General features: G+C 41.6%; 3 protein-coding genes across 5 annotated transcripts; 2 read left to right on the forward strand and 1 right to left on the reverse strand.

Annotated features, from left to right (window-relative positions):
• Nucleotides 1-2,536: 2,536 nt before the first annotated feature.
• On the reverse strand, nucleotides 2,537-41,963 carry banp (BTG3 associated nuclear protein). Of its 3 annotated transcripts, XM_083974182.1 has the most exons (14): nucleotides 41,803-41,835; nucleotides 40,023-40,101; nucleotides 39,875-39,930; nucleotides 39,581-39,681; nucleotides 39,293-39,492; nucleotides 39,055-39,144; nucleotides 38,668-38,840; nucleotides 37,342-37,581; nucleotides 35,625-35,783; nucleotides 31,898-32,019; nucleotides 29,187-29,258; nucleotides 24,897-24,941; nucleotides 7,921-8,061; nucleotides 2,537-3,810 (listed from the first exon to the last, which is right to left on the reverse strand). In XM_083974182.1, exons 4-14 carry the CDS (start codon nucleotides 39,677-39,679, stop codon nucleotides 3,694-3,696), a joined length of 1,458 nt encoding a protein of 485 aa, XP_083830308.1. In that variant the 5' UTR covers nucleotides 39,680-39,681; nucleotides 39,875-39,930; nucleotides 40,023-40,101; nucleotides 41,803-41,835; the 3' UTR covers nucleotides 2,537-3,693. The 3 variants fall into 3 exon arrangements, with proteins under 3 accessions (XP_083830308.1, XP_083830307.1, XP_083830306.1); XM_083974181.1 differs by lacking the exon at nucleotides 39,875-39,930 and having other exon boundaries at nucleotides 31,901-32,019; nucleotides 41,803-41,963; XM_083974180.1 differs by lacking the exon at nucleotides 39,875-39,930 and having other exon boundaries at nucleotides 41,803-41,961.
• A 3,227-nt stretch (nucleotides 41,964-45,190) lies between these two features.
• LOC310987763 (fatty acyl-CoA hydrolase precursor, medium chain-like) lies at nucleotides 45,191-49,884 on the forward strand. Its single transcript, XM_083974179.1, has 13 exons — nucleotides 45,191-45,409; nucleotides 46,110-46,302; nucleotides 46,394-46,535; nucleotides 46,792-46,925; nucleotides 47,083-47,236; nucleotides 47,342-47,446; nucleotides 47,545-47,643; nucleotides 47,774-47,917; nucleotides 48,039-48,116; nucleotides 48,202-48,340; nucleotides 48,437-48,586; nucleotides 48,691-48,763; nucleotides 48,854-49,884. Exons 1-13 carry the CDS (start codon nucleotides 45,340-45,342, stop codon nucleotides 49,038-49,040), a joined length of 1,668 nt encoding a protein of 555 aa, XP_083830305.1. The 5' UTR covers nucleotides 45,191-45,339; the 3' UTR covers nucleotides 49,041-49,884.
• A 1,027-nt stretch (nucleotides 49,885-50,911) lies between these two features.
• Nucleotides 50,912-57,710, forward strand: LOC310987761 (fatty acyl-CoA hydrolase precursor, medium chain-like). Its single transcript, XM_083974177.1, has 13 exons — nucleotides 50,912-51,115; nucleotides 54,272-54,464; nucleotides 54,551-54,692; nucleotides 55,166-55,299; nucleotides 55,386-55,539; nucleotides 55,647-55,751; nucleotides 55,851-55,949; nucleotides 56,096-56,239; nucleotides 56,361-56,438; nucleotides 56,519-56,657; nucleotides 56,754-56,903; nucleotides 57,008-57,080; nucleotides 57,171-57,710. Exons 1-13 carry the CDS (start codon nucleotides 51,040-51,042, stop codon nucleotides 57,355-57,357), a joined length of 1,674 nt encoding a protein of 557 aa, XP_083830303.1. The 5' UTR covers nucleotides 50,912-51,039; the 3' UTR covers nucleotides 57,358-57,710.
• Nucleotides 57,711-58,201: the final 491 nt, after the last annotated feature.

Raw genomic sequence — 58,201 nt, forward strand, 5'->3', positions numbered from 1 at the left:
TAAATTGTGGTCAGATCTTCATCCAAGTTGCAATTATGAACAAACACAATCTGTTTTACCCAGTGACACATGAATCAGTGTATTATTCTAGTCCAAATTGATAACATCAATAAAACCTCCATAGCACAGGCTGGAGAAAGTATGTGATCCTCTTGGGTAATTACATCAAAAGAAGCAAATTTGTCAGGAGTTATCAAACCCAGAGTCCAAACCAGATTTGAGGTGTGGTTTAGTGCTGCTCTGACTTATATATGAAGACAGTTATATGTTTGCTGATGAATAACAGATCTCATATTTGATGAAGAATTGTCGATTTGCATGAAACCTGAAAGGGTTGCAAAGTAATTCCAAAATACTTCGATATTATAAAGAGACAATTCAATTCTGTGGCTTCTCTCCAGCTATGATTATTCCCGAAGCACAAGGCAATGGCAAGGCAGTTAAAAGTGCCTTTAAAGACTTAAAGGTATCATTGGAGCTGCTTTGCGTCTCTGTTCATGAGTTTACTTAACTCAAATCACAGTGCATGGTGCATGGAGAATGGTATCCATGGCAGGACAGTTTCAGACAATCTGCCAGTTAACCCAGTAGACATGCTGTGTAGCGCGCTGAACACCAGACGCCCTAAACGGCAACGTGGCTGAGCTGAGGAAGCTCTGGAGGAGCAATGGTCCAAATTTCCTCCTGAACATTGAGCAGCTACTGGGAGTGCTTGTTTAATGTTATTGCTGCCAAAGGAGGTTCAATCAGTTATTAGAGGCAGGGGTTCACTTATTCACTTTTTTCCATCAGCACTGTGAATGCAAGTGATGCAAATGATCTGTACACTGCGTATTTTATGCTGTGAAAATGTGTATTACTATGATTTAGGCATCTAAACAAACAAACAAATATAAGAGTCTCATATGAAATCATATGAAAAAGGAAAATTAAACTAATTTATGATCCCACATATCTATTTAGAAGCTTGGGCCATTTACATTATTGACTTCTTTAAGAAACTGTTCCTCAGATGTCCATGTATGCAACAACAGGTCCAACAATTGCTGCTGAGTAACACATGTAACCACGATTTCCCCATAATTTATTGTATATAAAGATGAATGAAAGGACAGAAATGTTTGAAAAGGCAAAGTTTGCAAACCCTGTTCTGACCTTTCTGAAATATTCAGCAAAAAAAACAAAAGTGAGTACCCTGTCAACTGTGACAGTGGTGCTCTGCTGTAATCTGTCCACTGACATGAGACAGATAAATCCTTGGCTGTGGGAAGCTTTGTTTCCCCCAAGATTAACAATTGCTGATTTATGGTGTTATAGAAACAGTGTGTTTGGACATTTTGCCTCAACAAATATGTTCACTCATCTTTACACATCCTGAGATATCTCCTCTAACCTTATTAAAAAAAAAAAGTTTGAGCTGGGGGAGCTATGTGCAGCTGGTGTCAAAGCAACGGAGGCAGGTAGACAACATTGCATGTTGCAGCAGATACCGCGGAGCCGCCTTCAGTTTGAGGAGAACACAGGAGAGCCGCCGGGAGAGGAAAGATACAACGCCTGGTCTCTGTCCATCACTCCGCTGCCTCTCTCCAAACATGCATTCTGCTTCCAAACAATCTCATCTCGCCATCTATCACTCATTTCTGTTTTCAGCAGGTTATCTCCGAGGCAGCCTGAGAGAGGGCCCGTCACCATGGTGACCACTCCAGCCCTTGGATGCAGCCCAGGGTTGTAAAAAAAAAAAGTGAAGAGCAAAAAGACTATTATGATCTTGGGTCTGTTTCCTTCCAAGTCCAAGATTTAATGGAGCGGTCATGGGCGGGTGAGGGGGGGCGGGGGCGGGGGACAGTTGTCCACGCCAACTTTTGAACTCAGCTGCATCAAGATTATTTCAAAGGGATGGACCCCGCGGTCCCTTCTATGAAATTTTAGCCCAGATTAGTGTATAACGGTAAAGACAGTGAATTAACTATAGCAGGGCTTCCAGAGGAGGGGAAGGGAAACCCTAGTGGAGCAGGAGAAGATGCAGAGAAGGGGCTAGACAAGATGAAGAGGCAGTTTAAAGGGGGTCAGAGACAGCAACAACAGACTGAGAGGAAACAAGAGGAAGCAGCCAAGACCATGGATGTTGTTTTATCAAGTTCATTTTGTCGCCTGGTTCTTTCCCCAACTCCAAAATATACTATTACATCACACTGAGCATGGGAAACTTCCCCAAAGCAACACACAGGCTCAGCTGTGTGTCTCACTTATCTCTCTTCTCACTAGCTGCACAGATATTCATCATTAGAGGAGCATCACTCCAGCACAACACAACAATACATTCTCTTTGTTTTCACTGACAGAACATAACCACAGCATGGGCACACTGGGGACTGTGAAGAAAAGCAATTACAGATCACAAAGTGTTATGTACAACATAACAAGTCTTATGGCAAAATATCTCAAAGCTTGTTTTTGTCATTTTGTCAAGATTGCTGACAATACAGTAGCTTAATCCTATTATATGTTATTGAAGTTGTCATGATATATATTTACTTTGAAAAATGGTAAATACATGAGCTCAACATAAAACAAGACCTCAAAAACCAAACTATTATTTCATGCTTTCGTCAGATGTCTATTTGCACCGGATGAAAGCAGTGTCATGTCTTAAAAAACTTTGAAGCTACTTTGATCATTACGGTTGATGGAAATTGAGAAAGAAACCAAAATAAAAACACACTTTTATGGCAACCACAAACATGTTTTATTCACATGAATGTATCTTTCACAGAGACAAAACAAGGGTTTTCGTTGGTATTCTACAAGCCTACGAGCAACTTGTCTACCACTGGCACCATCTCCTCTACTTAATGGTCTTCTACCTCTGAAATTAAAGCTCTCCAAAAATACCGGCAGATTACAATAAGATAAATCAAAACGCAAAACAAAGCTGTGCGGCTAAAGAAATATGAAAACAAGATGAGCGTAATAAAAGAAGGTATGGGCTCACAGCCAGGAGACACAGTATGGACTAATTCACACAGAGTGACATTAAACACAACCAAGTGTAGCTGTCCTCAGCTAAACGTGCTCTCCTGTGCAAGTCCACCATGACAAGAAATGACAGAAAATGGTGAGAAAAGGAGCTCAGTCCTGGTTGTTTGAGGTGGGATTCAGAGTTTTTTTGTTTTTTTACAAACCCCTTATAAGGGTTTCAGGGTCAGCCCAAGCAGCTTAACTCCAAATAACAACTATTTTCCAAAGTTGATGTAAACAAGTGTGTGCGTTGATGAAGTGGCAGAATGACGGGCTACATGAGCAGCATCCTCCCTGGATAGAAAATAATCCCACTGTGTATTCTGCGGTGGGCCAGGTCGTTCTGGTGCGGAAAACACCAGAAAGACCGCAGTTGATTTCGGAGTATTAGGGTCTTTTTGAGTTCTCTGTGAACATTTCCACATTGCGACATCTGGTTGGCAAGGGATTGAGCAGTTTTGCAGGAAAAAAAAACTCAAAACAAAACAAGAAAAATGGTTCTTCCCTCCATTTCATCAGCGATGTTCAGTATTTGATCAAAAAAAAAAAAAAGTCTTCTGACTTGATTGTTTGTCAGACTGTATGCACTTGTTGACCTCTGCTGTTCCACCGAGCTCCGTCGGGCCATGCTGTAGGGACAGAGATCTGGGCTGTGTCGAAGCAGACGGGCTGCTCTCAGGTGGCCACGGAGGTGACGATCTGGACCACCTCTCCGTTCTCACCCTGGATGGCACCCTGGATGGCCTCTTTTACCTCCATGTCCGTCTGCAGGGCGGGGGCCAGCTCGGCAGCCTGGGACACATGAAAGACAAGAGGGAGAGGGAGGACAGCGCAGTGAGAGCTTGCACATGAAACGTACTAATCATGTAGCATCCTGCTTGAACAGAGGAATGATGAGTGAGATCAGAGAGGAGATACATCAGAGGGGAAGAAAGAGGAGAATGGTGAAAGGAATGAGAGAAGAAGCAGAGTGACAGGTGGTTGACAAGAGATGGGCTATTTGTATTTTAACGCTCAGACTGTCTCTATGGCCAGGGTCAGACACAGTGAGGTATTGTATGGGCAAAAAAAACCTAAAAGATGAGAGGTTCATGACTCAGTCCTGGATGATGACCACGGGGAGTGACTCACTCCTTCCTCGAACGCACGCCAAAGGTTCCCTCAAACACACCTGCAGCATTTAATCCTCACTCCAGCCCAGCGCGCTGTCACTAGACAACAGCGCTGACTCCAGCACAGCTGCACCACAGCAGCACACACAATGCAACAACAGGCTGACACACTGTAACCACTGGCAGCCGGAGAAGCCAAGAACAACTCATATGGATCCATGTTCGCAGCTGCGACAGAGGAGAAGCTGGTATCGTTTTCACCTTGTGCGTATGTGTGTGTGTGGCATACTTTGGCAGGTGGCTGTGTGTCTGTGTGGACACATTTTGTCACCATGGAAACTTTATTCATAGGTGTTTAGATTAGATCAAATTGAAGGCTTGGTGACAAGATGAGAGTGGCCTGACTCATGAGTACTCAGTAATGGGCAGTAATGCAGTAACAACTACTGTGCGCTCATGGGCTGACGGGCATCACAGCAACACCACCTCCAGTTTTCTAACTGTTTGAAACACTGGACAGTGGACACAAACATATTCATAGATAATAGATCAATTGCTTCGAACCGTATGGATCAGCAACAATTTCGGAGAGAAGTCTGTCAAAACCAGGCTATTTGTCCTCTACGGTCCAGACTTGAGACTTGAGCAGGAGAAGAAACTTTGAGTCAAAATTCGACCACATATTTTCACCAACTGCATCAGAAATGTCCCATGGAAATATCACTGTGTCTTTGCCTCCCACCCTTCCTACTTCATGTAGTTTGTGCAATGGAAACTATTACATAAAGAGAGAGGAAAAATGCGGAGATAAATAAATACAAAAGCCTAAGTAATTTTTCAAAAACTTCTATAAAGGCTTCCATATGTCTGGAAACAGATGAGAGCGATTCTCTCAATTCAACACTTTGGAGAAAACGGGACGTGGGTCAGGGGGGACGGGGGCTAACCTTGCTCTGAACTTTGAACTGAAACTCAGTGATGTTCACATTGATGGGCATCAAAATCAAACTGTGACAGTAGGCCACCCTGTACCAGGCCGGCCGGGCTGAAGCGTCTATGCTGCAACATTGGCCACTTGACTCAATGACACTTTGTACTTTGTGTTTCACAATACTGTATCAGTTTATATTTACTGCTGTAACTGGTCAGTGGCTCTTCTGTGTCTTTTATTTTCCTTCCGCCCTTGACTTTTGTTTGCTTGCATTATATATCATTACATAATATGTCATGTGATCAGTTCTTGTTTGGATAGATCCTTGCTCGTTTCTTTAAAGCATACTTTAAACAATGGAAAACCAAAAGAAAGCTCCATTTGAACATACTGGATGTATCTCAGCTGTGGCCTTGTTTTCTTGACCCATTAACACCGTACATTAATTTGAGAATGAAGTCTAATGAAAACCTGCTTTTGACAGATTTAAATACTGTTTGATCAATTGACGCCACATTGGTCGCAGACGGTTTCACTCTGTCCCACTGACTACATCAAAGCTCCCTCACTAGACCCCGACTGCGTTGAATAGAAAGCTGATGACTGACCAGACCTATATCCTCTTTGTTGATTTTCAACAAGATCTGCGCACAATCAAACATGAGGGGAAAAAATGAGCTCTTTTTAGACATAAAAATCCATTCGAACCAATCAGTTGAGTAAACAAACAGCTTGATTGCTCGCTGCGCCAAGAAACATGGAGCGCAGATCTTGGAATACAGTACACGGGGTGGCAATACTTGTGCAAGCTCATGAACACACGAATAAATATAGCTTCAGGGTCTATCAGTTTGTGTATCATCTGCACCCAAAAAGAAAAAAAATCCAATCAACATGGAGCGCTTTCACTGCCTGCACACTCACAGGGGCAAGGAACCAATTACCAAGACAACTAAAGACAACAAATGGACAACAAGACGGGGTCATAGCGAGAAGACACAAGTCTGAATGAGGAAATCCCAAAACCTGATGTGGAGCTGGTCAGCACATTTGCTCTCCACATGGTATGCAGCCAGATGAATATGATCAATCCCATTACAAAGTCTGCAAGAGGATCAGAATAGGACGGGAACATTATTTTTTACAGCTACACATCATTTGAAGTTCTCATTATAACGGATAAAACAACAACTTGACTAAAGGGTGGCCGTCTTTAGCTTGTGATGTGAGTAAAAAGAAACAGTTAAGGAGAATATAATATAATAGATATGTTGAAGAGAAGAAAAGCAGAGAGACTAAAGGGCTGGTGTTGTTTTTTATCCCTCAGAGTTAAACTGGCCACTTGAAAGGGAGCTGTGCCACGTGCCTGGACACCATCCTGATTCCACATGTGGCTGCTTCTCAACAAGCTCAATCATCTAAGGGTTGGAGGCATATCAATTAATTACCAACTTCCCATCTAACACTCCATCAACTCCACTTTCTCATGGTGAATTACCGTTTGTCCAAACACCCGTCATGAGAATTGAAAGCTGAATGACAATGGGAGAAAAGCAGACTCAACATACCTGCAAGTAGTTTGGCTAAATTGCTGAAATTACACTCATTTTACTATTTCAACATTTCAGTAATTATGAATGAAATATTTGAGGATACATTCGCCCCCTTGTGATGCTAAGCAAATCTTTCTAGAGTTTAAGAAGGCACGTGTTGGGCCCAACAACCAGACATTTCGGCCCGGAGTCAGCACCTAATTCCCTGATGGAGGAGAAGAAAGAAAAAAAATACCCAGAGAAAAAAAAGAAGTTATGATAGAGAGGATGGGCTCTTTATTAATGTTTTTTTAAAGGTGGATGGGGTTTAATTATTCAGTTTAAAGACAATTAAGTATTGGCCCTTCCTTTTAAAGAGCATGAATTTCCATCTATAAGTACAGTGGGTTTTTCACTTGTGACATTTATTAGATTAAAAACTGTTTTTTGAAAGGTTGACACAAGCACAATGAACCACTGTTCCACGTATGTATAGAGCCGAAAAACTGGCAGGCAGTTCATGTGAGGTGACTGGTTGTTTCGACACTTGGATGAACGTGAAATTCTACTTGTTGAGTCATCACTAAAAACACAAAAAGTGTTGAAAAAATACACTTCATTAAAATGAATTAAAAGGGTTTTTAAAAGCCTCCAAGGTGAGAGACATTTGAGCTTAGAATCTGGTAGTTTTCCGACGGTGCCGCTACTGGCACAGAGGTAGAGCCCTGTTTGATAAGCTCAGCGCATTTAATGAAATCCCTTTTGGATTCTGTATCTGTTTTTTAACAACTTGAGTTGGTGTTGTGTTGTTTGTCAGGAAGAAAAGTGTTTTCAATTAACTGAAGATGTAAAGTTAAAAAAACAAAACAACTGGTGAGGCTCATAAGTGCTGTGCATTTAGCTCAATTTTGTAAAAAGCAATTTGCAGAATTTATGGGTTGTAACTTATACCTATAGTTACATGAATTATCCAAATAGCACTGACGGAGCCTTAGAGTACCAAAATACACAAAATAATGGGATTCGGATCCTTTGGCTGAGCGCTGACTACACTGCACAGATTCATGGCACCACCCATGGACTGATTACAAAGTCAGTGTAGATCACAAGGAGGTTGAGAACACAGTTATTTGTTATGGACTGTGAAGAGGGGCTGATTTTGATTAACACTGGGGTCTGTTTCACCTCGTACTAATGACAGCTGCTGCAGCACTTGGACTGCTATTCAGTTACAAACACAATCTGTGTCTTAGTGTGTACACGTGTAAGGAGGCCTGGAAGACTTTTGAGTTTTGCATGTGTGTGTGTGTGTGTGTGTTGTTTTTACCTGGACGGCAGCTGTGTGGTCCGGAACGGGGGCTAGTTGAACGTACTGCACTTGGATGTCAGGGGGGAGAGAGGAACCCTCGACCGCTGTGGCCCCTCCGTCAGCTGACGCCACCGCTATCAGCTGAGCTCCGTGCAGCACCTATGACAGAGGAGAGGTGTCAACCATCACTGGCATTTCAATCTTATCAGCGGTCAAAGTGAAATAGATCTGACTGTGTTGCCACATCATCATCATCATCATCATCATCAGCTCCATCCAGTCGAGTTTTAAATAAGCAACAATCTGCTCGGCGCTCTGCAGTGACCTACAGCGCACATGAGTGGAAACAGGAACCAAATAAAAACAAACGGCCAAAAGCCTCATTTGCGCGCTGATCTGATGTGTTTATGTTCCTTTATTGATTGCAGCCATCGATGTGTACAAGCACGGTGTCACACAAACACACAAAGTGGCTGTGTGGCAAGGAAAAAGAGCAGTGCGGTGGTATCTGAGTGACGTAAATAAACATCTAAGCCGCGCTGTTCTCACCCCCTTCGCATCCCACCCTCTGTTTATACATCCAGTCGGGGGAGGAACTTTATGGTCCATTCAATTCAATTTTATTTTTTACAAGTTTTGATTTCCTGGACTCTAAAACATGATGTACTAGTTAGTGTTTGTGTGTATTTGGGTTTGTTTCATTATCTAGACAAGAGAAATAAAAAAGAATTGGCAGAGGGTGGATAGTGAGACATCACAGGGGGATCCTAATCCCCCGCAGTGTTGAAAGTCAGCCAGGCCACGTTAGAGCTCGGCAGTCTCAATGCACTAATTACAGAGCAGAGCAGTGCAGCTGGAGTGTTTTAGGGGTATTCCTATAGTTTGTTGAGGCAATTCCTATATATAGACTACAACCACAAACTCAGAGGATGTGTACTTGTGCAAGTTCACACAGTCTCAAACACACAGACACACATACGCGCGCGCTAGGGATTAGCAGAGCACTGCTGTTAATTTAAATAGCATAACTCCCATGGGACAACACACATACAAATTAACGTACACTCATCCTGTCAACACAAACACAGAGGAAGACAGATGGAGGGAAACATTCACTCAGCTTTGTGCCTGTGCGTGTTCATTTCAACCAGACGAGGGGTCAGAGACTCCACTGCTACCCAGAGCTTTCTGACAATAAGTTTTCCAGAGGGGAATGGTGTGTGTGTGTGATGGGGGATGTAACTTGTTTGAAATAAAGGGCATTCCTACATGAACTGACTGCATGCTCTGATTTACTTTTCACGGCCTTGGCCTGAAGACAGGCCTCTTCAGTGTCTCCGTCCTGGCAGGTTTCATATGTATGTGTGCTCTCTCTGTAATGTTATGTGACGTCTCTGTCTCCAGCAGCTCAATCTTACTTCTTCTTGCTGCACTTGGTGCTGGTTGAGACCGGCTGGGACATGCTGAACACAGGCATTTGAAAATTTAAAGGAGAATATGCAAGCCTGCAGAAAAAAAAAACCCAAACCTCACAAACCTCAATTACAGATGATGTTTGTTGCCCCCTAACCCTTTCAATCCCAAAGTCCCACATCGCCTCCCAAGCCCTGGGCCCGACCTTCTCTTTGAAGTTCTGAGTTAGTGATGGCCCCTAAAGGTTCAGTTAACCCCCCCTGGTGCCTGCTTGTTTGCCTCATCATCATACAAACTTTGCCAGTTTCACCACAAAATCTGCAGCCTCATCACCACAATGCGCCAGGCCCGGATGGCCCGATGGAAGCTATTAGTGTAACAAGTCTGTTTGACTCATGTGATCAGACGACTGGGACACTTCGAGAACAGACATGGTTTGGGGGTGTATGAGTTAGACTCTTAATATAGCTTCTGAAGCTGGGTCAAATGAATCACAGTGTTTGATGACCCATAAAACATTCCTGATCAATTAGAGAATTAGTGGAGTGTTGTTGTAAACAGTAAGCAGACAGTTGCATTTGTTTCTCTGCAGTAGTGATAAAGACACAAGCGCCAATCAGGAACAATCACCTTCTTGGCTCTGTAAAAAAGAAAATTCCTACTGGTACCTTTAAAGGGAGAGTTCGGCTTTTTTTTTTGAAGTGGGGTTGTATGAGGTACAAATGGCCATTAAGTATAATATCTGCAGTAGAAAGGTCCCGCTCCCTTCCACTGAGAGATACCGGCGAGACAGACAGCGCGTCATGAAGCCTGCCTGCATAGAGGAGTACTGAATGAGTTGGTTAGATAGAAGTTAGACACACTTCTTTTCCAACCAGCTGCAGCAGTATATCGTATTCTTGAACTGTCCCTCATTCACAACGGAGCAGCACGATGCGCCAGCGTTTCTCAGTCGGGGTGAGCAGAGACCTTTCTACTGCAGATAATGGACATTTGTACCTCATATGAACCCCACTTCAAAAAAGCTGAACTATCCCTTTAAGATCATTATTAACATGTTGGACATGTCAAGTCTAGTCTTTATGCTAAGCTAAGAGATCGTAAACTCTGGCACCAGCAATTTATTGTATTTTCCGAAGTATTCCTTTGCGTCACATATACAGCATATAGCTTAAGTAGGTATTCCAGAGAGACTATATACATGCCAACAGTGCTCACTCAGTCATCCTATTGAGCACAGTGAGAAACCAAACACACAACCAGCTGCTCTAGTGTGTCTTCATGGCAGGCATCCATACTGATGCATGTTATCTTATTAGGAATCAAACATGGTTTCTGTCAAGGGCTGCGTTTCAGCAGTCACTTGTTTGTGTGTGTCAATAATGTAAAGCAGGGGTCTACTCTGTACTGTCCAAAGTAAAGTGTATCTAAATGTACAATTACCGGGATTCAAGGGATGCTATGCTTGACACTTGAGATCGTAAACACTTGTCTCCTTCAATTAGATCCTCAACCTCCATTTGAGAGCAGTTTGCATTCTCAGCTGTGAGACGGAGCACACAGAGGCTCACAAAAGCATTTACAGAGTTGGAACGGTGTGTGAGATCTCTGCAGCGATTACACAGGAACTTCTCAGGCCCACATCCTGTCCCACGAGTTGCTTCGTTAGAACAACTCGTCTCCACTATTTGGGTGAAAATACAGTCACGCTGGGCTTTAAAGTGTGAGTCAGTCAAAGACAAATCAAAAAAATAAATAAATCTGTGCCACAAGTTATGTGCAGAGGCGGCCCAGAAAATGGGCTCAGAGTGTACTCCCAACAAGCAAAACATATGGATTTGTTGTCTATGATTACCTCAAGGTTGGAAGTTCATGTAAAACACTATTGTGCACTATTAAACAATTCTGTGAGTACTGATGATAATTACCTCCCATTCAGCTAATAGGAGATAATCATCATTAAGCTGGTTGGCAATGATGCAAAAACAAAAATAATGGCAAAAAGGTATCAAGGAAAGGTTTTATGAAGCAGAAAATGACTCTGCTTAGAGATCGTGTTTAATGACAAACAAAGCAGGACTGTTAGTAGAAACTAATATATAACACAACAAAGTGACAAATGTTTGAGGGGGGCTCTCGTCTAGAAGCAATGGAAAATACTTCATAGTCTTGCCTTGATTACCTAACTGCATCAGTTTGCAGCTAAGAGCTGGGCGGATTCGCTTAAATTGCGATCCAATATATTAGATTTGACGTTGTAAGCTCAATTTGTCAGAAACATGGGGCCATCAGCAGATCTTAAGTGCATTAGTTACTGTTGACCTCAAGGTTTTAAGGAATGGGACCCTTAAATAGTGAGAGCTAGCTGGCTGGCTGGCTGGCTGGCTCCACCACTGTGCTGGTGGGCCAAACAGCAGAGCAGACAAGCAGGATTAAAGGGCGATGATACAGCAACATTAATGGTGAGAGGAGCGTTGAACAATCAAGAGCATCTTAAATTCTCTGCAGGCTTTGCAAGCTGCCACAGCCTTGAGAAAAAGTGGAAAGAAAAAAATAAATCTTTAGCTGATGTTGTAATGCTTTTAGTAATGGATTCAGGACACAGAAATACAGCAAAGGCAGAGGAAAGACACAAAAATGAACAACAGCAGCGGCTTAACGCAAAAAACATTCATCATTTCAAGACTGAAAGACAATAACTAACTGGATAAACAAGACTTCTTTTAAATCCTCAGACAAGCAGATATGAGGGCTGGGCTCAACACGCTTTTCTCCTTTTACATCATATGAAACTTGTTAAATTATTTGAATGAAGTATTTAAGAAAATATGGATCGTTCAGAAAAATAAAAATGTGCCTGAATTCCCAGCCATATCCTCTCTAAAAGTCTCAGAGTAATGCATCAATTAAAAAAAAAAACACACACATCCTTCACCACTGCACATACTTAGTGCAGGCTGGCATCGATTCCCAGGCTCTCAGGAGGTCTCGGTTAAACTCAGCTGTGAATCGGATGATGCTATGAGTCACCCGCTTAGTTTGCATGTGTGTGTTTGTGTCTGAGTATGCTTTTAAAGATTTTAGCTTCACCCTCACTGCGATCAAAGCACGCTAGAATCTCCCGTAACACAAGATCATGGTTTTAGTGAAAATAAAAACACATAGACACAAAACACCGTAATTCTGTCTTCTGAAAGAAAAAGAGAGAAAAAAAAGTGGGAGCTACACAAATCTGGTTCCTATCATTCTCAGAGGAATACCTCCTCTTCTTTCAAATTTGAAAAAAAAAAACCCAAAACAGGGAAATGAAAAAAGAAACATTTGGACTTTGGAGTAGCTGGAACTTCCTCTCAGCTCCGCAGCCGTCAACAACATCTGCAACTGCCAACCCTGGACAGATGTCCAAGCAGAAACACTGGCTCCGGGTGAGTGGGTGGGGCAGGAGGGGCAGGAGGGGAGGGGAGGAAGGTGGGTGACTAAGACCTGGCTGTCACTTTGGCTGCAAAGATGCCCATGCATCAGTGCAGCAGTGGTCTGAGTGCTTGTTTAGCGCAGACTGGGAAAGTGAACACCCTGGCCTAAATTAGTCTCACTGCAGTCGTTAACTCTCTTAGTTACATATGCCTTCTATTTTACCTCCGAGTCCGGGGACAATTCTCCTATCAGCTGGGCCTCAGCTTAAAATACGATTGGATACAAGAGAGGAGTTGTTATACAAGTCCCAAAGGGAAAAACAGGCCAAAAAATATAATGCTCTGTGCCTCCATTATGTGTTAATTCTCTCACTTATTTGCAGCTATAAGTTACGCCTTTTGACAAGTGAGGCTACCATACAATACAATACTGATATGTTAATCTCCTGTCTACACATCACCCTTTTAAATGCACACTTGTTCTAATTTTCGAGTCTTGCACGACCCCTGACCTTGTAACCTGGCGCACTGCTTCCCATCTCCACCCACACTGTTTTCTACACCAGAGCTCGACACCTGGATCCAATCAAACCCTCCCTTTGCATCCTCTGCTCTGAAAACTCCCACCAGCAGATTGGGGGTCAGATTCAGACAAGGCTCAGAGAGGTTTTATGGCAAAACCATCTCGACTGCAACTCTGATCCAGAACCAGCAAATCAAAAAAAGGGGGCTGATGACAAAAATAACAACTGTAATTAAAAGTCAGACCGCTTCTAAAAGACGAAAAGGAAGAAAAATCTCGCTCAAGGTTTGCTCTGTTCTCTAGTGCACATACAAACTTGGCCTGCCTAATTGACGCAGGCATTTTTACAATGTCTGTAAATTTCATGATTTAAGATGATGACTTTATCATGTTTCCAATTATCCCGTTTAAATCAACAGAGCCAGAAGAGATGATATACATAGGTTGTAAACGCAACTGACAAAATATCACAAAGCACAAAATACCCATCTTAACAAGTCATGTGACCTAGTATTGACTCTGAATGCACACTGATGGAGAGAAATGAGAGAACGTTATTTTGTCAACACAACTTAAGTGGTGCATCTTAGGCCACATCTGCACTCATGTGTTGTAGTTTTGAAATGCTTTGCTTTCGCTTTGTTTACACGTGTCACATGCCTAATACTCAGCATTGATGCATGTGCATTAGCCTTATTTCCACCTCCACAGCTAGTAGCCATATGTGGGAAATCCCATATGTGTTTATATAAAAACAGACACAAGTCATCAGGCATGGCACAAGAAAAGAAAGACGACAAAGGAGAGCAATTTCACAGAAAATGTAACTGAGGAAAATGAGACGTGCATCAATATACTTTAGTACTATCCCTCCAAATGCGAAGTCCGGTCATTGGGACTACGGTCGTCTTAATTAGGCAACCAGAAACGTGTTTAAAACTGTGACTAGTAAATATTAAAATCGCATTGAAACAATTTACACAAGTCCTCACAATAAATGATAAGGAGGACATTAAACAACGCAAAGGGAAACATTGAACACACAAACAATTATGTCCATTTATGAATTGTAAAAATTGTTATTGCTGTTTATACAGAAAAACGTATAATGATGATAATGAATGGAAACGCAGCTGGCCCTATTTTAGTTTGAAAACACTGAGGTTGCGGGACTTTGGGAAGCCAAGATGCAGACTCTTGATTGGCTATCATCAGACACAACTATCAGTGGTGCGTGCTGTGACATGAATGACAAATTTCAAGTGTTTTTTTTTGTTTTTTTTTGCTGTTCCATAGTTGCACTATTTTCTGCAACTAACCAATGGCAGAGCAGACAATCTGCTTCTTGTTTACACTGCACAGTGTGCCCAGTATGGACAGTATAATGCAAGATTCATCCCAACCATCTGCCTTGTCTTTTCTCTGCCATCATTATTTGTACAACAGTCACATTTATGTCAACAAGAATAGGTTGTTGTGGTATTGTTCCATCACTGCAAGTCATGCTGCTTTGCATCATGTTCACTTCACATCATGTTTACAGTGCCTGTGCAGATGAAATAACATCTGACAGTCTCTTCTCTATACAAGCCCAGAGTAATTTGAAAGACTGATGAGTAACCTAGTTCTGTTAATGAAGTTATGCCCTTTCTGTTTATGACTTTCTCGTATGCTGGAATACCTTGATTATTTTGTTTACATGACAAGCAGTACCTTCTCCTGGCTACAATCAACCCAGAGACCAGAGTCCATGTCCCTGTCAGGATCCTGCTGGAGTAGAAACTGCTGGCTGATGGGAGCACTGCAGGCCTGGCCAGGACTGGTGAGGCCGGGCTACACCCAGCCTGCGCTGATGGTGAGACATTGAAACACATCTGGTCCAAAACATCTGGTCCCTCTGACTCATACAGCCAGCAAACCCTGAGCTCTGCCCACAAAGACAAAAGAATAGACCACTGGGGGTACCCCTCCTCTTCGCTGCTCAGAAATGCTGATCAACTACAAAACACACACACGCACAAACTGAAAACTAAGGATTCCCCGATCTACGACCCTTTATCTGTAGGCCACAGTGCCACAAGGACACAAAACAGACCACTACTCCTTTGAAACCGGATCCACCACTAGTCGCCAGTAAATCCTTGACTGCTTACATACATCCCACTTACAATAAACACTGGTCATAAAACATCTTGTTTCTATCTTTTCATCTCATTTTTTATGCTCCTGAGCTCAGGAATCCGAGCAGCCTCTTACACACAGAAACAACATAACATTCTTGGACCGAGAGAAGAGTCTGTGAGGTCAAGTCATTGTTCAAGCATCTGCTTCGTGTGGAGGAACGACAAATACACCAGACACTGTCCTAGAGCGCCAGATGTTTACCAAATCGAACTGACAGCTGACATCAAAGGAAGTGATGTCTCTCGCACAAACACATCCAACTGTAGGAACATCAACACTTGCAGCACAACATGGGTTCAGGGATCAAAACACTACTCCAACCGTTTCCCCTCTCTGTATTACCTCACTTCACTCTCGCTTTTGGCTCTCGTTTTCTTTACCACTCCTTCATCAACCCATCTATACATCACTTTTCCTCTCTGCGCCTTCGCTCTAACATGAAACCGGTTTTTATTTCTCCTGGTCCTGGACTGGTCCTATGTTTACAGGTCCTGGCAGCACGGCCGTGGGGACCGGCGCCGAGCTGGACTCACTTCTGTGACCCAGTTCCCACATTGACTATGAACAATGCCACTTGGGAGGATCCACCAGATGCACCGTAACATGTGTTGACAGGAAGAGATGGCAGAGGTTCAGTTGGGGAGGGACTGAGGTGGGGGGAACGGGTTCATACTCTTGACAGTCACATCGAAACCCACCCCCCCCCCCCTCAATGGGCGGCATTTGGATCGATCATCAGTAAATGACGCAGGCAGATGACAGGATTAGTAACTTTGGTAAAGGTTTATGGCTGTCTCTTGAGATGTTCTGGATTTTTCAGACCGAGACCGCATGGGTTTAAAGATATCTGAACAGGGGAGTCCTCCAAGAAACTGAGCTCACTCAACAATGGATTTGCTGCTCCTTTTGTTGATAGATTAGTTTTGTTATTTTCTGCCTTCTCATATATACAATGAAGACTGACAGCAAATGTAGACTGGAGAGAAAAAGGGGTGGGGGGTGTATCCCGGGACACTGTGGCCACTTTATATTTTTGTATTAGTTTGAGCCAACATAACCCTGGTCTATGCTTTTATATGGCACCAGGGGTTGGTCTCTCAAAGATAGACTTTGACTATGGCTTAGACATAACAAGTAACTAAGACAGACCATAGCTTACATTTATCTGCTGCACAAAGCAGGTTAGTTCTTGACTATCTTGAGCGGACTGTGAAATGAATTCTGGGTTCAACAACTCAGCTCTGTTTACCCCAGCAGCGAAATCTTGCATTTTGGAAGAATTCAACAGTTACAAGGACATTTTACTTGGGAAATACAGTTGAGAGTGAAACAATGAAAGGGAAAATCTGATTTGGGAAAAAACAATGTCTACATTCTCTAAAAACACTATCCCGCTTTGTTCATTTTCTTGCTGTTGCGTGATACTGGTCATTGTCGGTGTCACTGATGACCATGTTAGCATGGTAAAATGATTAATCCTTAGGCAAATTTAAGACTGGCCTAACAATACAGACCAGCCCAAATATCTTGAAATCATATTGTGGAAATGGTTCCTGGTACCATAAATCTGTTTTAAGATGGTGTGTTTTTGTCCAATTCACAGCTCAACTGGTGTCAGTTTCCAATCATTAATGGGACAAAACATCTCTTCCAGACGTTCTCCTCTACTGGCTCTCTCTCTCCATCTTCTTTCTTCGCCCTTCCTTCTCATCAGTCACTCCTTTCATCTTCCAAACCTCCATTTGGTCTGCATCAGTGCAGGGTAAGATCACAGCCCAGAGAGTGAGGGGCATTAGATAAGAGGCTATGACAGACAGAGAGCTCAGTAAAAGAGTAGTTATTTTATAGTTTCATGGGTCTGCCTTCTCTTCCGTCTGCATTAGCTGGTTTTTATGGGCTGCCAGAGAACCTTGGATCCTGTGCTGCATTTCAGCTGGCACAGTTGCACGAAGTTCAGAGCTCAGCTGGCACGGGCTGGCATGAAACCGGATACAAGGACATCTGCAGCCAAACTGCACAGACTCGATGTGTGCATGAGGAGTTAGACAAACACATAAACAAAGTGAATGGTGAGATGTGTGCAGGACACTGTTCTGCTCATTGCATGCAGTAAATCTCCTGCAGTGTGATGGGTGGACAGAGGGCAGAGAAAGGGGTCAGTCTGCAGACCTCTCAACATTTTAACGCCGCTGTCTCCTCAACTACAAAGACACCTCAATTTATTCTGTCAGTAAAGCTGAACCTGAGGCTTGACCCCTTATCCATTAACCACAGTCCAAACCCTCCCACTTTATCTCGCATTGAAGAAAAAAAAACCCTGCCTAATCTGGAGCATTATGCAACAGAAACCAAATCATGTGCACTGGACTTCACTTACAGGACAGTGTGATTTACTCTAACACTGACACACACACACAACTGGCAAGCTGTGTGAAAGATCAAGTCTGATGACTGTCCATTTTCGACAAGTGATCACAGAATGTATTCCTCTCCTGTTCAAATGATCACATGGGAAAAAATCTATTTCGTAAATGCGGATTTTGCACATGCAGGACTCATCATATCAAAACACGTATCAACCCCCAAAGTTTTCCATCACTGCAGCCAATAAACAAATGGAAGACCTCTACTCTATTCTCAAGTCAGACATATGATTCATGAGAAAATACCTCCCTCCTCCATCCTCTCTCCATATTGTTATCATCATTACTCTTCATCAGTATCATTAATATAGTATTGTTGTTGTTATTAATATTACTATTGTTACGTCACTTTTTTTATTTATTTATTTATTTATTTTTTTGTTTTTTTTGTTTTTTTATCCCCCCCCCCCCCACTCCCTCATGTCTATTATTAATTACTTATCCATTTTATTTCCTTTTTACCTAATTGAAGTATTACTATTATTATTTACCAACCTGTATAGATATCACATGTGCGCACACACACACACACTCGCACCCACACCCACACATACTAACACAAATATTGTTGTTTGTTTCACAATTTCTTCTTGTTATCTTTGTCACATTTTGTTTTTGTCCACTGTACTGTATAATTTCAAAAAAAAAAAAAAAAAAAAAAAAAAAAAAAAAAAAAGAAAATACCTCAAGAGTACGTCACAAAGGCAGTATGAAAGTGGCCCCACGGAGAACATTATGCACAGAAAATAGCAGCCTCGTAAACAGAAACAAAACTACAAAAACTAGCCAGAGTACTTTTTTTTATTTTCCATTATGTAAAGTTACACTTCATTCCCATTTGTTCCATGGACACTTTGAGTAGTCTGTTGATAATTAAATGATGGGTTTGAGATGGAAACCTACAATATGTGTTCTCTGTTATATATATAAAAAAGGGTTGATTAGACATGCACTCAGTGATTAAATGATACAATACTTAACTGCTACCAAGAGCCAGAAGAATACTTAAGTACTTAGTAATACATTAATCTGAGTCCAGTAAATAAATGTTGCTTCTTGTAGCCAACCACAACTGGAATTAGTTCCACACAAAACTGAAATCTGATTAAAAAAAATCTGAAATCTGATGAAAAATATGTGCTGGACAACCAAATTGTGGACTTCGATAAATGGCTTTCAAATAGTGCAGATAAACACAAAGTAAGAAAGTTACAAATAAACAAGGAAAACATGTGTAGCAATCCAGAAACCCAGAGAGAGACACAGAGCTAAGAAACATCTGTGTGAAGCCGTTAAAACCTGAGAGTGCCACAACTCCGTTTATGTAATGGGTCCAAATGCAGCCAATATCCGACCTGAGAGTGTAAACATTTGACAGTTACTGTGACCTGGAGTGATCGGATGCAGCAGGCGGCCTTTAAAAGGCAGGTGTAGCCACGGCTACGCAGCATGGGGAAGATGAAAAAGAAGCCAGAGTGAGATGGGGATGAAAAAGGCTGCCCCAGAGAAAGAAAGGAAGTGAGAGAGCTCTTGTGTGATGAATTGCGTGGGCTAGGTTACACTAACATAGCCTCAGCACTATTTTGCCAGATTACAAAAACAGTGACATCATTCATAGCCTATTTGATGTGGGCCTCTATGTAAACATACAAATTAGACATTTAAGAGAGCACACTTTAGGATTAGGTCTTGTCTTTGCCTGAGTTTCTTCCAAGATACACTACACCAATCACGATAAGCATGTAAAATGTCATTTGTATGCAACCATATCTGGCCGAAGAGATGTATCTCCTTCAATGAAGCGCTATCGATAATGTCGTACTTGTTTGGGTTCTCGTTCCCTTGAGTGTTCTTTCTGGGATTCATCAGATTTAAGAGCTGACCTAAGATTCGCCAGGCCTTCTGCCTCGACGCTGCCACTGTAGTGTACCACTGCGTGTGTGTGAAAAGCTCGACCTGCAACATGAGGTTTAGAGAATAAGTCACTGCATGTTTGTTTTGGCATTGCACTCGTATCATTTTACAAACCCAATCAAAGTATGAGCTAAAAGAAAGGGAAAATAAAAGAGCTTTTTATTGGACTAGGCTCCCAGACACTGCCAGGGGAATAGAGGCCTTTGTGCAGTTTTTAGTTCTCACATCCTGGGATGCTTTGGTGTCTATTTTCAAGGAGCTAATCCATATACGTATTCCACAGTGCAGTTTCAAAAAAAGTGCATGTTGTTGATGCATATTGTGCATGGCATAACTTCTGTACATCCAATAGAACAGTTTAACCAGATAAAGCTGTTGTAAATCTGCTGACACTTTGTTAACTGATATGAAGAACTGATGGAAATGTGTGTTGTTGTGCAAAATCTAAACCAAACTTGGGCCAAAACTCCTTCAAAAGATCCTAGAGAGAGACGGAGGAATGCTGCTGTCAGGCTTAGCAAAGTAGGTCATCCGAGGACGCGGGCATGCATGTGTGTTTATGAGTGTGTGAGAGAGAGGGAGAATGAGGATGTGCGGTGACTACCTCAATCAATTGAAAACACACACGGAACCAAACAGCCAATAAAAAAAACACAAACAACAAAAGGCTGCCCTCATGTAAAGCAGATGCATTCACACATCACAAATGCACATACAAACAAGATAGACAACAGCGCCTTGAACCTATCGGCAAATTAGATGATAGAGATCTTAAGCAGACTGTAAAATGAAGAAAATGAGAAGCCAAGAGCACATGGTTCTCGTTGGTGGGTGGCTCGTAACTCCTCTTTACCCCAGACTTTTAACATGTCACGTTACATAGGGTAAACGTTTTCGCACTGTTGGAGGCCCAGTAATTCCTTACAAAGCATTGTAATTGTAATCATATTACCTCTTACTGCAATGAAACAAAGAAAGGACTTCATTTAGTTAAAGAAAGAAGACGGTTGTTGCTTGAGTTACACTCCTAAGCCTCCAAAGTCTCGTCACTGGCATAATATCGATGGAAAATCTCCTTCGTTTTATTCTGCCTTCAGTTCATGCCAAAACATTTCTGAATTATAAAAAGGGTGTGTATGAGTGAGCCAACAAAGTGGCAAGTACAACTCAGAACGTCTGAATTTATGGCTAAAGACTCCATTTTTGACTAGTTTTACTACAAACTTTGGAAGTAAGCACTAATGTGGACTTACCGGGCCTTCAAACACACAGGCCTACATTGGTGGAGGCGTTGTGTTTAAGGTACTGGTGAGAGAATGAAATATGATCCAATACAGCTGATTTGAGTCATAGTTGCATGAGTCTGAAGGCCTATCAGAAGCCAAAACATTGCACAGTGGTTCATAACACTATGAGGAAGATTTAACAACTTTGGAAAGCTATCATATTTTACTCTGTGTTGCAACGAGCGCTGGATAATCAGCAAAATGACCACATTTTTGTTTAAAGATATCAGGAGTATGAGGCTAAAGGTGCAGCATAAATTCACCTGAGTGGATGAGAAGCCCTAGAAACATTTAGCGACCTAATTAATGTGCATCTTAGCATGAGTCCTGTGGGTAAGGAAGGTTGATTTAATTACCTTTAAAAAAACAGAGGATATAATAATGTGTAATTTCCTAGTAATGACCCCAAACTTGTGTACCTTACATTAACATTTTAGGAGGGAAAAAAAAAACCCTCTAGTGGCTGTTACAGAAAAACACCTGTTGTAACAAAATGCCACGAAAACAGTATAATCACCAGATGGGCAGCGTGAGAAAGAACTTCCTGTCCTAAAGCCTAACTTCCAGACAAACATGATGAAATCATGAATGTGAAATTATGTGTTGGTATTCAGCGTCCATATGTGGCCTGAAATTGTACACAGGGCGGCTCTGTTTTGATTAAGACTCGCTTGGATCTCACAGGGAAGAACAGAGTAACAGGAAGGGTCCTTGGTCCAAAATATTTAAGAGAGGGCTGGACACAGAGACATAGATACTGGGACGACACAAAGAACATCTAAGTCTATGGACAGGTCAGTAATTGTATGTTTCTTAAAGCAGAAGTAAGCGGAATATTTGTGTTAATATAAGTCTTAAATAGTTATATCTTCCGACAGCAATCACTTACATAGAGTGTTTGGTCTGAAACACGGGTCTGTCAGTCACTCTGCTCTGTAAGCCGAGGAGAAAACTTTCCTTGTATCCTACAACCTTTATCCAATAAGGAGAGAGAACGGCATAAAGGGGCGGTCCTCTCTGTGTGTGCAGCCAAGGGATGCACGTGAATGTGGTGACGTAGGGACGAGGGCGGGGACTGCTAACTCCATCTGCTGACAAGAAGTTAGCCAAAACGACCGGATCGCTTACTTCTGCTTTAATGGTATATCGCTGTATCATTAACATTATCATCAACACAAATATGAGAATTAATGGATTATCATGGTTGAAGACCCTCTCCGTGTGCCACTGAAAAGATCTACGTATCTGCTACTCAATGTTTATTTTGCTTTGTTAAGGTGCAACTGTCACACCTCACAGTCGCACGGAAATATGATCACAACTTTCTTCTTCTTCTGCTCCCAAGTTACAGAGTATCTGGCTAGAAGTGTTTGCACAAGTTAGCCTTTGACCATTTGGATATAAAATGTCATCACTTCATCATTTATCATATTAGACATGTGTTTTAAATTCTGTAATGATGTGTGTATGGATTCTTGCGTTATAGCCAAATATGTGTCACGTCCACTCACAGTGACCTTGACCTTTGACCTCCAAATTCTGCCTTGAGTCCAAGTGAATGTTTGTTTCCCATTTTGAAGAAATTCACTCATGCTGTTACTGAGATATTGCGTTTACCAGAGTGGGAGGAACAGACAAAGTGAGAACATAACGCCTCCGGCTATGGCTGTCGCTGGTGCCGAGTCATAACACTGAGGGAAAACAGCTTTACAAGTGCATCTCTAGATACAGCTTTACCCTTTGCTGTACTTTCAAAAAAAAAAAAACATGGGCTTTACAGCTTGTGGCCAGATTGCAACAGTGCAAAAAAGGTGGGTGCATGATTTTGCGAAAACAGGCAGTTGGGGCTGATTAAAAGTTATAGGGTCAAGCCAACTGATGCATATCCAACTGACCATATTATGACATGTTATTGTAACTTCATTATACACATATTGATGCATAACCAACAATACGTCAAAGAATACTTTCAAAATACAAACATCCAGGCAACTACATATCAGCATCAGTGTTGTTTTGTTTTAGGGTGACAGATCTACAGTGCACTTGGGGAAAGTTTTTACTCAGCATATCATCATGAGGAAATATAAGTAGGTTATATACTCAGCCTCACCAACAAGTGAGCTTATATTTCTAATATAAAATTAGTGCATCCTATTTGCATCTTAGTGTCAGCCAGGTCCAGCCACTTATCTGTTTGATCACATATATAGTATTTTTCCCTTTCTCTTTTTGTCTCTTGCTGGGCACAACCTCCATCTGGAATCCACAAATAACTGTATTGCTTCAAAAATGTGAACAGCAAGAACCTTTATTAATTTCTACTGCAGAGGTTAACAGGATAGTATTAGAGGCAGGTCTCGATTTGTAATTCCCTCGGTTTGATATGTATAATTAATCATTCTGGCATTTTAATTGGTAGCCTTGTTTTCAGTCGCACCCATTTGCCCTGTTAAAGTTGCTGCATTATATGTAAATACAAACTCAACACTTCCAGTGATTGTTTCAAATTAAAAGCCCTCTTCCTTATTCGGCCTTTAATGGCTGTGCTGACACGCTCCGGCAGGTTGCTGGTAAGCTTTGCAGTAAGCGATGGCTTTACTATCTCCAACTACAACTACCTCCACTTGCTGAAATAGAGTGAGCCTTAGTGAATTCCTGAGCAGCTGGGAAATCCAGGGCAGCTGGATGACTGCCCATGATTGGCACCCGTACATGGTAAATCTAGCAACAACTGCTAGATGGAACGTGTTTGCGTCAAATCATTTTGAAACAGCAACGATCAAGGAGCAAAGAGTCAGTCAGTGACATTCATAATTATAGGACCTGCCCTGCTGTTGTAACGCAACTAAATCTATTGTTTATTTACCTGAGGTTTCTAGTGTATTCTGTTTTCTATCAGAGGGCCTCAAAATACACTTCAAGTTGGACACTGGTGTAATATTTGAGTGTCATGTGAATGTATATGTAATACTGAACTGGGTAAAATGCTGAAAACTATTCAGCATATGATTTTGAAACACATCCGCATCAGGGTGACCACACTGGCAGCAACACTACAACAGCAGGCATAGGGTTTGATGTCACCATTACACAGAAGTCGCCAAGGGTCACTACTACCCTGAATGACAGAAACATTCAGCATCTGTTGGGTGCAGTCACATGGAAAAACAAAACACAGCTATAACGACGAAAAGCTGTTGTGCAATGACTGCTCGAATAAAGCTAGCCAAAAAAAAAAAAAGAGCACAGCACAATTTTCTTCAGCACAACCACTGAAGGCTGAAATATACAAGGAGGGGTGAAACACAGTATCCCGCCGCTTTTAGTGACGTAATTGGAATCCTTAAAGTAAAACATTAACCATTGATTAATTAAACAACAGTTGTATTTTAATAAGTGGTTTATATTGAGGTAAGGTTGTGTATATTGAATTTTTGAGCCCAATTTGTATTGGACAGCTGAGAGACTTTGTACAATTAGCATTGAGTAAAGTGAACAGTCAGTATCAGCATGATGTCATGGGCAGTCCTTCACAATAAGCTTAGCTGCACTAATTTGCCACTCTTAATCTAGAGGCTGCAGAGTGAGACATTCGGCAAGGATGGAGTTTTGGATAAAAGGTTTGCGACACTTGAATCATTTGTGGAAGATACGACGAAGACTTCTGCAATAACCTGAAGAGCCACGATTCCAACACAAAACCACACACAACACATTATGCACCCTCTGTCTGGTAATGGATTTGCATAAAAGTGCAAAATGATTTATCGGTTTATTGTCTACTACAGCAAAATAGTACATACTTTTATTTAAGCTACTATAAATGTATTCTTACCTGTCCATCCTGACCAACGTGCACCTGGTGGATCTGGAGGTTTCCCTGAAATACAGAAATGACAGGTCATAACATCATCATCACACACACATTTAACTGCCTAAAAAAAAAAGCACGTTGTCCACTGCTGTGCGTTTGAGATGGAAACAAGTGCGCACAAGAGAATTCAAGCCATGAAGCAGCAGCACTAAACTGAACCTCTCTCCCTCTTGTGATCAACAAACCCATGACAATTATATTATCTGAATTGTTATGGGTTTTGGCAGACGGGTCTTACCACTTAATGACATTAGGGACATTAGAAGTGGATGCAGTGTCCTGGACCGTGCGTCAACTGTCCCATTATTTCTGACTACAACAAGACTCCCGTAAACAAAACAGGAACATATTTGCACAAGCTAATCACAGTCTCATCAAGACGCCACGGCCATCATTAAATCACTGAACACCCACTAGGTTATTAACACGACCACATGAGAGACGGTACCGCACAGGCCATATTTAGCCAACCCTCAGCTGTCTCGGCTGTTTTCGCTTGCTAATTGTATTTCATGTATATATGTAGCAGTGTCTGCGCTGCCATATGGCCAGAGAGCAATGTGATCTCTCAAACAGCTCATTTCCTTTTCGAGCACGCTAAAACCAATGTCTATGATGAAAGGGGTCCGTTCCTAATGAAAACATATTCTGTGAGTGGCAGTTGGGAGAAGTGGGATTTTGTTGCTAAGCTTTGAACTCCAAAAAACAAACAATATCATGGAATGGGAAGGAGAAAGGAGAGAGAAAAAAAATCTGGGCTCAGCCACAAAGAGCAGGAAAAGCTTTAGAGCTTTTCTGCCTCCAATTCACTCCGTCTCTCTCACTCAATTGTGCATTTCTTCCTCTGAGCGTCCTTTAGTACAACTCGGGAGGAAATGAGAAAAACACTTGCTCAAGGTGTCAATTGCTTTTGCACAACACTCAAGCTGTCATACATGTATGGCACGTATCATACACAGTATGTGATTGCCTGTGCATGACTGTGTACACAGACTGGCGCCCTGAAATAAATCTCCATCCCGCTTCCTCGAAAAAATCATTAACAATGATGCTGATGCGGAAATTCCTCCTCAGCACTCGCTGTGGTTTGGAGTTAGATTCTGATTTCAGCTGGCAGGCCAATACTGTGTCTGCATGCAGAAGTGTGTAGCGGGCGACACGAGACATCTGGTCATTGTGTAGAAACAAAAGTCATAACCTCACACATAAACAGGAAGCTATATAAACACTAAGATGCTCTATAAGGACCATCTGCTAAAATTCACTAATGACGTTAACGTTGTCAGGTATTTCCCCCGCAACAGAAACATACACAGCTAAACAGCCACAAAAATAAATACACTGATTTGCCAGATGAAAAATAACAGTTTGATAATTTGACTCTTTCCTAATAGAAGACTAGTTTTGAGTCTACACAGAATGAGTTGTGCAATCACAAATTCATAAGGAAATATAAATGGGCGTAGTTGACAGCTAGACTTATTCTTCTTCCACACAGCTGAAGCTACCAAGTCCAGCCCCAATTTTCAGAGCAAAAACTTGGCGAGCTCACAGTCTGACAGAAAGCTTCATCATAGGATACTGCAACCTGGTAGAGTAAAGCGCCTGGGATGTAACAGTGTGGAAGTTTTCCCATCGGGTTCATCCATCATTAGAGTGATCGCTCATGTCTTTACAATCATTTGTAGTATTAAAAGAATCCGAAATTTAGTTTTCTGTGCCACAGGTTCACATGTACACTTAACCACCCACTTTATAAGATACACTTTGACCTCTGACCTCGGTGATGCAAATATCTAATAGGCCGATCTAGGGTTGGGCGGTATGACGGTATTATACCGTGTGACGGTATAAAATGTCTACCGGTAGAGATTTTGCAATACCGTTTATACCGGAGAAAGAGCAGATGTCTGCGGCATCTCTCTGAGTCACTGTAGTTAGACCGCCTCGACACACGGGGGAGCCGGCACTGCAGCAGACTGCTTGGCGTGGTTGCATCAGCACGACGAAGAAGAAACAGCTTTACCGTTACCGGAGGCTTACCGGAGTGATAACAATCATGGCAGAGGCAGAGAGTGAAAGCAGAAGTGGGAGCATAATATAATACATCCATGAGTGGGAGTCACGAGGAAACGGAGGCAGCCCAACCCGCCCAACAAGACGAAAAAGTGAAAAGTGAAAGTAATTCACTCCAGCCGTAATTTTTTTTCGATCGATCAGCTGTGTTTACCGTTTCATGTGTCATAGTTCTGATGTTTAGACAGATGAATTAGACCTCTAACACATCCTAAAGTTTGACTTGTCAGAGTTTTTCAGAAGAGGAGTAAGTCAGGTTATAACCAATGCTAATTTCTGTTAGCCCGTCTATGGTGTTTTACATTATACGTTAGCATTAAGCTAGCGGGCTTTTTATGCTTAGTTGTGACACTGGCTGTGTGTGTTTTAAACGTTATTTCAAACTATGTAGGTTTGATTGAACATCTTTGATGCTTAAATATATATTGCCGCTTAACATATTGCTTTACTCCTCTTTCTATGTGCCATTTTTACTGTAGGACAGGCTAGCCTAGGACACTGTTTATTATGGTCACTTCCCGTCCCTCCCACCCACCGTTTTTCCGTCAGTTGTTGACATTTGAGCCCGTACTACCATAGACTGTAAAGGTTACTACCTTAGGAACTCTAAGTAACTTTTTTGATTTTCCCGGTTTGACCTGTTTGAACAGCCGTAGACAGCACAGACCGTAGGCATTTTTGTAAAATGCAAATTTGTGATGTTGTGATTTATTTTTATATAATTGCACTAACTGGAGCAAGACTGCTCTGGCATTTTTCCTGTTTGTTTTTTTTGTTTTTTTAATAGAAATCCAAGTTAAAAAATAAAAGAGGAAAATGATCAAATGCTGCGACAGTATGGTTATTTTAAGCACTTGAATTTACAGGGGGAAAAAAACATACCGTGATATATACCGTTACCGTGATATGAAATTACTCATACCGTGATATAAGATTTTGCTCATACCGCCCAACCCTAGGCCGATCACAATGCAGCAACTCAATGCATTTACACCTCTAGACATGGTCATGGTCCAGCCTGCGTATTGTTTCTGACCATGTCCATCCCTTTATCACTCAGTAAGCCGGTGCATATTCTCATTTGCCCAGGTCATAGTATTTCAAAGGAGGTTAAATCGAAAGCAACTGGACTTAGTTATTTGTCTAGGAAGACGTTTCACCTACGACGACAGTCGTTGGAGTCACTTGCCACTTGTGAACCACTACTGTTCACAAGTGGCAAGTGACTCCAACGACTGTCGTTATAACAACATAGGGCACTAATGAAGTCGAAACCAACTTTTCCATCAAAGGCAGTCATTTAAACGACTGTCGTTGGCACTTGGAGCACAAAAGGGAACCAGTGACATCATCACCCTTGTGAACGCCCACACAAGAGGTTAAATAGTGAGTCTCCACACCAGATAGTTGGACCAGTCCCAGCCTGGTCAGTTGCTACATGAACTGATGAAGCCTCTTGGATGAGAGGTGAAACGTCTTCCTAAACAAATAACTAAGTCCAGTTGCTTTCGATTTAACCTCCTTTGAAATGTATCACTCAGTGTACCCATCTCCTGAAGGCTCCTTCCGGCACGATAAACATAAACCACCATGTCAAAAAAGGTTGTATCATCTCAAAAGTTTTTTTGGACAGGACATTTGCATGATGGATGTGCAGCCACGAGGTTTTCAGCACCTCGCTGAATCCATGCCACGAAGAATTAAGGCAGAGGCAACAGGGGGTCTGACCTGATAAGTGTATAACAGCTTGTATCCATGATTGCAGCATGCATTTACACGATAGAGCCTTTGGACTGTCAGTGAGAAAGAGGTTGAACAGCCACAGATGTATTTACAGAAAATACTTGCTCACAAAAACATTAAGGATGATTTCAAATAGCCAGTCAAACAATGCAAGTCATTCGTTAAACAGGAGTTGACCAAGTTAAAAACCAAGATCCTCCAACACGGCATGCTGACATTCCCACACTAAACTAGACAAGGATCATTTTCTTCCCAGCAAACCGCTTCTTTCTCAAGCATGACTTCACTGTTATATTCTGTTTGGAGACAAATTCCCCCGAGTGACAGAGAAATTTTATATAACACAAAGAATGACTCAAGTAAAGGAGTGGTTGATTGTTTTGTCTTTTCTCTGTCTCACTCTCACGCACACACACGCACACACACACTTACTTCACTGTCCTGTGTGATCTGCACCTCCTCTCCTTGTGGCACCTGGGCTATGTGCAACTGACCCTGTGGAATCTGGGAGACACAGATGGAGGATGAGAGACAATAGATGCTGGAACAATTGAACACGTGAAATGTAAATACTAGGCCTGTCAATCAATTAAAAAAAAAAAAAAATTAATCGCACAATTTTCTGTAATTAATCGCGACTAATTTATCGATTAATTAATTGCATTTCAGTGTTTCCCCCAGAAAATGTGTTAGTTAAGGTGGTGTCTGTTGACGGGGGGGGGGGGGGCGGATTGATCGATCGTATTAAGTTTCGCCACGCGCGCTGCTGTATGCATGCGCGCTTCTCTGTGGTGTGCATGTGTGAGAGAGGATGCGGAGATGAATGAAGGCGCTCGTCCGGTGGCGAATATCGCTACATTTTTAATTTTTTTAAGACGTTAGTTTAGGCGGCAGCTCTTTGTTGTTAAGGCGGCCGCCTTAACAGGAAAGCGCTGCGGGAAACCCTGCATTTGTCCACTTAAGTGTGAAGCTTATAATGAATATTTATCTATGTCAAATCATCAAATTAATGTAGAATAAACATAAAGAAAGTATATTTAAATTCAAAGACTATTTTAATGGCTTTCTTTAGACTTTGAACACAGTTTCTCTCCTGTGAAGTACAAATTTGGCACAAAAACAGGCACATTGCTTATGTCCTTCAACAGCAATATTAACAAAGCCCAGGCCTACATGTGTTGAAGTGCAGGTTGAATATCAAAACCTTCAAGACCGCCTATGCGCATGCGTCAACATATTTTTATTCTTCTGTTTTTCCTACCACCCTGGCATGAACAGAGCTGTCCGCCGCAGACGTGCACAAAAAAACAAGCATGTCGCACCAAATTTCCCTCTGCAAATTAAACACTTTGTTTCCCTGTTTGTGGGGACTGTGGCTTTTGTGCATGCATCACTTACAGATCATATTAGGAAGGCATATTTTAACGGCCAGTATGACCAAGAGGGATTGAAAACACTCAGCTAAACTGTTTCAATGTTCATGCGCATGTAAGTATTGTTTTAAGGCACACTAGAGCATTTCTTGAACCTGTCTTTCAAGCTTAATTTTAGCTGCAATATACAAAATACAATTAATTGACCAAGCACCCCATGTGGGGTTTGTGTAGTCTGGCAAAAACACAACACAAATTTTCTTTAGTAATTACGGTTCCAGGACGATATCACTGCCAGTAAGTATAGTTTATTTCCTCATGCGTACTAACAGTACTCGTAAATTTCATGCTCAGCTGCACCCTTTAATACTTTGCAGTATCGGGAGGGTAATAACTGCACAGTGAGTTCTTGACAGTCTTTCTCTCCCACCTTCTCCCTAACTTCTCTTCCTGTCTGTCCGCCCTCCATCTTTTATGCCTTTTCCTTCCCCTCTCATATGAGTCACTCATCATCAGCACCTCCAAATCCATGTATCATGCAGCAACCTATTCACAGTAGACATATTCACCGCTGTATATTATGAGGTTGCTTTGTGGCACTGTCATCTCATAAAGTGGGTGCATCAATAAGTCCAGGTGCAGAACAGATATTATTTCTCTAATGTTCTCCAATAGTCTAATAAGATCACAATTACATACATACACACACAAACTTGCACTAGGACAGGAAGATCTAATTCACTTTCCTGTCAAATACTCTCCAGCAGCTTGTGTCTGTCACTGATTGTTGGAACACACAACAAGTAGACAAGACTGCGCCACGGTGCTCTCGTTCAATCAATGATTGTAACCTCAATAAGAACCCTTGAAGAAAACCAGGCACTATAAATGAATTTGATCAATACCTCATACACACACACACACACACACACACACACACACACACAACCCTATGATATCTGATAAGCTGTGATATCTCTAAAACCTTCCGCAGGCCACAGAGTTTAATTAAGTGTCCGGTTCAACTCTTGTCCTTCACAAGATTTCATGGCCAAGACTAGATATGAGATATCCAGTCACTTCCTCTTTGTCAGCCCACACATAACGGGATAGTGGGCCTGACTGTGACCTTTGACCACAGCGGCTGGACAGGGGTCATCCACTCCCTAAGCATAGGGGCGTACTACATTTCTGCAGAATGCCGTGTTAGTCGCTGGTGAGGAGTGATCTGTCCACATATGTTACAAACCCAGCTTTAGGGCTGCACGATTAATCTTGTTATCATCGTCATAGCGATGTCAACATGCACGACAAACACATCGTAAAGTTCGCCTCAAATGTGACGATTAGCATGTTTTATTTACAGGCACAGCTCATACCTGTAACCTGAGCTACACCGCTAGACACGAGGTATCGTAACAACGACAACGATGGCGGACTCCCGTCAGTGAGTGTATTGAGTTGTTTTCAGAAAGGCACAGGAACTGCATGGTTAATATGCACACCTGAATATTTGCTTATTTATCCTGAGTCATATCGTCATTGCAATACTGAACAGTATCATTCAGTATCATTCAGTATCATGCAGGCCTACCCAGCTTCATGAAACCCTTCTAGGATAGACACATGATTTTGAGATAGAGATGTTATATTGAGAGAGAGCAGGATAAAGACCCACATGCTAACTGTTAAGAGAATACGTTGTTGTGCGTTTGCCTGTGAATAAAATGTCTGTTTATGGATTCAGAGAAAGAATTGTTTGATACTCACCACCTGAACTTGTCCATCCTCGCCGATACGGTGGAACTGGACCTGCTGATTGGCCAGCGTGTAGTGCAAGGTTTGCTGGGTGGCGGTCTCCATGTGGGCTGTTTCCTCTCCCATGCCTCCCTCTGGTTAGGAGGACAAGCATATTGGTCACTTGTGCGCTCATGTTTACAGTGGAAGTAGGTCAACAGCTGATTCCAGCATACATGAAAAATATGGACGAGGTATCCAAGACACAGACAGACTAGGGCTGGGTATTGTTGAGAATCTCACGATTCGATTCGATTTCGATTCATTAGGTCACGATTCGATTCGATATCGATTCGATTCGATATTGATTGAAATGCTTCGATATCGATTCAGTATCAAGCAGAAATAGACAAATAAGAGTACCAGATTTTTTTTTTTTTTTTAATAATTATTTGTTTAGTTTCATGCCTTATGAACAGCTATAGTATAACTCATAGCATAACAAAATATGACACTGCTTTAACACTGAACTACAGTGCAGCTAAATTTAAATTAGGCTATGTGTTACTTTTCTCTTGGAAAATAACTCATAACATTTTGAGTAATAAAACAATACAAAACAATATAATTAATAATAGCCTACTGCACAACTGAAAATATTGTAGCGACCCCGCAGTAATGTTCTTGTTATGATGTTTAAGTTCTGTGATTTCTGACTGACTGTCAATGTGTATGCTACGGGCAGGTGGGATGAGAAACTGAGGGGCTGGGGTGAGTGTGAGGAAGACAGAGTCCTGTCTGTGTGTAGGTGAGTGAGTGAGGAGGAGCAGAGGAAGAAGTGAGAGCAGCTGTCAGATAAGTTTGTGTTATGTTGTTGACTTGTCGTCGGGTCTGACGCTACAATATCAATAACAACGTGTGCTTAAAACAAGGGGCGGCAGCGGCCAGCGGCGCTCTTTATGTCTGTGGTGTGGAGCAGTGCGTCTCTCTGAATGCAGCGGAGGCAGCTCCGTGACACTACTGTGTGTAGGCTGACTACCTGTGAGTGCCCGCGGCAGCGCCCCTGCTCGTTGAAAACAGCTGTGATAACGTGATTTCAGGTCCAGAAACGTTTGTAATATCACGGGAAAAAGTCGCTAGATTTGTCGCTAGTCGCTTTTGACAAAAAAAGTCACCAAGAGGGGTTGGAAAGTCGCCAGATTTAGCGACAAAGTCGCCAAGTTGGCAACACTGCTCACTCCCATATTGTTATGGTTTGGTCTAGTGCGGCCCCCGTCCGTACAGCGCGAATCACACGAGGGTGTTGCTCGCAGCGCCCCCACTGGCCAGGGGCTTGAATCGATTCAGAAGATTGCTGAATCGATATTGAATTGCAGAGAAAAGAATTGCAATGCATTGCTGAATCGATATTTTTACCCAGCCCTAAGACAGACAGACAGACACACAATCCCACACACACCCACATATGATCATACAAGGGGCCTCTTATAAGAAAAAAAAAGTAATATGGGATCATTCCCAGGCCATCTGCTGGATGATGGCATGTTTATACTTCATCCAACGCCTAAATACACAACAAGGACTCTCCAGCTAGCCATCCAAACACACTCATGGTCTAGCAGCCAAACACAAACTCCAGGCCTCAGTCTAAACACCCGCTATCACACCAGCAGTCTGAAACTCCTGCATGAGCGCGTCGCACCATCCCGTGACAGCTACACTCCGACCCGGACACAATGACGGCACCCAGTGACAGCGGAGTCCACACCACAGGCCACAAAACGAGTACGATTACACCTTCTCTTGTTACACATCAAAATAATGCGCTACAGTAACAATGTCACTGGGGAGAGGTGAGAGCTGAAAGGATTTAAGGCCTCATTTTGTAACAAAACGAACAGGGGTTAACTTTGCTAAGAAAGGCGAATGTTATGATGACCATCAAAAAAAAAATCTAGCTTTCGATGACATAAAACATACATCAATCAGACATCACGTACACCTCAAAGGTTCTGCTTTCTGTTCCACTGCTTTGAAAAGTTAGGCTGTCTCCCATCTGTCATTATTATGGTTATGTACTGTATTATGGAAATAATCCTCAGCGCTTTTGTTTGCCAGACCAGGAAGCAAGACACAGGTGGCTTGTGGAAACTACAGTTTTGGACTGAGCTCTACTTGCTGGTTCACTGATAAATAATGGTTTCAAAAGCAGACGAATTGCCTCTTTCCAGTCCATTAACATGTAATCTAATTAAGGAAGGAGTGATTATTTGGTGCGCGTCTTTGTATGTTTGTGCATGCACCGTCTGAACTAGCGATAGCTGTACACTCTGGGGTGTGTGAGGCCCGTGAAGGCAGGGTCTGACAATACACCCCTCATGTGTGCTCACAGGATATTTGGGTTTCCCCTGCAGTCTTACTTTTCCCTGGTCAGAGGTGAGAGGTGATGGCTCACAGGGAGGGAAGGACAGCAAGCATTGTGTGCAGATTACAACCATCTGCAGCAATACACACTCACACTGTCACACATCTGAATGTGGGTTTAGGCCCTGACATAGCTTTCATATAGCTGATGAAATCGGACCTGTGTTCATGGAAGCATGTGGGTACTATGTTTGATGATGATCTGCAATGTCTTTTTTTCTCTGCATATAAGTAATAGAATATTACTGATTAAAACTTTATGTAACTGACTGAAACCTGCGTGAACACAAATATAAACATAAACAGTGTTTAAACAACAATTAATTTGTACATAGCAATCTATAATAAACTTAGTTTGCAACCACAAGAAAGCTTTGTCTCAGACAACTTAACAGAGAACTTTTTCAAATCTTGCAAAGAGTAAATACTCCAATCCAGTCCTCAGATGGGTTTAGTACCATTTGAAGTGCAAGTTATTATGATAAAACCGCCAACAAAAATCTCAATAGAAAAAAAAGTTAATATTAACAGCTCAAAGTTGAAAAACAATCCTTTTTTTGCTGACAAGACAAAATTGAATTGTTTCATAACTACCAGCTGATTTATGTCACAATAGAAACTAACAGGAACTAAAAACCAGTGGTGACGTCACTGGCGAGTAAGCAATAGAAACAGCAGCAGATGTCTCCGTTTTGGGGTCTGTGTTTGATTCCCACATCTGTGCATCTTTGTTTGATCAGAAAACAACCACAAAACATAGCAACGCTATCAGCTGACAACGACTTATGAGAGTGGAGCAAGGTACTGTAGGTCTCAAGTTTTCTCTGACCATTGAGATAAATTTTAAATGTGTTCATTCCCAAAGCATTTCACAAGAATGGCGTCAGTGTGATCCAAATGTAAAGGATAAAAAAGTGTTCAACTTGAATGTGATTTGATCATGTTTGCGTTCACTATTCATCATGTTAGTAAACATTCATATGTTGCTTCTCTTTTATCAGTTATGTTTGTGATAAAGATGGTACACAATAAATTGTAGACCAAATGTAAAACTATGTTTTGTTTTGGATGTAACTTCGTTTTGATTAGAGAGCTATGCATGATTTATTTAGGGTTTCAACACTCTTTTACACTCTTTAGATCTCAATATGACGCTGTTATTCTGTTTCTTCTTCTGAGTCATTATGTTCACAACAATCTGCAGATAGACACAAACAACATCATATTCTAGTTATTAAATATTACACATCTAGGAAGGTCTGACTGATTCCCCAATGCAACAGCAGCAGAGACAGACACATGCTTTACGGTCCTCAGACAATAATCGGTATTTTACCTGTGACTGAACTGCGAGGTGTGCGTTTGGAGAAACTCTTGACAGCCAGACTCTGGCCACGTTGCTTGCGTCTCCAGGCCGTGCGACACTTCGAGTCGATGCTTTGCTTGATGCGGTACCAGTCGGACTCGCTGATGCCAAATTTGTGGAACAAGTGACCTACGGGGTCATGGAAAAGTCAAAGGTCATCACAGTATAATTACAGTAAAAATTGTAAGCTTATCACATTTACAAATTGACATGTCCTCTCCAGAGCTTCAGTGTCCTTTTGCCTCAGAATGACTTTAATACATAATGAAGCTATCTGTTTGATTTTGGGGGAAAGTTGTTTGCAATAGCATCATTTAATCTGTACAGGATGTAAACTTCTTTAAACACTGGAGGGAACAATTACCCTGATTCTGATTACTTCTCCTCCACAGTCTACACCAGTAGATAAGCAGTGATAACATCGGCCGGTGAGGTGACTGTCCCTAATCCTTTCCTTAGTTGAGATACAGGGGACACATGCAGGTGAGACGCGGCGCCGCTTGTTTAGTGGCCGTCTACTTCTGTGACATGAACTGTTTAAAGGGAGTAAGCCACTTGACAGCTCATTTCTACAAAAAATTAACAACACAGGTGGAAAATGGGGGGTACAAATTGAGACAGAAGAAGAGTTGAGGGGTTTCAGCAGATAGTGAGGTGGCGGTGTGCAGCAGCAGCAGCCATTTCACAGCTGATGGGTCCTGTACAGGCAGGCATGACAGGTGCTCCTTAATTCCTTTTTTTTTTTCTTAGACAGTTAGAGTGAGTCACCCTTAAAGTCACCTGGTGCTGCTCCAACCTCTGCATACCTCTGTGTCAAGCCAAATCTGCATGTTACTACACACACCCACACACACACACACACACACACACCTCTGAGAGGAAATACAGGTAACCATGTACACAAACACTAGTGCAGTCCCCTGGGGGATTTTTGTAGAATAGGCTACAACTAACAGTCAGAGGCCCTCCTTAAAATGCAATACGAGCCATGTTAATATAGTATATGGCCACAGGACTTTCATAAATATCCATCTGTCTACCATCATAACCCCGAGTCGGCTTAATCAGGAATCAAAGGGTTCACTTGAATTGACGGTGACTCCATTAGGATCTTTCTACCAGACATGTGCTTGTCATTTAGAGTCTGGTATGTTATAAAATGTGTTGCACATTAATGCGTGTGTGTGCACTGATGAATGCATGTTGTTGTAACCCGCCTTGGGAATACAGGCTGCAGTCTATTTCTGTGTTCAATTCAGTGCCGCTTTGTAATGGAACAGGGATGAAATGTGGGAAGGTCTCAGAGAGTTCATTTACTGCTATTGGGTGGGGGGGCAAGGGTTCAAGGCTCCAGCTGAGTGAAATTTATGAGTACAATTATGATTATGCAGAAATCATGTAAGAATCATGAGATAAACATTACAGACACCACCTTGGCAGTTATTAGTGGGTGATTTCACACTGGCAAGATCAAACAAGCTCAGAAACATTTGACAAGCACTTGAGGAGTACAACAACAAATATTCAGCCCTTATGCATACTCTTTAGGATATTCTGCTCTGGATTAACCTCCGAGGCTTGGGAGGGATAGTCAGTGCTGGTGGATGATGCATTTTGAAAACTAATTTGAGGTAGCATGTAATTGATACACTTGTAAACAGTTGAGGGTTATGATGTCAGGACTCACAGCGAATGCCATAGATCATTAGCGGGTCCAGCTGCTTCTTGCCATGTTTACCCTGCCCAGAGAGATTTGACATGGCCTGGACCTCTCGATGGAACAGGTAATCCAACAGCGTCAGTGCCATCTTCTCTGCTGTGCGGCAGTTTGTGCTGATATGAAGCATGTCGGCTGGAGACACCGGGCAACGGACGCGCATTTCTGGGTTGTTCTCGTCGCCCAGCCAGGTGCCCTCTGGATAATCATCTAGAGAAGAGGGGAGGAACGGTTCTTCAAACTCAGCTACACAGCTTGCTTTCAACCAACTTGCAGACTGACCAAGACACCGTGCCATACAATACAACAGCACACCCATGTGGCAGTAAAGACAAACTGCATAAATTATAGGCAAACCTGTGTTATTATCAAAGATATTAAAAAGCAGAATATGTGGTTTGGCTGTTCACTCAGAGCATGTGTTAGCTGTTAAGTCCAAACAAAGTCACAAACAAAGCATGAGACACTCTGTTCTCAACACCATATGGTACTATCTAACTAATGCTGACTAACATTATTTTATCATGGTAACCCACAGCGGCAATAAACGAACAATAGTTTGCGTTTAAAGATAACCAAGAACTTCCCGAGTCCACTGCACATAAACAGACCAACAGTCACAGAATATGTAACGACAATGTGGATTTCATTGATGTTTGCACAATTACAAGTGAGTCATTGTCTCTGAGGCCCAGCCTGAACCACTGAGTAAAGCTACTGAAAACATGAATGACCAATCAGAGCGTTTATCAATCCGGTCTGAAATGGAACCACAGGGACAAGAATATGACACATCAGCACAGTTTGCTTTCCATTCAATATGGAGACCATCTGAAAGAGTCACGTTAGGTAAGTAAAATAAGTCACTTTAAAAGGAGTTATTTAAGGGAGTTTTAAACACTAAAATGTGAGGTAATTATTACCTCTAAAACATATTCCAACTGTTTTCTGCATTGCAGTGTTGACAATGAGGACTGCACGCCACTGCTTTGTTATTAAAGAGATAGGTGGTGGCCACCTGCTAGTGCTGAGAAATAAAGACTTGGAAGTCGTGTAGACAGTCTAAAAAAACCAAAGAGAGGCTTGTTGTTGGACTAGCAGGTTTAAATTTGCAGTAATCATTCTCTCTACCAGGAGCAAATGAGATTTTTAAACTAATAAACCTGTAACTTTAACTTGCAAAGATTTGTATAATCATGTGTGGAAGAAGCCCAGTACACCAAATGAGAAAAATAACACATGCATAGTGTATGTGTGGCTACATATACAGTATATATAAACAGTATGTAGGCATACCTTCTGAATTGAGTGTGATGAGTGTGACATTTTGGCCATTTTGTGCACTGCTGGAGTGGCCACCGTTGGAAACAGAGTCACTGGCCTCTGAGCCACTGTCCTGCTCCTCCTGACTCTCCTCGGGGCCTGGCACCTTCACCAGGATTGTGTTCTGCCGCCGCTTTGCCACAGTGCTGAAAAGCAGCACAAATACATATAAGCAGGTCAAACACACATACAAATCACAGCGGTGGACACCTGGTATTGCTCAGTCCACTACTGGCTGGACTGAAAACTGACAAGAAAGAGTCTTGTTAACAGTGAGCCCATCTTTGTTTATGAGGCATTGCATTGGGAAATATTTCCGCATTTCTGACTCAACATATATTGTGAATGTAAGCCTCGTACTTGCTGAGCAGGTTCTCCAGCGGGGTGTCCTCTTGGCTAGGGGGCTTCGGGTGCTCACTGCTTACGATCACATTTGTTTGTGGAACAACACTGAAAGAGAGGTTGGAAAGGGTTTTTCACTTTCTTAAAAAGCTACGCCTACTTTGACAAGATAATTTTATTTCATCTTCACTGGACTGCGTTCTGTGCCTGAATGGAGACTGGCTTAAAATGTGGTGGAGGGCAGCTTGCAAATTACCATCGCACTTTGTTCCAAGTTTGAGTGGCCCCCTGAGGCGAGCCCGCAACCATAGGAACCTGGATAGGGCTCTTGGCACAGGGCATCATGCTGTCCAGTTTGCGCCCAAGAGCTTTGCAGGTGGCATCCAGAGCCTGTAACTTTGACTCGATTCCCTCCAGTCGCTGGCTGATAGTTGTGGTGAATGAAACCAACAGGTTCTGGGAACACAAACAACAAGATTTTGTATGTGGCTTAATTGTTCAGAGTTTTGTGAAAACACAAAAATACATGTGACAGCGCTGGTACCTTGATAAAATGTATGTCTTGGTTGTTCTCTTGGCTGCTGCTCAACTTCCTCTTTTTCCTCTGAGGCCTTTCTTCGTCGTCTTCGTGACTGTCCAACATGTCTGCCATGAATCATACACAGAGATACCCTCAAAACATAATCAACAGGCCTTTTTTATTATTATTTATTCATTTTAATATGGGGCAAAGCAGCACTATGTCTCTGCTCCAATGAGAGGCAATAGTATCAAGCATCCACTGAACCCTAACACTCTGTGGTGTATTATACACAATTAAAATAATAGTTATAGTTACTGGTTGAAAGAGCATGTTTGATAGTGTTCCACTTGCTTAATTGAGAACCTAATTATCTGTTCAAAAAGAAGATAATGTCAACAGCCTGATCAAAATTATGTATATTATATATTACATATATATTTATATTGCTTCATAGGACTCCTACCTGTACGGTCATTCTGGTGAAAGTCCTCCACTGTTATTTGCACAATTTCATCCAGCTCTTGCTCAGCCATTGGTCAGAGCTGAAATAGAAAAGGACAGCAAAAATATTTTTTACTGACATCCTTATAAAGATTCTTCCTTATGTTTTTCTTAGACTTGCAATATTACTTGACACACGAATGAAGCGATCTCAAACAATATATACTGTTTTCAAAAGTTTTTATTATTCATGGGTGTTTAGAAAAGTGTCATACAGAAATTATTTACCTCAGACCAAATTTACACTACTGTTTGTCTGTGCTTTGTCTTGTCTGTCCATGATCTGCTTATCTACTGCTATTCCATTTGTTTCCATGTCGTATCAATATGTCTGTAAGTCCACAGTGGTCATAGTGCAATTACATTTGCTCTTGATTATGCAATCACTATTTTGTGTTCCAAGCTAATTGTATGGACAATTATGGTATATAAAGCAATGAAACAAACACAAGTACACATTGACTTAACAAAAATTCCCTTTAAAAAAAAAATGGCTATGCATTTAAGTCTACCATGGCTGCATCTCCACTTTCATCTGAATTAATTTGTCTGTTGTTTAGGTACATAACATTGTACGCTTGAGTGTGAAAGTTGAATTGTACAGCTTCTGAAATGAAGGAACTAACATTCATATGCACAAAAGTGTCCATCAAAGATTTTTCATGACATTTCTCATTGATGCAAGAACAGTGACCTTACAGGATCAAAATTACATTAACATTGTTTATTCAATACATTGAGATATACATTTTGACATTATTAACTCAATTGCAGCCAACATTGTAATTATTATATTTTCATTAACTGATTTTTTTGCAGGAAGACCATTCAGATCCAACCATAACAGAGACAGTTAACGGTTTGTTTATTGGTCAGAGGAGGCAGGTATCTACAGATCATGTGTCAGTCTTCCCTTGGGCAAATGCTTCTAGTTGTGTATGCATGGAAAACTGCAGATGTCATACTAATATGAATGATTCTGGGCCTTTTCGTGAGAATAACAAACGTTGTCATTACCGATGTTAACTGACTTTACACTGGAAAGGCGGCCGGGATCTTATGAACTGGCTGATGACATTACCCTAGCTGCTAGCTTTGGTTTGGGAGGGAAAACAGGGTTAAGCTGCAGCTGTTCAGGCATAGAAAAACCCCGCTTCCATTGGTGCTATCCTCTGGGATGGTGCACCCGTTAAAATATCATATAGCGTTGGTTAAGTCGTGCTAGCCTGGCTAACTGCGTTTACAATATCCCCGCACTGTTTACGCTACTGCTAGGTTGCTAAATGCTAACTGGGCGGGGGTCTTATAACGCCCTATTATTGGGTACGGGCAAAATAAAACAAAACAAAAACACTGGCATAATTTGCGCATTTTTAGTTGTTGCAAACCAACTGTCCCCAGCTGACTTTATTATTAACACCGCATTTCAGTGGACACATCGCCCCTGTGTGCATTAGCTCGCTCCTAGCCTGAACAGAAACAGACATGCTAACATTAGCTGGCGCTTCAAAATCGGATTTGCGTGCTAACGTGCTAACGTTAGCTCAAAGTCGGCGTAAGGACTCGCTGTTTGAGCTAGCGTGGCGATTAGCATGCTAGTGGGGCCTAAAGGCCGATGAAAAGCAATACAAAAATCGTAAAGGTTTGGAAGAAATGACGATAAAAATGTGATTTTGATTCTGCTTCGTCCCCCCCATCGCTGGCACACAACACATGTACCGTGTAAGATTGGGTTATATTACCGTGTGAATGATGAATTCTCGTGTTGTTTGTAGAGATTTCGATAACGGCGCTGTTCCTCGCGAGAGATGAGCGCGAGCCCCGCTGCCTGCTGCCTGCGCGTGTTGCTCACATGGACGGTTCCTGCTGTCTCATTGAGGGGATCATCCCAGACTCACACACACTGGAGGTCGGAGCGAGCCACCGATAGTCACCACACCACAGATCAGATGAGATAACTAACAAAAATTCATCCTCAGAGTTAAACATTAATTACTACAGTTTTGGTTTTACTAACAGGTGGAAATTTCTGTGGCACTTAAGCTGTTAAACCAGTTATATGAATCATCTAAAAATAGCTCGGTCAGAAATAATCGCACTGGACAGGCTCATTAAATAAAGTCAGGATACTGCCACAAAAAACGTGTAAATGTGAGTGATTCCTTTAAGACTGATGGTGTCTGAATTGTTTGTTTTTTTTGTTTTTTTTTAATGCATAGGCACCACTATCAATTTTGGCAAAGCCCCTAATATCTAAAAAGTTTTTCATCTTTTATGGACAACCATTCAATGTCATTTAGTTCATCTGACACTGGATTTTTATTAGATATATTAATATACTAATATGTATTTATCTCCGCTGCTTCATATTTTGTGTGTCTGCTGGAAACACTTTATTTTTGTTGGGTTTTTTGTTTTTTGTTTTGTTTTTACATGATTTCTGAATTTGTTTGTATTCTACCCATATCCAAAAGTTGACTGGCTGAAGGATGGGTCCACACCTCTGAAAGTTAATGGTCATCTCCTTGGTCTGTTCACATTGTCCATTCCTGATACGTGCCACATATAAGCTGTGCCATCCACATGTTTCTGGATGTGGCAAGACACTTGTGTTTGTAGTCTGGTGTATACAGAGCACCGTGTGTGTAGAAACTCAATGTCCTCACTGTTTCATGTGTTTGGACTTGAAGCTTTAATAAACTCTCAGTGATATCGTCACAGGTAACTTCTTGCATTATCACTCAGCTCGTGCAGCAGCAATTAACACTGACTGTAAACACAACATGACTTCCTCAGTCTCTTAAAGGGATACTACCTAATTCTAGCAACACTACATCCCTCCTTTTCTTTCAAATGAAATGTCCTTCCTTGGTTTTAGCTTTACTTAGTCTGACAGGACTTGGATTAACAAACATAAAATCTTTTTCAAAATAGACGTAGCTGACATTCAGTCCCGTGTCATTAATTCAAAATCAGATATAGCTATAGCATTAAACAAATAACTGAGAATAATATCTCTGAGCAATTCTGAAACCATGTTACAGTACAGTTGTTGAATCAGCAACATAAACATAACTGTGATGAGAGGCTGTAGTGGGAACTTATCAATATCTCATCACTCTTCATAGCCTTTGCTACAGTTCAGTCACAAGTATTTGAGGAGGTCGTCTGTATACCCTCACAGGGTATCTCCTCCTGGCTTCAGGGTTAACATGTTCAGGATTACCTGTGTGTCCGCTAACACTGTCATCATCACTGTTGTCATTGTCTCCTGTTGTGAATGGGACTTCCGGTTTGTGTTTCAGAAGTTTGAAGTGTGATCTGTGCCTTGTGATTTTGTGTTCATGTCTCTGTGCAGTGACCATTGTTCCTCACTGTGATGACTTTGTATGGGTTAGGGTTGAATGGTGTTACGAGTTTCCCTGTTTTCCTCTGTTGTATTAGGACAACATCACCCTCCTCGAGTTCAGAGTGTGATGCGTTCCTCCTTTTGTCTGCATAATGTTTCATCCTGTCTTTCTTCAATCTGTCTGTCAGACAGAGATCTTCATCACTGGGAGGGTGAGAGATGGATGGTAGTTTTATTGCTATGGGTCGACCATAAAATACTTCAGCTGGAGGCCGGTTGGTGGTGTGATGAGGGGTTGCACTGTAGTTTCTGAGGAACTTGTATAGCTTGTTTCTTGTTTCCACGGCTTGCCTTCCAGCGCAGCTGTATGTATTGCTTTGGCCAGAGTCCTGTTAAACCTTTCGACTTCAGTGTTGGCCTGTGGCCAGTAGGGGGTGATCTTTCTGTGGTGGAAGCCAAGGTACCTTGCAAAATCTGAAAAGTCTTTGCTTGAGAATGGAGGGCCGTTATCACTTTTCACCACTTCTGCCCACAGTTGAAAATATTTTGTCCATGACAGGGATGAGTTTGCATGCTGATGTGTAATATCTTAGTGAACCCATTTCCCCTAATATTGTGATTTATTTTATTTAATTAATGAATATTCTTGCTATTTCAATTAGCCTGTTTGGTGAAAGATCAGGTTAGGGTAAATTCATTTTCAGTAGGCTATGTGTAGCCCCACAAGGTTCAGCAACTATAGCCTACTGATTTATAATGAAATCCTGGGCTATGCTATTTTGAGGGCTTGGAGCCAGAGGGGCGTAAGTGGCATTTTGGGCGAAAATGAGTTCTATATCAAAAGAAAGGTCTTAATGAGCTCTATCCAATGGTGCCAAAAGACCTATCTGATATCAAACTGTATTGAATAAAGCAACAAAACAATAAAGACCTAACACAAAAGTGTGAGTATATGGAGCCAGAAGGGCTGGCCCTGAAAAATACATGTAAATACATGTAGGACCCACATGTTTGTTCAGAGCCAGAAAGGCGTAGCCTAATGTTGTTGATGCCCTCAAACAGCATTCAAAATGGCTGAGAAAACTGCAGACATGGAACTTGTCTGAGGCAGAAAAGATTTTGATGAATATTATGAAACAAACTGATGAATCCTATATTGAAGAAGTTGAAGATGAGTCAGGGTTGTTTTTGAATGTAATGTATGTCCTCACAAGAGTGATGACACTGAATCATGCCTTGAGAGCCTTACTGGGGTCATTGACATCCGTATGTTCCCCGGGTCCTATGTAGCTGTTTTGTGTGCGAGGACCCGGGGAACATGGTCCCGTACCTGCAGTAGAGTTGTGACTTTGCAGATGTTTGCATATTTATGAGTGAGAAGTTGAGTTGTGACTTTGAGTGGGAGTTGTCCAATTGTTTGGGTTTAGGCAATGAAGAAAGGAGTAGGTTAAGTTTAGTACAGTAAGAAGACCAGGTAGAGGCTAGACAGGCCAGATAGATAAGTTTATTACATAAATACTCATTCATATAAGTATGTCTGTGGTTGCAATGTTGTTAAGGTTAATGAATACAGTTGATTTAAGTGTGGTCAAATTTTTGTTTTGTCTCTCCTGTAAAGTTTGTCAAAAACTACTTACGCCCCACTGGCTCCAAGCCCTTGATTTGTAAAACTGCAGAGCAGCAGAGCATTGCCTTTCACATGCAGAAGGGCTGTGATTGATACCTGCCGAACAGGCATTAGGGAGGGGGCGGGACATGTGTCGTCTGTTGGAAACCTGTTTCTGTGGTGGGAAGGCTGCTGAGCCACAGTCTTGCATGCATTATGCATGCACAACTTTCCGGGCCAACACCACAAATCTTCACGGGGGGGCTGCACTTTGGCTCTTCCTTCTTTCAGCTGCCTGCAGCGTCCGCACGGAGGTGAAACGGAATGGAGTTCAGAGCTGTACAAACTTTTTTCTTTCTGTCTCTTTTGTGTCTCTCTGCTGCAGACCCACAAGGTAAGTCAGACAGAATGTAGCCTACTACTTTGCACAATGATGATATGTTGATGTTAATAACTCTATAGCAACAGTAGGTTAATGGTAGCCTAACCGTTGCTGCTCCGTGTTGTGACTAACAACAACGCCCCTCGGCGTTTTGAAACAAAAGAAAATCAAGTCCTGGCTTCACGAAGGGTAAACAGAACCAGAAAGTATCGCAGGTTGTGAAACGGGATACATCTTCCGATTACAAAATATTTTACTTTTTCACAACCGTGTTCCCACACCCCAATTCAGTAGGTGAAAGTTAAACCAGAGCGTAGCTCTCTAACCTCTTAAGAGAAAAGCCTATGGTGAATGGGATGGGTTTATGAAGGGTGAATTGAATCAAACTGTCAAACGTGACATCTGTCAAAATGCTTGTTTTGTCTCACAAACAGACAAAAATCAGGCAATTGTTTCCATCAGAAGTGACTGAAACGTTTAAAGTTTGATGAACTACAGGATGTTCAATTAACAGATTTTTTAATACAGATTAAGTTTCAGTTATAGGCTACAGATATTATGATGAGACTGCAGTTTGGGAAAATATCTTGTTTCTAAGTTATTGTTTTTCATAAACTACAAAACAATCAAATATTTAATATCCTGGGAAACTGAACTGAGAAATTGTGAGCTGACACATTATGACGCTCACACACCCTCAATATCCCAACAGCGCCTGAAGTCCACACAAAGCTTGGGAGCCTGAGAGGTGAATATGTGAGTGTGAAGGGGAAGGAGGCAGGAGTCCATGCCTACCTGGGCGTCCCATTTGCCAAGCCCCCCGTAGGCCCTGCTCTGAGACTGGCTGCACCTCAGCCTGTAGAGGGATGGGAAGGATTAAGAGACGCCACCAAGCAGCCGCCTATGTAGGTCATCCACTGAGAATCATGGTTGCATAGCAAGATTGTGGTAATCATGTTCAATAGCTACTTGTTGATTTAAAAATATCATTTTCAGGTGTGTTCAGCATAGAGAGTTCTCTATTGATCTACTGGGGAAACTTGGCGCTGAAGTGGTAGATATTCCAGACATCTCTGAAGACTGTCTGTACCTCAACATCTACACTCCTGCAAACAGAGCTCATGATGCCAAGCTCCCAGTGAGTAAAAACTCCTTGTCCTTTGAAATGATGCTGCTTAGTTGTTTTAATGGTTGAAAGTAGTGATATTGGCAATATGAATATTGAGCCTCAAAATATCCATTCATGTTTTGTCATTAACAGTTTTGTGGTTTAGTTGGATTAAAGGCTGTTTGTGTGATGTTGTGTTGTCTTGAGGTGAGCCCAGTTAGATTAAGTAAATAATACGTTGTTTAATCCTCGTAGAAAAAATAAGGGTCTTTCTTTACTTTACCAGGTCATGGTCTGGATCCACGGGGGAGGGTTTGGTATTGGGTCAGCCTCTCTGTATGATGGCTCTGCCCTGGCTGCCTACCAGGATGTGGTTGTGGTTTTGATCCAGTACCGTTTGGGAGTTCTGGGCTTTCTCAGGTGAAAACACTCAAGTCACAAAGCACAGGAATACATTCTCTTACTTTTGATATCATCTGTACCACATGTTAAGAAAAACTCTAAATTCAGTCAAAGTCACTTTTACCAGCTGGTGTGAATGCAGGTCTGGTAAATGATAATTGTTTGTTCCACCCAGCACTGGAGATGAGCACATGTCCGGGAATTTCGGGCTGCTGGACCAGGTGGAAGCTCTGAGGTGGATCCAGCAGCACGTTCATAACTTTGGAGGAGACCCAGATTCAGTTACGATATTTGGGGAGTCTGCTGGTGGAGTGAGTGTATCCCTTCTGGTAAGGATCAGTCTGGAGAGAGGGTTCCTCTAGATAAACAAATTCATTTGTATCATACATTTATGTCTGTCAACCTGTCATGTCCTCTTTCTTCTGAATTAACAGCTCCTCTCACCATTGTCTGATGGCCTGATCCACCGTGGCATTGCTGAGAGTGGCACTGCTGCAATGGATGTACTCATATTAAATGACCCTCTACCAGTGGCACAGGTCGGTTATCAGTGTGGTTGTTTTTATGTGTAAATATTGATTGAGAACATCATTGTATCTCTAAATTGTTGTGACATCTCTTTTATTTCTGTCCTCAGATAGCAGCAAATATATCTGGTTGTAGCCTGGAAAGCACAGAGAAGATCTCCCATTGCATGAAAAACCTTGATTTAGATACTTTTGCAGAACTTAGTAAGGTGAGATACTGTATACCAAGTTTACGCACACTAATTGCAAAGTATTAGTATAACTTGAGCTCACAGTGTCCTGTGAAATGTTTGGATCTTATGAAACTGTAACTGTCTCTTTACATTTTATTCTATAAAGGATGCAACAATGAGAGTTTCTGTAAGTATTGATGGACACTTCCTGCCAAAACCAGTGGATGAGCTTTACCGTAACAAAGAACTTCTCACTATACCGTTCATGACGGGTGTAAATAACGATGAAGCAGGCTGGTTACTTTCCAGTGTAAGTGTGAAATGCTGAATTGTGAATACAATTTCTGTGACTAATACTGATTCCCAGATCAGCTCATGAAATAGTTTTGTTTTGCTCCTGTGTGTCTGAGTGTCGATTTTTCTTTTCTTAGTTCTTGGCTCCTCCAAACTGGACAGAGGGGATGGATAAGGAGCATGTCGTGAACATGCTCACCGCTTTCCAATATGATGTAAGATTAGATACACACTGCCTGACATTGGATTTCCTCATCATGCTCAACTTTCTCTGACAGATGTCTTTCTCATTTTCTCAAGGCCATCGCCAAAGATCTGGTTACACAAGAATATATTGGAACCAGCGAAGACCGTGAGAAAATTAGAGATGGGTTTACTGAGATGCTTGGAGATATCATGTTTACTGTCCCAGCCATCAAGACTGCCAATGCCCACAGAGGTAATTCTTCATTCAGTGATTACTCAAATCCATCTCACAACCTTTAATTTAATAGCATTTGTTTCACACTTTCATAAACATAACACCTGTCACCAGATGCAGGCTCCGCTGTGTACCTGTATGAGTACCAACATGCTCCCTCTATGCTGCAGGCAAAAAGGCCAAGCTTTGTTGGAAGTGACCATGGAGATGAAATCTTTACAGTATTAGGATTCTGTTTTACAACTACCCATGTGAGATTACTTGGTAAGTGTAATTTAAAAATGACTGAATCAACAGAAGACCAGATATGTGAGCAGTCCTTGGCTTCCTGGAGTGAAAAGGGTTTTACCAGACTGTCATTATTTTAGATGTCTGCCCTGAAGAGGAGGAGGTGTTTAGCAAAACCGTGATGAGCTACTGGGGCAACTTTGCTCGCACAGGGTAGGAACAGCCGCTCATGAGACGCAAAGTTTTCATTAGATGTGGATATAAGACCATTTATTAATAACCTGTTTGTGTGTGTGTGAGCAGGTCTCCTAATGGGGATGGCCTTGTCCACTGGCCAAAGTATGGCGCAGAAGAAGAGTACCTATCAATTGATTTAAAGGAGCAGGTAGTCCGTCATCACCTGAAGAAGAATCGTTTTGTCTTCCACTCTGAGATCCTCCCAGGGAAGATCCAAGAACAGAAGGAGAAAACGGAGCACAGTGAGCTGTAGAAAAGTCAATCCAGTCACTTAAAAATCATTGATTTCCCCTTGAACCACCTTGAACTAAACAAAATGTACTTACTTACAAAGTACCATACATTATGTCCGTGAAGGTTCTCAGTCATCCAGGTTAGAGCACTGGAAAAGAGAGTAACGACACCACCATTGACTCCCGTGGTAAGGGTTTTGCGCCCAGAGTGGCAGGATGTGGGTATTGCAAAAGCGCCCAGAAAACTCATTCACTCCAATGTACGTGTGTTGCCCACTTGCTTGTAAATTGATGAAAACGGCCATGTTTTTGTTTTTAGGTGTCTTATCAAATTACACTTTTAATTTGTTTATTACAAAATGTAGATTGAAACATTAATGTAGACAACTGTTTGTTGTTGTTTGTTTTTTTTACTCGCCTATTTGTTAATGTTTATCTGTAAATGATCCTCAATGATGCTATTAACGTGGGTGATCTATAAATGTCCTTAAATTATTGAAAATACCACACTTGCTCATTCACCAACAATGCAGAGATGTCAGTTCTTGGGCGCTTTTGCAATACCCATATTCCGCCATCAGGAGGCGCTTCCATTGAACCAATGCGTGTCGTTACTCTCTTTTCCAGTGCTCTAATCCAGATCATAGTCGTAAAGTGCTGAAGTCCATTTGTCTTCAACTTCAGTACCATACATTATGCAAAATGTTGAAAGGACATCATAGTCTATAAGATGACTAAAAAATTCCTCAGGTGAACTTTTGTCAAAGTGAGCGAGGCAGCAGTCGAAAGATAACTGTTCTAACATGTTCTTCCACTTGTCTAATTTTAATGCACTGGATTCTTCTACAAAATAAAAGTCTTTTGAAGGGGTTTGGTTGTTTTGTTTGTCTTCCTGACACTCACGTGCACTGACCATTGATGTGAAAGAGTTATGGTGTTCTGATAGCAGTGGTTTGTCTAGCACTAAATATCATGTAACTTTTTTCAGAGTTTTTGAGCTTTTATGCATCAGTAGACAACCATTCAAAGACATTGAGCCAGGAGTTCAGTTGACACTGGATGTGTGAAGGAAAAAAATATGTATTTATCCCCACTGCTTCAAATTTTGTGTCTGCTTTTCTGCATGATGCTCATGTACTATTTGATGTTTTTTTTTAATTATCTCATGATTTTTTGTGTGTTCCGTAATATCCATATCATAACAATACCTATATAAAAAATTGTGTGTATCCTAATAGTAAGTGATGCTGCCCCATATGTCACTTAAACACCCTCTAGATATATGAAGTTATATGTTTATAACATATAGACAAATAATCTATGTATACATTGAAAATATCAGCATAATGAAAACTATAAGGTATAACATATTGTGACTAAATGATTCATGGTATAAATTGTATGCAATTTATAATAAAGTATGAAAAACATGTTTAAAAAATGTTATGTAGGCTACTTATATATGTTTACAGTATAAGACATAATATCGTCAGGCTATGGGATGAATATGTTAATATACATTTATAACATATATACACTCAACACAAACTTGAGGAACATTGATCTTGTGTAAAATCAAAAAACACTGCAAATTTTAAGGATGTAACTGATATTAGTAACTGCCCATCACCATTACCAATATCTTAGTCAACCCATTTCCCCTAATGTTGTGATCTATTTAATTAATTAATATTTTTGCTATTTCCATTATTTGGTGAAACATTAGACAATATGCTTAAATTATTTTCAGTATGTGTATCCTATAACCACGAGGTGGTTAAAATATACTGATTTATGAGGACATTCTGGGCTATAATTTCTTATGGCTATTGTGAAACTGCAGAGCAGATCATTACCTTTAGGGAGGGGGCGGGACATGTTTCGTCTGTTGGTCACCTGTTGCTGTGGTTGGAAGTTCTGGCAGGTGTCCGGGCAAACACCACAAAGCTTCACGGGGAGCTGCACTACACTGGCGTCTCCTTTCAGCTGCCTGCAGATTCCTCACGGAGGCAAAACGTAATGGAGTTCAGAGCTGTGCAAACTTTCTTATTTCTGTCTCTTTTGTGTCTCAGTGCTGGTGCTGCAGACTCACAAGGTAAGTCAAACAGAACTAGTCCAAAGGGCACCGCGGTAAAGTGAGCCACTGTTTGCGAGATAGTGGTAAAGTGAGCCGCTGTTTGATTTTCGTTGGGCGCGCGCTACAGTAAATACGGTAGGCACGGTTCTCGAGCAAAGTGAAGGTCCTGAAAGATACATAAAGCCTACGTGCTTTTACTGGAGAAATGTGGAGGAAAATCACTTCCAAGATGAATCAACTTTTTAGTTATATTTCACTGCCGTAAAGGGGAGAAAAATCACCTTTCATCGACATTTTACTGTAGAAATGTGGAGAAAAATTAATTTAAAACGACCCCTATAATAAAAGCCATTCACAGTATGCTGACCTTTGACCTTAACCTCACATTAATTCCTTCATATGTGTGTGTCTCATTTTTTTTTTTTTTTGCATATTGTTCCTGACGTCTCACTCTACCTCTGGTACAATTTTGGTAAAAATTTTACTGTAGAAATGTGGAGAAAAATCATTTTTTAAACGACCCCTGCAATAAAAGCCATTCACAGTATGCTGACCTTTGACCTTACGTCACATCAATTCCTTCATAGGTGTGTTCCTCATTTCTTTTGCATACTGTTCCTGGGGGCTTATTCTACTTCTGGTATCATTTTGGTGGCATTTTACTGTAGAAATTTGGAGAAAAATAACCTTAAAGTCACCCCTATAATAAAACCCAGTTACAGTATGCCAACCTTTGACCTTACGTCAGATCAATTCCTTCATAGGTGTGTTCCTCATGTTTTTTTCATAGTGTTCCTGACATCTCACTCTAACTCTGGTACAAATTTGGTAACATTTTACTGTAGAAATGTGGAGAAAAATAACCTTAAAGTCACCACTATAATAAAACCCAGTTACAGTGTGCTGACCTTTGACCTTACCTCACATCAATTCCTTCATAGGTGTGTTCCTCATTTCTTTTGCATATTGTTCCTGTTGTCTTACTCTACTGGTATCATTTTGGTGGCATTTTACTATAGCAGTATTTAATGATGGTCAGCATACTGTAAAAGGAGTTAATCATAAGGGTGGTTTTAATCTGAATTTTCTCTACATTGCTACAGTAAAATGCCACCAAAATGATACCAGAAGTAGAGTGAGGTGTCAGGAACAATATGCAAAAGAAATGAGGAACACACCTATGAAGGAATTGATCTGACGTAAGGTCAAAGGTCAGCATACAGTAAATGGGGTTGAGTCATTATGGGTGGGATTTTTTAAATGATTTTTCTTCAAATTTCTACAGTAAAATGCCACCAAAATGATACCAGAAGTAGAGTGAGATGTCAGGAACAATATGAAAAAAACATGAGGAACACACCTATGAAGGAATTGATCTGACGTAAGGTCAAAGGTCAGCACACTGTAACTGGGTTTTATTATAGGGGTGACTTTAAGGTTATTTTTCTCCAAATTTCTACAGTAAAATGCCACCAAAATGATACCAGAAGTAGAATAAGACCCCAGGAATAGTATGCAAAAGAAATGAGGAACACACCTATGAAGGAATTGATGTGACGTAAGGTCAAAGGTCAGCATACTGTGAATGGCTTTTATTGCAGGGGTAGTTTAAAAAATGATTTTTCTCCACATTTCTACAGTAAAATTTTTACCAAAATTGTACCAGAGGTAGAGTGAGACGTCAGGAACAATATGCAAAAAAAAAAAAAAAAAATGAGACACACACATGAAGGAATTAATGTGAGGTTAAGGTCAAAGGTCAGCATACTGTGAATGGCTTTTATTATAGGGGTCGTTTTACGGCAGTGAAATATAACTAAAAAGTTGTTTCATCTTGGAAGTGATTTTCCTCCACATTTCTCCAGTAAAAAGCACGTAGGCTTTATGTATCTTTCAGGACCTTCACTTTGCTCGAGAACCGTGCCTACCGTATTTACTGTAGCGCGCGCCCAACGAAAATCAAACACGGGCTCACTTTACCACTATCTCGCAAACAGCGGCTCACTTTACCGCGGTCAAAGGGCGTAGCTCTGTTAGCTCCACCGAGAATAGAGCTACGGTGAATGGGTTGGATTTATAAGGGTGAATTCTGTTCATTGTTAAAGGAGCATGATCCAAATCCAAATTCTTAATTCGGCCACTAGATGGAGCCAGGCGGAGTTTATCAGATATAAACAAGTGGGCAGCTGTCAGAGAGAGAGAGCCACCTCGTTTAGTCCCCCCGGGCCCCCTCCTTCTCCCTCCTCCCTCCTCCTCCCTCACCAGGCTGAATGAACGTGCAATCGCGGGAAAAAGAAAACTCGCTACTGGAAGCGGCAGCTATACGTCGCGCACAACCACAACAACGACAACAACAGCAACTGCAACTTCCTCCTCCTTAATAACGCTGAGAGGACAGCTGAAGAAAGACACAGGGACGTGGAGACTGTTCTACCGAGCGATTCAGTGACTGTAAGCAGCCTAACACTGCTACATTACTATTTACTGTTGCATTTTTCCGGTTCGGAGGTCGGATTTGCGAGTTCCGCGTGCAATTGAACGCAGCAAGCGCCGGGCCGGCTTGGATCATAACAAAGACAAATGCTGCATTTGCCCCACGGACACTACACTGTTGGCGATTTTTTTTTGTAAATTTAGTTATGGCTCCCCCCGACCCATCTTTTGCATATTTCAGCTTATTTTATGCTATTACTGCTGTATTTGCGATAATGCTCCTTTAAATATTGAAAAATGAACCAAACTGTTAAAATGTGACATCTGTCAAAATGCTTGTTTTGTCTCATGATTCATGAACAGACAAAGATCTGGCAATGTTTGGGCGTTTCATATCAGAAGTGACTGAAATGTTAAAAGTTTGATTAACTAATGGATGCCCAATTAACGGATTTGAAACAGTTTGTTTCAGTCCTAACCAGTTAAACAGATACTATGATGAAATTGCAGTTTGGGAAAATATATCTTGTTTCTAAAACCAAAGGGGAAGTTATTTTATTTTCTAAGACTTGTTCACTTGGCAGTTGCTTCCAATTGGCAAACTACAAAACAATCAAATATTTCATATCCAATGTAATTACAGTTGTTACGTAACTATAACATATTTTTCCCTGGGAAATTGAACTGAGAAATTGTGAGCTGACACATTATGACGCTCACACACCCTCAATATCCCAACAGCGCCTGAAGTCCACACAAAGCTTGGGAGCCTGAGAGGTGAATATGTGAGTGTGAAGGGGAAGGAGGCAGGAGTCCATGCCTACCTGGGCGTCCCATTTGCCAAGCCCCCCGTAGGCCCTGCTCTGAGACTGGCTGCACCTCAGCCTGTAGAGGGATGGGAAGGAGTAAGAGACGCCACCAAGCAGCCGCCTATGTAGGTCATCCACTGAGAATCCTCATGGTTGCATAGCAAGATTGTGGTAATCACGCCCAATATTGATTAAAAAATATCGTTTTCAGGTGTGTTCAGCATAGAGAGCTCTCTATTGATCTGATGGAGAAATTTGGCGCTGAAGTGGTAGATATTCCAGACATCTCTGAAGACTGTCTGTACCTCAACATCTACACTCCTGCAAACAGAGCTCATGATGCCAAGCTCCCAGTGAGTAAAAACTCCTTGTCCTTTGAAATGATGCTGCTCAGTTACCAGGAATCAGCTTTTGGAAGTTGTTTTGATGGTTGGAGGTAGTGATATCGGCAAAATGATGAGCCAATGGGGCGGTACGTGGCGCAGTGGTTAAAGCGGCCGCCCCATGTAGAGGCTACAGTCCTCGCCGCAGGCGGCCCCGGTTCGTATCCCGCGTCGGGCAGACCCTTCCTGCATGTCATTCCCCCTCTCTCTGCCTCCCCCTTTCCTGTCTATCTCTACTATGTCCTATCAAATAAAGCCAAAAAAGCCAAAAAAAAAAAAAAAAAATGATGAGCCAATGAATGTGGTCTAGTGGATTTAGTTGGATTAAAGGCTGTTTGTGTTAATGTTGTACTAATTGAAATTCTTATGAGGTGAGCTCAATTAGATATAATACATTGTTTAATCCTCATGGAAAAAATAAGGGTCTTTCTTTACTTTACCAGGTCATGGTCTGGATCCATGGGGGAGGGTTTGGTATGGGGTCAGCCTCTGTGTATGATGGCTCTGCCCTGGCTGCCTACCAGGATGTGGTTGTGGTTTTGATCCAGTACCGTTTGGGAGTTCTGGGCTTTCTCAGGTGAAAACGAAAGATTCAGTCACAGTAACTTTTACCAGCTGGTATGAATGCAGGTCTGGTAAACGATAATTGTTTGTTCCATCCAGCACTGGAGATGAGCACGTGTCCGGGAATTTCGGGCTGCTGGACCAGGTGGAAGCTCTGAGGTGGATCCAGCAGCACGTTCATAACTTTGGAGGAGACCCAGATTCAGTTACGATATTTGGGGAGTCTGCTGGTGGAGTGAGTGTATCCCTTCTGGTAAGGATCAGTCTGGAGAGAGGGTTTCTTTAGATAAACAAAATAATTTGTATCGCACAGTTATGTCTCTGTCAACCTGTCATGTCCTCTTTCTTCTGAATTAACAGCTCCTCTCACCATTGTCTGATGGCCTGATCCACCGTGGCATTGCTGAGAGTGGCACTGCTGCAATGGATGCACTCATATTAAATGACCCTCTACCAATGGCACAGGTCGGTTATCAGTGTGGCTGTTTCATATGTAACATTCTTGATTGAGAACATCATTGTATCTCTAAATCATTGTGACATCCCTTTTATTTCTGTCCTCAGATAGCAGCAAATATATCTGGTTGTAGCCTGGAAAGCACAGAGAAGATCTCCCATTGCATGAAAAACCTTGATTTAGATACTTTTGTGGAACTTAGTAAGGTGAGATACTGTATACCAAGTTTACGCACACTAATTGGAAAGTATTAGTTGAACTTGAGCTCACAGTGTCCTGTGAAATATTTCTGTGAAATCTTTGGATCTTATGAAACTGTAACTGTCTCTTTTCTACATTTCATTCTATAAAGGATGTAACACTGAGAGTTTCTGTAAGTATTGATGGACACTTCCTGCCAAAACCAGTGGATGAGCTTTTCCGTAACAAAGAACTTCTCACTCTACCATTCATGACGGGTGTAAATAACGATGAAGCAGGCTGGTTACTTCCCAGTGTAAGTGTGAAATGCTGAATTGTGAATACAATTTCTGTGACTAATACTGATTCCCAGATCAGCTCATGAAATAGTTTTGTTTTGCTCCTGTGTGTCTGAGTGTCGATTTTTCTTTTCTTAGTTCTTGGCTCCTCCAAACTGGACAGAGGGAATGGATAAGGAGCATGTCGTGAACATGTTCTCCCTTTTCCAATATGATGTAAGATACACACTGCCTGACATTGGATTTAGTTATCATGCTCAACTTTCTCTGACAGATGTCTTTCTCATTTTCTCAAGGCCATCACCACAGATCTGCTTACACAAGAATATATTGGAACCAGCGAAGACCATGAGAAAATTAGAAATGGGTTTACTGAGATGCTTGGAGATTTCATGTTTACTATCCCAGCCATCAAGACTGCCAATGCCCACAGAGGTAATTCTTCATTCAGTGATTACTCAAATCCATCTCACAACCTTTAATTTAATAGCATTTGTTTCACACTTTCATAAACATAACACCTGTCACCAGATGCAGGCTCCGCTGTGTACCTGTATGAGTACCAACATGCTCCCTCTATGCTGCAGGCAAAAAGGCCAAGCTTTGTTGGAAGTGACCATGGAGATGAAATCTTTACAGTATTAGGACTCTGTTTTACGACTACCCATGTGAGATTACTTGGTAAGTGTAATTTAAAAATGACTGAATCAACAGAAGACCAGATATGTGAGCAGTCCTTGGCTTCCTGGAGTGAAAAGGTTTTTACCAGACTGTCATTATTTTAGATGTCTGCCTTGAAGAGGAGGAGGTGTTTAGCAAAACCGTGATGAGCTACTGGGGCAACTTTGCTCGCACAGGGTAGGAACAGCCGCTCATGAGACGCAAAGTTTTCATTAGATGTGGATATAAGACCATTTATTAATAACCTGTTTGTGTGTGTGTGAGCAGGTCTCCTAATGGGGATGGCCTTGTCCACTGGCCAAAGTATGGCGCAGAAGAAGAGTACCTATCAATTGATTTAAAGGAGCAGGTAGTCCGTCATCACCTGAAGAAGAATCGTTTTGTCTTCCACTCTGAGATCCTCCCAGGGAAGATCCAAGAACAGAAGGAGAAAACAGAGCACAGTGAGCTGTAGAAAAGTCAATCCAGTCACTTAAAAAACATTGATTTCCCCTTGAACCACCATGAACTAAACAAAATGTACTTATTTACAAAGTACCATACATTATGTCCGTGAAGGTTCTCAGTCATCCAGGTCATCATAGTCGTAAAGTGCTGAAGCCCATTTGTCTTCAACTTCAGTACCATACATTATGCAAAATGTTGAAAGGACATCATAGTCTATAATATGACAAAAAAATTCCTCAGGTGAACTTTTGTCAAAGTGAGCGAGGCAGCAGTCGAAAGATAACTGTTCTAACATGTTCTTCCACTTGTCTAATTTTAATGCACTGGATTCTTCTACAAAATAAAAGTCTTTTGAAAGGGTTTGGTTGTATTTTTTATCTTCCTGACACTCACGTGCACTGACCATTGATGTGAAAGAGTTAACATGAGTTGTCTGAGATTATGGTGTTCTGATAGCAGTGGTTTGTCTAGCACTAAATATCATGTAACTTTTTTCAGAGTTTTGAGCTTTTATGCATCAGTAGACAACCATTCAAAGACATTTAGCCAGGGGGTCAGTTGATACTGGATTTGTGAAGGAAAAGAATATTGTACAAATATGTAAAGGGACATCCCCTTGGCCAAGTAGCCAGGGCGCATGATCAATTGGAGGCATAGTGACCGGACCTGTCAACTGTCACACATACACTCAACACTTTATGAGGAACACTGATCTTGTGTAAAATCAAAAAACACTGCAAATTCTAATGATGTAACTGATATTAGTAACTGCCCATCACCATTACTAATATCTTAGTCAACCCATTTCCCCTAATGTTGTGATTTATTTAATGAATGAATATTTTTGCTAT

The sequence above is a fragment of the Trachurus trachurus genome (assembly GCF_905171665.1).
Source record: "Trachurus trachurus genome assembly, chromosome: 6".
NCBI classification, from domain to species: domain Eukaryota; kingdom Metazoa; phylum Chordata; class Actinopteri; order Carangiformes; family Carangidae; genus Trachurus; species Trachurus trachurus.

What these genes read in the sequence shown, in the direction of transcription:
- banp (XM_083974180.1), bottom strand. Translation starts at nt 40,092, where the DNA reads ATGGCTGAGCAAGAGCTGGATGAAATTGTGCAAATAACAGTGGAGGAC. An exon ending in AATGATCTATGGCATTCGCT is followed by an intron (nt 35,784 to 37,341) that starts GTGAGTCCTGAC and finishes ATGACCCCGTAG; the next exon opens with GTCACTTGTTCCACAAATTT. An exon ending in ACGTTGGTCAGGATGGACAG is followed by an intron (nt 8,062 to 24,896) that starts GTAAGAATACAT and finishes CCTCTGTCATAG; the next exon opens with GTGCTGCACGGAGCTCAGCT.
- LOC310987763 (XM_083974179.1), top strand. Translation starts at nt 45,340, where the DNA reads ATGGAGTTCAGAGCTGTACAAACTTTTTTCTTTCTGTCTCTTTTGTGT. An exon ending in ACCCTCTACCAGTGGCACAG is followed by an intron (nt 47,447 to 47,544) that starts GTCGGTTATCAG and finishes TTCTGTCCTCAG; the next exon opens with ATAGCAGCAAATATATCTGG. An exon ending in CTTTTGCAGAACTTAGTAAG is followed by an intron (nt 47,644 to 47,773) that starts GTGAGATACTGT and finishes TATTCTATAAAG; the next exon opens with GATGCAACAATGAGAGTTTC.
- LOC310987761 (XM_083974177.1), top strand. Translation starts at nt 51,040, where the DNA reads ATGGAGTTCAGAGCTGTGCAAACTTTCTTATTTCTGTCTCTTTTGTGT. An exon ending in ACCCTCTACCAATGGCACAG is followed by an intron (nt 55,752 to 55,850) that starts GTCGGTTATCAG and finishes TTCTGTCCTCAG; the next exon opens with ATAGCAGCAAATATATCTGG. An exon ending in TCTCCCTTTTCCAATATGAT is followed by an intron (nt 56,439 to 56,518) that starts GTAAGATACACA and finishes CATTTTCTCAAG; the next exon opens with GCCATCACCACAGATCTGCT.